Below are 72089 nucleotides of genomic sequence, written 5' to 3'. Positions count from 1 at the left end.
ATCCAACCTCTTATTTTCACCACTTTCCCTCAGTTGGTTCCATGCAAAGTATGGGCAAAGTGGTAAAAATAAGAGTTGCTCCAATTCGTCCCGGGTTGGGGCATACCTACCATAAGGTCATGTTAGTACCTGAAGAAACCCGCGAGCAAAAAAGATGAGTTGCTCTGATTTACCCCAAATTTGGGCATACTTACTCTAAGGTCATGCTAGTACCATAGGATGCCTGCGAGCAAGAAAATCCAACCTCTTATTTTCACCACTTTCCCTCAATTGGTTCCATGCAAAGCATGGGCAAAGTGGTAAAAATAAGAACTGCTCCGATTCGTCCCGGGTTGGAGCATACTTACTCTATGGTCATGAGAGTATCATAGGATGCCCGCGAGCAAAAAATTCCAACCTCTTATTTTTGCCACTTTGCCCTCAATTGGTTCCCTACAAAGCATGGGCAAAGTGGTAAAAATAAGAGTTGCTCCGATTCACCCCGGGTTGGGGCATACTTACCCTAACGTCTTGGTAGTAGCATAGGGCGCCCGCGAGCAAGAAATTCCAACCTCTTATTTTTGCCACTTTGCCCTCAATTGCTTTCCTACAAAACATGCGCAAAGTGGTAAAAAGAAGAGTTGCTCCAATTCATCCCTGGTTGCGGCATACTTACCTTAACGTCCTGGTAGTAGCATAGAATGCCCGTGAGCAAGAAAATCCAACCTCTTATTTTTGCCACTTTGCCCTCAATTGGTTTCCAACTAAGCAAGGACAAAGTGGTAAAAATAAGTGTTGCTCCGATTCGCCCCGGGTTGGGGCATACTTACCCTAAGGTTATAGTAGTACCATAGGACGCCCGCGAGCAAAAACATCCAACTTCTTATTTTTGCCATTTTTCCCTCAATTGGTTTCATAAAAAGGATGAGCAAAGTGGTAAAAATAAGAGTTGCTCCTATTTGCCCCTGGTTGGGCATACTTACCAGAAGGTCATGGGAGCACCATAGGATGCCCGCGAGTAAAAAATTCCAACATCTTATTTTTACCACATTGCACTCAATTGGTTCCCTAGAAAGCATGGTCAAGGTGGTAAAAATAAGACTTGCTCCGATTCGCCCCGGGTTGGGGCATACTTATCCTAATGTCTTGGTAGTACCAAAGGACGCCCGCGAGCCAGAAACTCCGACGTCTTATTTTTGCCACTTTGCCCTCAATTGCTTTCCTACAAAACAAGCGCAATGTGGTAAAAAGAAGAGTTGTGTCGATTCATCCCGGGTTGGGGCATACTTACCCTAACTTCCTGGTAGTACCTTAGGATGCCCGCGAGCAAGGAAATCCAACCTCTTATTTTTGCCACTTTGACCTCAATTAGTTACCTACAAAGCATCGGCAAGGTGGTAAAAATAAGAGTTGCTCTGATTCGCCCCGGGTTGGGGCATACTTACCCTAACGTCTTGGTAGTAGCAAAGGACGCCCGCGAGCAAGAAACTCCAACCTCTTATTTTTGTCACTTTGCCATGAATTGCTTTCCTACAAAACATGTGCAAACTGGTAAAAAGAAGAGTTGCTCCGATTCATCCCTGGTTGGGGCATACTTACCCTAACGTCCTGGTAGTGACATAGGATGCCCGCGAGCAAGAAAATCCAACCTCTTATTTTTGCCACTTTGCCCTCAATTGGTTTCCAACTAAGCGAGGGCAAAGTGGTGAAAATAAGTGTAGCTCGGACTTGTCCAGGGATGGGGCATACTTACCGTAAGGTCATGTTTGTACAATTGGATGCTCATGAGCAAGAAAATCCAACCTCTTATTTTTGCCACTATTCCCTCAATTGGTTTCCAACCAAGCAAGGTCAAAGTGGTAAAAATAAGTGTTGCTCCGATTCGCCACGGGTTGGGGCATACTTATCCTAACGTCATAGTTGTACCATTGGACGCCCACGAGCAAAAAACTCCAACCTCTTATTTTTGCCACTTTGCAGGCAATTGGTTTCATAGAAAGCTTGAGCAAAGTGGTAAAAATAAGAATTGCTCCGATTCTTCCCGGGTTGGGCATACTTACCACAAGGTCATGGGAGCACCATAGGATGCCCGCGAGTAAAAAATTCCAACATCTTATTTTTGCCACTTTGCCCTCAATTGGTTCCCTACAAAGCATGGGCAAGGTGGTAAAAATAAGAGTTGCTCCGATTCGCCCTGGGTTGGGGCATACTTACCCTAATGTCTTGGTAGTACGATAGGACGCCCACGAGCCAGAAACACCGACCTCTTATTTTTACCACTTTGCCCTCAATTTCTTTCCTACAAAACATGCGCAAAGTGATAAAAAGAATAGTTGCTCCTAGGGGTGTAAATTCAAACCGAAAAACCGGAAAACCGGTTCGGACCGGTTTTACTGGTTTTGAACTGGTCCGGTCTGGAATCGGTTTTTAAAATCTAAAAACCAGCCGGTTCCGGTTCCAGGATTTTTTGGACCAGACCGAACTGGACCGGACCGATTGATTAAAAAAAATAAAAAATAATATTTTTATATATAAGTTTTATACAAAATATTTTATATATATTAAATATTAATATATATAAGTTTTATATATAATGTATAATTATAAATTTTTATGTGAAATTTTTATATATAATATATATAATTATATATATTCATATATGAAGTAATTTCTTGTTATAATTTATAAATTATTACATAAAATGTTAATATTAAATCACTAAAAGTTTATAACTAATACTAATATATAACTTATAACTATACCAATAGTTTAATATTAATACTATTTTATAGTCTAATATATTAATAAAAGTATAAAACAATTGTTTTTAAATCAATTTTTTTTTTTTTATAAACAAATTTTTAATAACAAATTGTGAAACATACATTTTAAAAAAATCGGAAAACCGGACCGGACCGGACCGGAAACCGGTAAAACCGGAAGTACCGGTTTAGGAGAATAACTGGTGCGTAATCGGTTTGAAAAATACAAAACCGGTACATACCGGTTCGGTCCTAAATTTTATCCAAAACCGGACCGAACCGGACCGGTTACACCCCTAGTTGCTCCGATTCATCCTGGGTTAGAGCATACTTACCCTAACGTCCTGGTAGTACCATAGGATGCCCGCGAGCAAGAAAATCCAACCTCGTATTTTTGCCACTTTGCCCTCAATTGGTTTCCAACTAAGCAAGGGCAAAGTGGTAAACATAAGTGTCGCTCCGATTCGCCCCGGGTTGGGGCATACTTACCCTAAGGTTATAGTAGTACCATAGGATGCCCGCGAGCAAAAACATCCAACTTCTTATTTTTGCCATTTTGCCCTCAATTGGTTTCATAAAAAGGATGAGCAAAGTGGTAAAAATAAGAGTTGCTCCTACTCTCCCCGAGTTGGGGCTTACTTACCCTAACGTCTTGGTAGTACCATAGGATGCTCGAGAGCAAGAAAATCCAACCTCTTATTTTTACCACTTTGCTCTCAATTGGTTTCCTACAAAAGAAGGGCAAAGTGGTAAAAATAAGAGTATCTCCGACTTGCCCAGGGATGGGGCATACTTACCGTAAGGTCATGGTAGTACCATCGGATGCTCATGAGCAAAAAACTCCAACATCTTATTTTTGTCAGTTTGCCCTCAATTGGTTTCATAGAAAGCATGAGCAAAGTGGTAAAAATAAGAATTGCTCCGTCTCTCCCCGAGTTGGGGCATACTTACCCTAACGTCTTGGTAGTACCATAGGATGCTCGAGAGCAAGAAAATCCAACCTCTTATTTTTACCACTTTGCTCTCAATTGGTTTCCTACAAAAGAAGGGCAAAGTGGTAAAAATAAGAGTAGCTCCGACTTGCCCAGGGATGGGGCATACTTACCGCAAGGTCATGGTAGTACAATTGGATGCTCATGAGCAAAAAACTCCAATATCTTATTTTTGTCAGTTTGCCCTCAATTGGTTTCATAGAAAGCATGAGCAAAGTGGTAAAAATAAGAGTTGCTCCGACTCTCCCCGAGTTGGGGCATACTTACCCTAACGTCTTGGTAGCACCATAGGATGCTCGAGAGCAAGAAAATCCAACCTCTTATTTTTACCACTTTGCTCTCAATTGGTTTCCTACAAAAGAAGGGCAAAGTGGTAAAAATAAGAGTAGCTCCGACTTGCCCAGGGATGGGGCATACTTACCGTAAGGTCATGGTAGTACCATTGGATGCTCATGAGCAAAAAACTCCAACATCTTATTTTTGTCAGTTTGCCCTCAATTGGTTTCATAGAAAGCATGAGCAAAGTGGTAAAAATAAGAGTTGCTCCGACTCTCCCCGAGTTGGGACATACTTACCCTAACGTCTTGGTAGTACCATAGGATGCTCGAGAGCAAGAAAATCCAACCTCTTATTTTTACCACTTTGCTCTCAATTGGTTTCCTACAAAAGAAGGGCAAAGTGGTAAAAATAAGAGTAGCTCCGACTTGCCCAGGGATGGGGCATACTTACCGTAAGGTCATGGTAGTACCATTGGATGCTCATGAGCAAAAAAATCCAACATCTTATTTTTGTCAGTTTGCCCTCAATTGGTTTCCAACTAAGCAAGGGCAAAGTGGTAAAAATAAGAGCTGCTCCGATTCGTCCCGGGTTGGGCCATACTCACTTTATGGTCATGGTAGTAATATAGGATGCCCGCAAGCAAGAAAATCCAACCTCTTATTTTGACCACTTTCCCTCAATTGGTTCCCTACAAAGCAATGGCAAAGTGGTAAAAATAAGGGTTGCCCCGATTTGTCCCAAATCGGGGCATACTTACCGTAAGGTCATGGAAGTACCATAGGACTCCCACGAGCAAGAAACTCAAACCTCTTATTTTTGCAACTTTGCCCTCAATTTGTTCCCTACAATGCATGTGCAAAGTGGTATAAATAAGAGTTGTTGCGACTCGTCCCGGTTTGGGGCATATTTACCCTAAGGCCAGGGTAGTACCATAGGATGCCCCTGTGCAAAAAACTTCAACCTCTTATTTTTGTCACTTTGCCTTCAATTTGTTTCATGGAAAGCATGAGCAAAGTGGTTAAAATAAAAGTTGCTCCGATTCGCCTCAGGTTGGGGCATGCTTACCACAAGGTCATGGGAGTACCATAGGATGCCCCCGTAGAAAAAACTACTACCTCTTATTTTTGCCACTTTGCCCTCAATTAGTTTCAGGGAAAGCATGGGCAAAGTGGTTAAAATAAGTGTTGCTCCGATTCGCCTCGGGTTGGGTCATACTTACCACAAGGTCATGGGAGTACCATAGGATGCCCGCGAGCAAAATACTCCAACATCTTATTTTTGCCATTTTGCCCTCAATTGGTTCTCTTCAAAGCATGGAAAAAAAGAGTAACTCCGATTCGCCCCGGGATGGGGCATACTTACCCTAACGTCTTGGTAGTACCATAGGATGCCCACGTTCAAGAAACTCCAACCTCTTATTTTTCCCACTTTGCCCTCAATTGGTTGCCAACAATGCATGGGCAAACTGGTATAAATAAGAAGTTCACCGATTCGCCTCAGGTTGGGGTCTACTTACCCCTAACGTCATTCTAGTACCATTGGGTGCCCGCGGGCAAGAAAATCCAAACTCTTATTTTTGCCACATTGCCCCCAATTGGTTTCCTACAAAGCATAGGCAAAGTGGTAAAAATAAGAGTTGCTCCGATTCACCCCAGGTTGGGGCATACCTACCATAAGGTCAGGGTAGTACCATAAAAAGCCCGTGAGTAAAAAACAACAACCTCTTATTTTTGCCTCTTCGCCCTCAATTGGTTTGCAACAATGCATGAGCAAAGTGGTATAAATGAGAGTTGCTCTGATTCGTCCTGGCTGGGGTATACCTACCCAAACGTCATAGTATTACCATAGGATGCCCGCGAGCAAAAAAATCCAACCTCTTATTTTTTCCACTCTGCCCTCAATTGATTTCATAGAAAGCATGAGTAAAGTGGAAAAAACAAGAGTTGCTCCAATTCGCCCCAGGTTGGGGCATACCTACCATAAGGTCATGCTAGAACCACAAAATGCCCGCGAGTAAAAAACACCATCCTCTTATTTTTGCCACTTTGTCCTCAATTGGTTTCCTACAATGCATGGGGAAAGTGGTATAAGTGAGTGTTGCTCCGATTCGTCCCTGGCTGGGGTGTATACCTACCCTAACGTCATAGTAGTACCACAGGATGCCTGCAAGCAAAAAACTTCAACATCTTATTTTTGCCACTCTGCCCTCAATTGGTTTCATAGAAAGCACGAGCAAAGTGGTAAAAATAAGAGTTGCTCCGATTCTCCCCAGGTTGGGGTATACTTACCCTAACGTCTTGGTAGTACCATAGGATGCCTGCGAGCAAAACACTCCAACCTCCTATTTTTGCCACTTTGCCCTCAATTGGTCTCATGCAAAGCATGGGCAGCGTGGTAAAAATAAGAGTTGCTCCATTTCGCCCCGGGTTAGGCATACTTACCACAAGGTCATGGGAGCACCATTGGATGCCCGTGAGCAAAAAACTGTAACATCTTATTTTTTCCACTTTGCCCTCAATTGGTTCCCTGCAATGCATGGGCACGGTGGTAAAAATATGAGTTGCTCCGATTCGCCCCGGGTTGGGGCATACATACCCTAACGACTTGGTAGTAGCATAGGATGCCCGCGAGCAAGAAACTCCAACCTCTTATTTTTTGCCACTTTGCCCTCAACTGCTTTCCTACAAAACATGCGCAAAGTGGTAAAAAGAAGAGCTCCTCCGATTCAGCCCGGGTTGGGGAATAGTTACCCTAACGTCTTGGTAGTACCATAGGATGTCCGCGAGCAAGAAAATCCAACCTATTATTTTTGCCACTTTGCCCACAATTGGTTTCCAACTAAGCAAGGGCAAAGTGTTTAAAATAAGAGTTGCTCCGATTCGCCCCGAGTTGGGGCATGCTTACCACAAGATCATGGGAGTACCATAGGATGCCCTCGTGCAAAAAACTCCAACCTCTTATTTTTGCCACTTTGCCCTCAATTTGTTTCCTACAATGCATGTGCAAAGTGGTATAAATAAGAGTTGTTGTGACTCGCCCCTGTTTGGGGCATACTTACCCTAAGGTCATGGTAGTACCATAAGATGCCCCCGAGGAAAAAACTCCAACCTCTTATTTTTGCCACTTTGCCCTCAATTGGTTTCATGGAAAGCATGGGCAAAGTGGTTAAAATAACAGTTGCTCCGATTCGCCCCGGGTTGGGGCATGCTTACCACAAGCTCATGGGACTACCATAGGATGCCCCCGTGCAAAAAACACCAACCTCTTATTTTTGCCAGTTTGCCCTCAATTGGTTTCATGGAAAGCATGGGCATAGTGGTTAAAATAAGAGTAGCTCCGACTCGCCCCGAGTTGAGGCATACTTTCCCTATCGTCTTGGTAGTATACCATAGGATGGTCGTGAGCAAAAAACGCCAACTTCTAACTTTTGCCACTTTGCCCTCAATTAGTTTCATGGAAAGCATGGGCAAAGTGGTAAAAATAAGAGTTGCTCCGATGCGCCCCGGGTTGGGTATACTTACTACAACGTCATGGGAGCACCATAGGATGCCCGTGAGCAAAAAACTCCAACATCTTATTTTTGCCATTTTGCCCTCAATTGGTTCTCTTCAAAGCATGGAAAAAAAGAGTAACTCCGATTCGCCCCGGGTTGGGGCATACTTACCCTAACGTCCTGGTAGTACCATAGGATGCCCACGATCACGAAACTCCAACCTCTTATTTTTCCCACTTTGCCCTCAATTGGTTGCCAACAATACATGGGCAAACTGGTATAAATAAGTAGTTCACCGATTCGCCTCAGGTTGGGGTCTACTTACCCCTAACGTCATTCTAGTACCATAGGGTGCCCGCGGGCAAGAAAATCCAACCTCTTATTTTTGCCACTTTGCCCCAATTGGTTTCCTACAAAGCATAGGCAGAGTGGTAAAAATAAGAGTTGCTCCGATTCGCCCCAGGTTGGGGCATACCTACCATAAGGTCAGGGTAGTACCATCAAAAGCCCGTGAGTAAAAAACAACAACCTCTTATTTTTGCCTCTTCGCCCTCAATTGGTTTGCAACAATGCATGAGCAAAGTGGTATAAATGAGAGTTGCTCTGATTCGTCCCTGGCTGGGGTATACCTACCCAAACGTCATAGTATTACCATAGGATGCCCGCGAGCAAAAAAATCCAACCTCTTATTTTTTCCACTCTGCCCTCAATTGATTTCATAGAAAGCATGAGTAAAGTGGAAAAAACAAGAGTTGCTCCGATTCGCCCCAGGTTGGGGCATACCTACCATAAGGTCATGCTAGAACCACAAAATGCCCGCGAGTAAAAAACACCAACCTCTTATTTTGGCCACTTTGTCCTCAATTGGTTTCCTACAATGCATGGGGAAAGTGGTATAAGTGAGCGTTGCTCCGATTCGTCCCTGGCTGGGGTGTATACCGACCCTAACGTCATAGTAGTACCACAGGATGCCTGCAAGCAAAAAACTTCAACATCTTATTTTTGCCACTCTGCCCTCAATTGGTTTCATAGAAAGCACGAGCAAAGTGGTAAAAATAAGAGTTGCTCCGATTCTCCCCAGGTTGGGGTATACTTACCCTAACGTCTTGGTAGTACCATAGGATGCCTGAGAGAAAAACACTCCAACCTCTTATTTTTGCCACTTTGCCCTCAATTGGTCTCATGCAAAGCATGGGCAGCGTGGTAAAAATAAGAGTTGCTCCATTTCATCCCGGGTTAGGCATACTTACCAGAAGGTCATGGGAGCACCATTGGATGCCCGCGAGCAAAAAACTGTAACATCTTATTTTTTCCACTTTGCCCTCAATTGGTTCCCTGCAATGCATGGACACGGTGGTAAAAATATGAGTTGCTCCGATTCGCCTCGGGTTGGGGCATACATACCCTAACGACTTGGTAGTAGCATAGGACGCCCGCGAGCAAGGAACTCCAACCTCTTATTTTTTGCCACTTTGCCCCCAACTGCATTCCTACAAAACATGCGCAAAATGGTAAAAAGAAGAGCTGCTCCGATTCAGCCCGGGTTGGGGAATAGTTACCCTAACGTCTTGGTAGTACCATAGGATGTCCGCGAGCAAGAAAATCCAACCTATTATTTTTGCCACTTTGCCCACAATTGGTTTCCAACTAAGCAAGGGCAAAGTGTTTAAAATAAGAGTTGCTCCGATTCGCCCCGAGTTGGGGCATGCTTACCACAAGATCATGGGAGTACCATAGGATGCCCTCGTGCAAAAAACTCCAACCTCTTATTTTTGCCACTTTGCCCTCAATTTGTTTCCTACAATGCATGTACAAAGTGGTATAAATAAGAGTTGTTGTGACTCGCCCCTGTTTGGGGCATACTTACCCTAAGGTCATGGTAGTACCATAGGATGCCCCCGAGGAAAAAACTCCAACCTCTTATTTTTGCCACTTTGGCCTCAATTGGTTTCATGGAAACCATGGGCAAAGTGGTTAAAATAACAGTTGCTCCGATTCGCCCCGGGTTGGGGCATGCTTACCACAAGCTCATGGGACTACCATAGGATGCCCCCGTGCAAAAAACTCCAACCTCTTATTTTTGCTAGTTTGCCCTCAATTGGTTTCATGGAAAGCATGGGCATAGTGGTTAAAATAAGAGTAGCTCCGACTCGCCCCGAGTTGAGGCATACTTTCCCTATCGTCTTGGTAGTACCATAGGATGGTCGTGAGCAAAAAACTCCAACTTCTAACTTTTGCCACTTTGCCCTCAATTAGTTTCATGGAAAGCATGGGCAAAGTGGTAAAAATAAGAGTTGCTCCGATGCGCCCCGGGTTGGGCATACTTACTACAACGTCATGGGAGCACCATAGGATGCCGGTGAGCAAAAAACTCCAACATCTTATTTTTGCCATTTTGCCCACAATTGGTTCTCTTCAAAGCATGGAAAAAAAGAGTAACTCCGATTCGCCCCGAGTTGGGGCATACTTACCCTAACGTCCTGGTAGTACCATAGGATGCCCACGATCAAGAAACTCCAACCTCTTATTTTTCCCACTTTGCCCTCAATTGGTTGCCAACAATGCATGGGCAAACTGGTATAAATAAGAAGTTCACCGATTCGCCTCAGGTTGGGGTCTACTTACCCCTAACGTCATTCTAGTACCATAGGGTGCCCGCGGGCAAGAAAATCCAACCTCTTATTTTTGCCACTTTGCCCCCAATTGGTTTCCTACAAAGCATAGGCAATGTGGTAAAAATAAGAGTTGCTCCGATTCGCCCCAGGTTGGGGCATACCTACCAAAAGGTCAGGGTAGTACCATAAAAAGCCCGTGAGTAAAAAACAACAACCTCTTATTTTTGCCTCTTCGCCCTCAATTGGGTTGCAACAATGCATGAGCAAAGTGGTATAAATGAGAGTTGCTCTGATTCGTCCCTGGCTGGGGTATACCTACCCAAACGTCATAGTATTACCATAGGATGCCCGCGAGCAAAAAAATCCAACCTCTTATTTTTTCCACTCTGCCCTCAATTGATTTCATAGAAAGCATGAGTAAAGTGGAAAAAACAAGAGTTGCTCCGATTCGCCCCAGGTTGGGGCATACCTACCATAAGGTCATGCTAGAACCACAAAATGCCCGCGAGTAAAAAACACCAACCTCTTATTTTGGCCACTTTGTCCTCAATTGGTTTCCTTCAATGCATGGGGAAAGTGGTATAAGCGAGCGTTGCTCCGATTCGTCCCTGCATGGGGTGTATACCTACCCTAACGTCATAGTAGTACCACAGGATGCCTGCAAGCAAAAAACTTCAACATCTTATTTTTGCCACTCTGCCCTCAATTGGTTTCATAGAAAGCACGAGCAAAGTGGTAAAAATAAGAGTTGCTCCGATTCTCCCCAGGTTGGGGTATACTTACCCTAACGTCTTGGTAGTACCGTAGGATGCCTGCGAGCAAAACACTCCAACCTCTTATTTTTTCCACTTTGCCCTCAATTGGTCTCATGCAAAGCATGGGCAGCGTGGTAAAAATAAGAGTTGCTCCATTTCGCCCCGGGTTAGGCATACTTACCACAAGGTCATGGGAGTACCATTCGATGCCCGCGAGCAAAAAACTGTAACATCTTATTTATTCCACTTTGCCCTCAATTGGTTCCTTGCAATGCATGGACACGGTGGTAAAAATATGAGTTGCTCAGATTCGCCCGGGGTTGGGGACATACCCTAACGACTTGGTAGTAGCATAGGACGCCCGCGAGCAAGAAACTCCAACCTCTTATTTTTTGCCACTTTGCCCTCAACTGCTTTCCTACAAAACATGCGCAAAATGGTAAAAAGAAGAGCTACTCCGATTCAGCCCGGGTTGGGGAATAGTTACCCTAACGTCTTGGTAGTACCATAGGATGTCCGCGAGCAAGAAAATCCAACCTATTATTTTTGCCACTTTGCCCACAATTGGTTTCCAACTAAGCAAGGGCAAAGTGTTTAAAATAAGAGTTGCTCCGATTTGCCCCAAGTTGGGGCATGCTTACCACAAGATCATGGGAGTACCATAGGATGCCCTCGTGCAAAAAACTCCAACCTCTTATTTTTGCCACTTTGCCCTCAATTTGTTTCCTACAATGCATGTGCAAAGTGGTATAAATAAGAGTTGTTGTGACTCGCCCCTGTTTGGGGCATACTTACCCTAAGGTCATGGTAGTACCATAGGATGCCCCCGAGGAAAAAACTCCAACCTCTTATTTTTGCCACTTTGCCCTCAATTGGTTTCATGGAAAGCATGGGGAAAGTGGTTAAAATAACAGTTGCTCCGATTCGCCCCGGGTTGGGGCATGCTTACCACAAGCTCATGGGACTACCATAGGATGCCCCCGTGCAAAAAACTCCAACCTCTTATTTTTGCCAGTTTGCCCTCAATTGGTTTCATGGAAAGCATGGGCATAGTGGTTAAAATAAGAGTAGCTCCGACTCACCCCGAGTTGGGGCATACTTTCCCTATCGCCTTGGTTGTACCATAGGATGGCCGTGAGCAAAAAACTCCAACTTCTAACTTTTGCCACTTTGCCCTCAATTAGTTTCATGGAAAGCATGGGCAAAGTGGTAAAAATAAGAGTTGCTCCGATGCGCCCCGGGTTGGGCATACTTACTACAACGTGATGGGAGCACCATAGGATGCCGGTGAGCAAAAATCTCCAACATCTTATTTTTGTCACTTTGCCCTCAATTAGTTCCCTACAAAGCATGGGCACGGTGGTAAAAATATGAGTTGCTCTGATTCGCCCCGGGTTGGGGCATACTAACCCTAACATATTGGTAGTAGCATAGGACGCCCGGGAGCAATAAACCCCAACCTCTTATTTTTGCCACTTTACTACAAAACATGCGCAAAGTGGTAAAAAGAAGAGTTGCTCTATTCGCCCCGGGTTGGGGCATACTTACCCTAAGGTCATGGTAGGACCATAGGATGCCCCCGTGCGAAAAACTCGAACCTCTTATTTTTGCCACATTCCCTCAATTTGTCTCATGGAAAGCATGGGGAAAGTGGTTAAAATAAGAGTTGCTCCGATTCGCCCCGGGTTGGGGCATGCTTACCACAAGGTCATGGAAGTACCATAGGATGCCCCCGTGCAAAAAAACTCCAACCTCTTAATTTTTCCACTTTGGCCTCAATTGGTTTCGTGGAAAGCATGGGCAAAGTGGTTAAAATAAGAGTTGCCTCGATTCACACCGGGTTGGGGCATACTTACCCTAAGGTAATGGTAGCACCATAGGACGCCAGTGTGCAAGAAACTCCAACCTCTTATTTTTGCCACTTTGCCCTCAATTGTTTTCCTACAAAGCATGGGCAAAATGGTAAAAATAAGAGTTGCTCCGATTCGCCTCGGGTTGGGGCATACTTACCCTAACGTCTTGGTAGTACCATAGGACGCCCGCGAGCAAGAAACTCCAACCCCTTATTTTTGCCACTTTGCCCTCAATTGCTTTCCAGCAATGCATGGGCAAAGTGGTATAAATAAGAAGTTCTCCGATTCGCCTCGGGTTGGGGTCTACTTACCCTAACATCTTGGTAGTGCCATTGGATGCCCGCGAGCAAAAAACTCCATCCTTTTATTTTTGTCACTTTGCCCTCAATTGGTTTCATAGAAAGCAAGAGCAAAGTGGTAAAAATAAGAGTTGCTCCGATTCGCCCCGGGTTGGGACATACTTACCCTAAAGTCTTGGTAGTACCACAGGATGCCCGTGAGCATTAATATCTAACCTCTTATTTTTGCCACCATGCCCTCAATTGCTTTACAACTAAGCAAGGGCAAAGTGGTAAAAATAAGAGTTGCTCCGATTCGCCCCGAGTTGGGGCATACTTACCCTAAGGTCATGGTAGCACCATAGGATTCCCACAAGAAGAAAACAACAACCTCTTAATTTTTCCTGTTTGCCCTCAATTGGTTTCCACCTAAGCAACGGCAATGTGGTAAAAATAAGAGCTGCTCCGATTCGTCCGGGGTTGGGGCATACTTACCCTAAGGTAATGGTAGCACCATAGGACGCCAGTGTGCAAGAAACTCCAACCTCTTATTTTTGCCACTTTGCCCTCAATTGTTTTCCTACAAAGCATGGGCAAAATGGTAAAAATAAGAGTTGCTCCGATTCGCCCCGGGTTGGGCATACTTACCACAAGGTCATGGGAGTGCCATAGGATGCCCGCGGGCAAAAAACTCCAACAACTTATTTTTGCCACTTTGCCCTCAATTGGTTCCCTACAAGGCATGGGCAAGGGGGTAAAAGTAAGAGTTGCTCCGATTCGCTCCGGATTGGGTCATACATACCCTAACGTCTTGGTAGTTCCATAGGACGCCCGCGAGCAAGAAACTCCAACCTCTTATTTTTGCCACTTTGCCCTCAATGTTTTCCTACAAAGCATGGGCAAAATGGTAAAAATAAGAGTTACTCCGATTCGCCCCGGATTGGGGCATACTTACCCTAACGTCTTGGGAGTACCATAGGACGCCCGTGAGCAAGAAACTCCAGCCTCTTAATTTTGCCACTTTGCCCTCAATTGTTTACCTACAAAGCTTATGCAAAGTGGTATAAATAAGAAGTTCTCTGATTCGCCTCGGGTTGGGGTCTACTTACCATAACATCTTGGTAGTGCCATTGGATGCCCGCGAGCAAAAAACTCCATCCTTTTATTTTTGCCACTTTGCCCTCAATTGGTTTCATAGAAAGCAAGAGCAAAATGGTAAAAATAAGAGTTGCTCCGATTCGCCCCGGGTTGGGGTATACATACCCTAACTTCTTGGTAGTACCACAGGATGCCCGTGAGCAAGAATATCCAACCTCTTATTTTTGCCACCTTGCCCTCAATTGGTTTCCAACTAAGCAAGGGCAAAGTGGTAAAAATAAGAGTTGCTCCGATTCGCCCCGGGTTGGAGCATACTTACCCTAAGGTCTTGGTAGCACAAAGGATTCCCGCGAGAAGAAAACAACAACCTCTTATTTTTGCCTGTCTGCCGTCAATTGGTTTCCACCTAAGCAACGACAATGTGGTAAAAATAAGAGCTGCTCCGATTCGTCCGGGGTTGGGGCATACTTACCCTAAGGTAATGGTAGCACCATAGGACGCCAGTGTGCAAGAAACTCCAACCTCTTATTTTTGCCACTTTGCCCTCAATTGTTTTCCTACAAAGCATGGACAAAATGGTAAAAATAAGAGTTGCTCCGATTCGCCCCGGGTTGGGCATACTTACCACAAGGTCATGGGAGTGCCATAGGATGCCCGCGGGCAAAAAACTCCAACATCTTATTTTTGCCACTTTGCCCTCAATTGGTTCCCTACAAGGCATGGGCAAGGGGGTAAAAGTAAGAGTTGCTCCGATTCGCCCCGGATTGGGTCATACATACCCTAACGTCTTGGTAGTTCCATAGGACGCCCGCGAGCAAGAAACTCCAACCTCTTATTTTTGCCACTTTGCCCTCAATGTTTTCCTACAAAGCATGGGCAAAATGGTAAAAATAAGAGTTACTCCGATTCGCCCCGGATTGGGGCATACTTACCCTAACGTCTTGGGAGTACCATAGGACGCCCGTGAGCAAGAAACTCCAGCCTCTTAATTTTGCCACTTTGCCCTCAATTGTTTACCTACAAAGCTTATGCAAAGTGGTATAAATAAGAAGTTCTCTGATTCGCCTCGGGTTGGGGTCTACTTACCCTAACATCTTGGTAGTGCCATTGGATGCCCGCGAGCAAAAAACTCCATCCTTTTATTTTTGCCACTTTGCCCTCAATTGGTTTCATAGAAAGCAAGAGCAAAATGGTAAAAATAAGAGTTGCTCCGATTCGCCCCGGGTTGGGGTATACATACCCTAACTTCTTGGTAGTACCACAGGATGCCCGTGAGCAAGAATATCCAACCTCTTATTTTTGCCACCTTGCCCTCAATTGGTTTCCAACTAAGCAAGGGCAAAGTGGTAAAAATAAGAGTTGCTCCGATTCGCCCCGGGTTGGGGCATACTTACCCTAAGGTCTTGGTAGCACAAAGGATTCCCGCGAGAAGAAAACAACAACCTCTTATTTTTGCCTGTCTGCCGTCAATTGGTTTCCACCTAAGCAACGACAATGTGGTAAAAATAAGAGCTGCTCCGATTCGTCCCGAGTTGGGGCATACTTACCCTAAGGTCATGGTAGCACCATAGGACGCCCGTGTGCAAGAAACTCCAACCTCTTATTTTTGCCACTTTGCCCTCAATTGTTTTCCTACAAAGCATGGGCAAAATGGTAAAAATAAGAGTTGCTCCGATTTACCCCGGGTTGGGCATACTTACCACAAGGTCATGGGAGTGCCATAGGATGCCCGCGGGCAAAAAACTCCAACATCTTATTTTTGCCACTTTGCCCTCAATTGGTTCCCTACAAGGCATGTGCAAGGGGGTAAAAGTAAGAGTTGCTCTGATTCGCCCCGGGTTGGGGCATACTTACCCTAACGTCTTGGTAGTACCGTAGGACTCCCGCGAGCAAGAAACTCCAACCTCTTATTTTTGCCACTTTGCCCTCATTTGTTTACCTTCAAAGCATGTGCAAAGTGGTATAAATAAGAAGTTCTCTGATTCGCCTCGGGTTGGGGTCTACTTACCCTAACATCTTGGTACTGCCATTGAATGCCAGCGAGCAAAAAACTCCATCCTTTTATTTTTGCCACTTTGCCCTCAATTGGTTTCATAGAAAGCAAGAGCAAAATGGTAAAAAGAAGAGTTGCTCCGATTCGCCCCGGGTTGGGGCATACTTTCCAGAAGGTCATGGGAGTGCCATAGGATGCCCGCGGGCAAAAAACTCCATCATCTTATTTTTGCCACTTTGCCCTCAATTGGTTCCCTACAAGGCAAGGGCAAGGGGGTAAAAGTAAGAGTTACTCCGATTCGCCCCGGATTGGGTCATACTTACCCTAACGTCTTGGTAGTTCCATAGGACGCCCGCGAGCAAGAAACTCCAACCTCTTATTTTTGCCACTTTGACCTCAATGTTTTCCTACAAAGCATGGGCTAAATGGTAAAAATAAGAGTTACTCCGATTCGCCCCGGATTGGGGCATACTTACCCTAACGTCTTGGTAGTACCATAGGACGCCCGCAAGCAAGAAACTCCAACCTCATATTTTTGCCACTTTGCCCTCAATTGTTTACCTACAAAGCTTGTGCAAAGTGGTATAAATAAGAAGTTCTCTGATTCGCCTCGGGTTGGGGTCTACATACCCTAACATCTTGGTAGTGCCATTGGATGCCCGCGAGCAAAAAACTCCATCCTTTTATTTTTGCCACTTTGCCCTCAATTGGTTTCATAGAAAGCAAGAACAAAATGGTAAAAATAAGAGTTGCTCCGATTCGCCCCGGGTTGGGGTATACTTACCCTAACATCTTGGTAGTACCACAGGATGCCCGTGAGCAAGAATATCCAACCTCTTATTTTTGCCACCTTGCCCTCAATTGGTTTCCAACTAAGCAAGGGCAAAGTGGTAAAAATAAGAGTTACTCCGATTCGCCCCGGGTTGGGGCATACTTACCCTAAGGTCATGGTAGCACCATAGGATTCCCGCGAGAAGAAAACAACAACCTCTTATTCTTGCCTGTCTGCCCTCAATTGGTTTCCACCTAAGCAACGGCAATGTGGTAAAAATAAGAGCTGCTCCGATTCGTCCCGAGTTGGGGCATACTTACCCTAAGGTCATGGTAGCACCATAGGACGCCAGTGTGCAAGAAACTCCAACCTCTTATTTTTGCCACTTTGCCCTCAATTGTTTTCCTACAAAGCATGGGCGAAATGGTAAAAATAAAAGTTGCTCCGATTCGCCCCGGGTTGGGCATACCTACCACAAGGTCATGGGAGTGCCATAGGATGCCCGCGGGCAAAAAACTCCAACATCTTATTTTTGCCACTTTGCCCTCAATTGGTTCCCTGCAAGGCATGGGCAAGGGGGTAAAAGTAAGAGTTGCTCCGATTCGCCCCGGGTTGGGGCATACATACCCTATGGTCATGGTAGGACCATAGGATGCCCCCTTGCGAAAAACTCGAACCTCTTATTTTTGCCACTTTCCCTCAATTTGTTTCATGGAAAGCATGGGCAAAGTGGTTAAAATAAGAGTTTCTCCGATTCGCCCCGGGTTGGGGCATGCTTACCACAAGGTCATGGAAGTACCATAGGATGCCCCCGTGCAAAAAAACTCGAACCTCTTATTTTTTCCACTTTGGCCTCAATTGGTTTCATGGAAAGCATGGGCAACGTGGTTAAAATAAGAGTTGCCCCGATTCACCCCGGGTTGGGGCATACTTACCACAAGGTCATTGGAGTGCCATAGGATGCCCGCGGGCAACAAACTCCAACATCTTATTTTTGCCACTTTGCCCTCAATTGGTTCCGTACAAGGCATTGGCAAGGGGGTAAAAGTAAGAGTTGCTCCGATTCGCCCCGGATTGGGTCATACTTACCCTAACGTCTTGGTAGTACCATAGGACGCCCGCTTGCAAGAAACTCCAACCTCTTATTTTTGCCACTTTGCCTTCAATTGTTTTCCAACAATGCATGGGCAAAGTGGTAAAAATAAGATGTTCTCTGATTCGCCTCGGGTTGGGGTCTACTTACCGTAACATCTTGGTAGTGCCATTGAATGCCCGCGAGCAAAAAACTCCATCCTTTTATTTTTGCCACTTTGCCCTCAATTGGTTTCATAGAAAGTAAGAGCAAAATGGTAAAAAGAAGAGTTGCTCCGATTCGCCCCGGGTTGGGGCATACTTACCTCAAGGTCATGGGAGTGCCATAGGATGCCCGCGGGAAAAAAACTCCAACATCTTATTTTTGCCACTTTGCCCTCAATTGGTTCCCTACAAGGCAAGGGCAAGGGGGTAAAAGTAAGAGTTACTCCGATTCGCCCCGGATTGGGTCATACTTACCCTAACGTCTTGGTAGTTCCATAGGACGCCCGCGAGCAAGAAACTCCAACCTCTTATTTTTGCCACTTTGCCCTCAATGTTTTCCTTCAAAGCATGGGCAAAATGGTAAAAATAACAGTTACTCCGATTCGCCCCGGATTGGGGCATACTTACCCTAACGTCTTGGTTGTACCATAGGACGCCCGCGAGCAAGAAACTCCAACCTCTTATTTTTGCCACTTTGCCCTCAATTGTTTACCTACAAAGCTTGTGCAAAGTGGTATAAATAATTAGTTCTCTGATTCGCCTCGGGTTGGGGTCTACTTACCCTAACATCTTGGTAGTGCCATTGGATGCCCGCGAGCAAAAAACTCCATCCTTTTATTTTTGCCACTTTGCCCTCAATTGGTTTCATAGAAAGCAAGAGCAAAGTGGTAAAAATACGAGTCGCTCCGATTCGACCCGGGTTGGGAAATACTTACACTAACGTCTTGGTAGTACCACAGGATGCCCGTGAGCAAGAATATCCAACCTCTTATTTTTGCCACCTTGCCCTCAATTGGTTTCCAACTAAGCAAGGGCAAAGTGGTAAAAATAAGAGTTGCTCCGATTCGCCCCGGGTTGGGGCATACTTACCCTAAGGTCATCGTAGCACCATCGGATTCCCGCGAGAAGAAAACAACAACCTCTTATTTTTGCCTGTCTGCCCTCAATTGGTTTCCACCTAAGCAACGGCAATGTGGTAAAAATAAGAGCTGCTCCGATTCGTCCCGAGTTGGGGCATACTTACCCTAAGGTCATGGTAGCACCATAGGACGCCCGTGTGCAAGAAACTCCAACCTCTTATATTTGCCACTTTGCCCTCAATTGTTTTCCTACAAAGCATGGGCAAAATGGTAAAAATAAGAGTTGCTCCGATTTGCCCCAGGTTGGGCATACTTACCACAAGGTCATGGGAGTGCCATAGGATGCCCGCGGGCAAAAAACTCCTACATCTTATTTTTGCCACTTTGCCCTCAATTGGTTCCCTACAAGGCATGGGCAAGGGGGTAAAAGTAAGAGTTGCTCCGATTCGCCCCGGGTTGGGGCATACTTACCCTAACGTCTTGGTAGTACCATAGGAAGCCCGCGAGCAAGAAACTCCAACCTCTTATTTTTGCCACTTTGCCCTCAATTGTTTACCTACAAGGCTTGTGCAAAGTGGTATAAATAAGAAGTTCTCTGATTCGCCTCGGGTTGGGGTCTACTTACCCTAACATCTTGGTAGTGCCATTGAATGCCCGCGAGCAAAAAACTCCATCCTTTTATTTTTGCCACTTTGCCCTCAATTGGTTTCCTAGAAAGTAAGAGCAAAAGGTTAAAAGAAGAGTTGCTCCGATTCGCCCCGGGTTGGGGCATACTTACCTCAAGGTCATGGGAGTGCCATAGGATGCCCGCGGGAAAAACACTCCAACATCTTATTTTTGCCACTTTGCCCTCAATTGGTTCCCTACAAGGCAAGGGCAAGGGGGTAAAAGTAAGAGTTACTCCGACTCGCCCCGGCTTGGGTCATACTTACCCTAACGTCTTGGTAGTTCCATAGGATGCCCGCGAGCAAGAAACTCCAACCTCTTATTTTTGCCACTTTGCCCTCAATGTTTTCCTTCAAAGCATGGGCAAAATGGTAAAAATAAGAGTTACTCCGATTCGCCCCGGATTGGGGCATACTTACCCTAACGTCTTGGTAGTACCATAGGACGCCCGCGAGCAAGAATCTCCAACCTCTTATTTTTGCACTTTGCCCTCAATTGTTTACCCACAAAGCTTGTGCAATGTGGTATAAATAAGAAGTTCTCTGATTCGCCTCGGGTTGGGGTCTACTTACCCTAACATCTTGGTAGTGCCATTGGATGCCCGCGAGCAAAAAACTCCATCCTTTTATTTTTGCCACTTTGCCCTCAATTGGTTTCATAGAAAGTAAGAGCAAAATGGTAAAAAGTGGAGTTGCTCCGATTCGCCCCAAGTTGGGGCATACTTACCACTAGGTCATGGGAGTGCCATAGGATGCCCGCGGGAAAAAAACTCCAACATCTTATTTTTGCCACTTTGCCCTCAATTGGTTCCCTACAAGGCAAGGGCAAGGGGGTAAAAGTAAGGGTTACTCCGATTCGCCCCGGATTGGGTCATACTTACCCTAACGTCTTGGTAGTTCCATAGGACGCCCGCGAGCAAGAAACTCCAACCTCTTATTTTTGCTACTTTGCCCTCAATGTTTTCCTTCAAAGCATGGGCAAAATGGTAAAGATAAGAGTTACTCCGATTCGCCCCGGATTGGGGCATACTTACCCTAACGTCTTGGTAGTACCATAGGACGCCCGCGAGCAAGAAACTCCAACCTCTTATTTTTGCCACTTTGCCCTCAATTGTTTACCTACAAAGCTTGTGCAAAGTGGTATAAATATTTAGTTCTCTGATTCGCCTCGGGTTGGGGTCTACTTACCCTAACATCTTGGTAGTGCCATTGGATGCCAGCGAGCAAAAAACTCCATCCTTTTGTTTTTGCCACTTTGCCCTCATTTGGTTTCATAGAAAACAAGAGCAAAATGGTAAAAATAATAGTTGCTCTGATTCGCCCCGGGTTGGGGTATACTTACCCTAACATCTTGGTAGTACCACAGGATGCCCGTGAGCAAGAATATCCAACATCTTATTTTTGCCACCTTGCCCTCAATTGGTTCCCTACAAGGCATGGGCAAGGGGGTAAAAGTAAGAGTTGCTCGGATTCGCCCCGGGTTGGGGCATACTTACCCTAACGTCTTGGTAGTACCGTAGGACTCCCGCGAGCAAGAAACTCCAACCTCTTATTTTTGCCACTTTGCCCTCAATTGTTTACCTACAAAGCATGTGCAAAGTGGTATAAATAAGAAGTTCTCTGATTCGCCTCGGGTTGGGGTCTACTTACCCTAACATCTTGTTAGTGCCATTGAATGCCAGCGAGCAAAAAACTCCATCCTTTTATTTTTGCCACTTTGCCCTCAATTGGTTTCATAGAATGCAAGAGCAAAATGGTAAAAAGAAGAGTTGCTCCGATTCGCCCCGGGTTGGGGCATACTTTCCACAAGGTCATGGGAGTGCCATAGGATGCCCGCGGGCAAAAAACTCCAACATCTTATTTTTGCCACTTTGCCCTCAATTGGTTCCCTACAAGGCAAGGGCAAGGGGGTAAAAGTAAGAGTTCCTCCGAGTCGCCCTGGATTGGGTCATACTTACCCTAACGTCTTGGTAGTTCCATAGGACGCCCGCGAGCAAGAAACTCCAACCTCTTATTTTTGCCACTTTGACCTCAACGTTTTCCTACAAAGCATGCGCTAAATGGTAAAAATAGGAGTTACTCCGATTCGCCCCGGATTGGGGCATACTTACCCTAACGTCTTGGTAGTACCATAGGACGCCCGCGAGCAAGAAACTCCAACCTCTTATTTTTGCCACTTTGCCCTCAATTGTTTACCCACAAAGCTTGTGCAAAGTGGTATAAATAAGAAGTTCTCTGATTCACCTCGGGTTGGGGTCTACATACCCTAACATCTTGGTAGTGCCATTGGATGCCCGCGAGCAAAAAACTCCATCCTTTTATTTTTGCCACTTTGCCCTCAATTGGTTTCATAGAAAGCAAGGGCAAAATGGTAAAAATAAGAGTTGCTCCGATTCGCCCCGGGTTGGGGTATACTTACCCTAATATCTTGGTAGTACCACAGGATGCCCTTGAGCAAGAATATCCAACCTCTTATTTTTGCCACCTTGTCCTCAATTGGTTTCCAACTAAGCAAGGGAAAAGTGGTAAAAATAAGAGTTACTCCGATTCGCCCCGGGTTGGGGCATACATACCCTAAGGTCATGGTAGCAACATAGGATTCCCGCGAGACGAAAACAACAACCTCTTATTTTTGCCCGTCTGCCCTCAATTGGTTTCCACCTAAGCAACGGCAATGTGGTAAAAATAAGAGCTGCTCCGATTCGTCCCGTGTTGGGGCATACTTACCCTAAGGTCATGGTAGCACCATAGGACGCCAGTGTGCAAGAAACTCCAATCTCTTATTTTTGCCACTTTGCCCTCAATTGTTTTCCTACAGAGCATGGGCAAAATGGTAAAAATAAAAGTTGCTCCGATTCGCCCCGGGTTGGGCATACTTACCACAAGGTCATGGGAGTGCCATAGGATGCCCGCGGGCAAAAAACTCCAACATCTTATTTTTGCCACCTTGCCCTCAATTGGTTCCCTGCAAGGCATGGGCAAGGGGGTAAAAGTAAGAGTTGCTCCGATTCGCCCCGGGTTGGGGCATACTTACCCTAAGGTCATGGTAGGACCATAGGATGCCCCCTTGCGAAAAACTCGAACCTCTTATTTTTGCCACTTTCCCTCAATTTGTTTAATGGAAAGCATGGGCAAAGTGGTTAAAATAAGAGTTGCTCCGATTCGCCCCGGGCTGGGGCATGCTTACCAGAAGGTCATGGAAGTACCATGGGATGCCCCCGTGCAAAAAAACTCCAACCTCTTATTTTTTCCACTTTGGCCTCAATTGGTTTCATGGAAAGCATGGGCAACGTGGTTAAAATAAGAGTTGCCCTGATTCACCCCGAGTTGGGGCATACTTACCACAAGGTCATGGGAGTGCCATAGGATGCCCGTGGGCAACAAACTCCAACATCTTATTTTTGCCTCTTTGCCCTCAATTGGTTCCGTACAAGGCATTGGCAAGGGGGTAAAAGTAAGAGTTGCTCCGATTCGCCCCGGGTTGGGGCATACTTACCCTAACGTCTTGGTAGTACCATAGGACGCCCGCGAGCAAGAAACTCCAACCTCTTATTTTTGCCACTTTGCCTTCAATTGTTTTCCAACAATGCATGGGCAAAGTGGTATAAATAAGAAGTTCTCTGATTCGCCTCGGGTTGGGGTCTACTTACCCTAACATCTTGGTAGTGCCATTGGATGCCCGCGAGCAAAAAACTCCATCCTTTTATTTTTGCCACTTTCCCCTCAATTGGTTTCATAGAAAGCAAGAGCAAAGTGGTAAAAATACGAGTTGCTCCGATTCGCCCCGGGTTGGGGCATACTTACCACAAGGTCATGGGAGTGCCATAGGATGCCCGCGGGAAAAAAAACTCCAACATCTTATTTTTGCCACTTTTCCCTCAATTGGTTCCCTACAAGGCAAGGGCAAGGGGGTAAACGTAAGAGTTACTCCGATTCGCCCCGGATTGGGTCATACTTACCCTAACGTCTTGGTAGTTCCATAGGACGCCCGCGAGCAAGAAACTCCAACCTCTTATTTTTGCCACATTGCCCTCAATGTTTTCCTTCAAAGCATGGGCAAAATGGTAAAAATAAGAGTTACTCCGATTCGCCCCGGATTGGGGCATACTTACCCTAACGTCTTGGTCCATAGGACGCCCGCGAGCAAGAAACTCCAACCTCTTATTTTTGCCACTTTGATCTCAATTGTTTACCTACGAAGCTTGTGCAAAGTGGTATAAATAATTAGTTCTCCGATTCGCCTCGGGTTGGGGTCTACTTACCCTAACATCTTGGTAGTGCCATTGGGTGCCCGCGAGCAAAAAACTCCATCCTTTTATTTTTGCCACTTTGCCCTCAATTGGTTTCATAGAAAGCAAGAGCAAAGTGGTAAAAATACGAGTTGCTCCGATTCGCCCCGGGTTGGGACATACTTACCCTAACATCTTGGTAGTACCACAGGATGCCCGTGAGCAAGAATATCCAACCTCTTATTTTTGCCACCTTGCCCTCAATTGGTTTCCAACTAAGCAAGGGCAAAGTGGTAAAAATAAGAGTTGCCCCGATTCGCCCCGGGTTGGGGCATACTTACCCTAAGGTCATGGTAGCACCATAGGATTCCCGCGAGAAGAAAACAACAACCGCTTATTTTTGCCTGTCTGCCCTCAATTGGTTTCCACCTAAGCAACGGCAATGTTGTAAAAATAAGAGCTGCTCCGATTCATCCCGAGGTTGGGCATACTTACACTAAGGTCATGGTAGCACCATAGGACGCCCGTGTGCAAGAAACTCCAACCTCTTATTTTTGCCACTTTGCCCTCAATTGTTTTCCTACAAAGCATGGGCAAAATGGTAAAAATAAGAGTTGCTCCGATTCGCCCCGAGTTGGGCATACATACCACAAGGTCATGGGAGTGCCATAGGATGCCCGCGGGCAAAAAACTCCAACATCTTATTTTTGCCACTTTGCCCTCAATTGGTTCCCTACAAGGCATGGGCAAGGGGGTAAAAGTAAGAGTTGCTCCGATTCGCCCCGGGTTGGGGCATACTTATCCTAACGTCTTGGTAGTTCCATAGGACGCCCGCGAGCAAGAAACTCCAACCTCTTATTTTTGCCACTTTGCCCTCAATGTTTTCCTTCAAAGCATGGGCAAAATGGTAAAAATAAGAGTTACTCCGATTCGCCCCGGATTGGGGCATACTTACCCTAACGTCTTGGTAGTACCATAGGACGCCCGCGAGCAAGAAACTCCAACCTCTTATTTTTGCCACTTTGCCCTCAATTGGTTTCATAGAAAGTAAGAGCAAAATGGTAAAAAGAAGAGTTGCTCCGATTCGCCCCGGGTTGGGGCATACTTACCACAAGGTCATGGGAGTGCCATAGGATGCCCGCAGGAAAAAAACTCCAACATCTTATTTTTGCCACTTTGCCCTCAATTGGTTCCCTACAAGGCAAGGGCAAGGGGGTAAAAGTAAGAGTTACTCCGATTCGCCCCGGATTGGGTCATACTTACCCTAACGTCTTGGTAGTTCCATAGGACGCCCGCGAGCAAGAAACTCCAACCTCTTATTTTTGCCACTTTGCCCTCAATGTTTTCCTTCAAAGCATGGGCAAAATGGTAAAAATAAGAGTTACTCCGATTCGCCCCGGATTGGGGCATACTTACCCTAACGTCTTGGTAGTACCATAGGACGCCCGCGAGCAAGAAACTCCAACCTCTTATTTTTGCCACTTTGCCCTCAATTGTTTACCTACAAAGCTTGTGCAAAGTGGTATAAATAATTAGTTCTCTGATTCGCCTCGGGTTGGGGTCTACTTACCCTAACATCTTGGTAGTGCCATTGGATGCCCGCGAGCAAAAAACTCCATCCTTTTATTTTTGCCACTTTGCCCTCAATTGGTTTCATAGAAAGCAAGAGCAAAATGGTAAAAATAAGAGTTGCTCTGATTCGCCCCGGGTTGGGGTATACTTACCCTAACACCTTGGTAGTACCACAGGATGCCCGTGAGCAAGAATATCCAACCTCTTATTTTTACCACCTTGCCCTCAATTGGTTTCCAACTAAGCAAGGGCAAAGTGGTAAAAATAAGAGTTGCTCCGATTCGCCCCGGGTTGGGGCATACTTACCCTTAGGTCATGGTAGCACCATAGGATTTCCGCGAGAAGAAAACAACAACCTCTTATTTTTGCTTGTCTGCCCTCATTTGGTTTCCACCTAAGCAACGGCAATGTGGTAAAAATAAGAGTTGCTCCGATTCGCCCCGGGTTGGGCATACTTCCCACAAGGTCATGGGAGTGCCATAGGATGCCCGCGGGCAAAAAACTCCAACGTCTTATTTTTGCCACTTTGCCCTCAATTGGTTCCCTACAAGGCATGGGCAAGGGGGTAAAAGTATGAGTTGCTCCGATTCGCCCCGGGTTGGGGCATACTTACCCTAACGTCTTGGCAGTACCATAGGACGCCCGCGAGCAAGAAACTCCAACCTCTTATTTTTGCCACTATGCCCTCAATTGTTTACCTACAAAGCTTGTGCAAAGTGGTATAAATAAGAAGTTCTCTGATTCGCCTCGGGTTGGGGTCTACTTACCCTAACATCTTGGTAGTGCCATTGGATGCCCGCGAGCAAAAAACTCCATCCTTTGCCACTTTGCCCTCAATTGGTTTCATAGAAAGCAAGAGCAAAATGGTAAAAAGAAGAGTTGCACCGATTCGCCCCGGGTTGGGGCATACTTACCCTAAGGTCATGGTAGGACCCTAGGATGCCCCCGTGCGAAAAACTCGAACCTCTTATTTTTGCACATTCCCTCAATTTGTTTCATGGAAAGCATGGGCAAAGTGGTTAAAATAAGAGTTGCTCCGATTCGCCCCGGGTTGGGGCATGCTTACCACAAGGTCATGGAAGTACCGTAGGATGCCCCGTGCAAAAAAACTCCAGCCTCTTATTTTTTCCACTTTGGCCTCAATTGGTTTCATGGAAAGCCTGGGCAAAATGGTTAAAATAAGAGTTGCCTCGATTCACCCCGGGTTGGGGCATACTTACCACAAGGTCATGGGAGTGCCATAGGATGCCCGCGGGCAACAAACTCCAACATCTTATTTTTGCCACTTTACCCCCAATTGGTTCCGTACAAGGCATTGGCAAGGGGGTAAAAGTAAGAGTTGCTCCGATTCGCCTCGGGTTGGGGCATACTTACCCTAACGTCTTGGTAGTACCATAGGACGCCCGCGAGCAAGAAACTCCAACCTCTTATTTTTGCCACTTTGCCCTCAATTGTTTTCCAACAATGCATGGGCAAAGTGGTATAAATAAGAAGTTCTCCGATTCGCCTCGGGTTGGGGACTACTTACCCTAACATCTTGGTAGTGCCATTGGATGCCCGCGAGCAAAAAACTCCATCATTTTATTTTTGCCACTTTGCCCTCAATTGGTTTCATAGAAAGCAAGAGCAATGTGGTAAAAATACGAGTTGCTCCGATTCGCCCCGGGTTGGGACATACTTACCCTAACGTCTTGGTAGTACCACAGGATGCCCGTGAGCAAGAATATCTAACCTCTTATTTTTGCCACCTTGCCCTCAATTGCTTTCCAACTAAGCAAGGGCAAAGTGGTAAAAATAAGAGTTGGTCCGATTCGCCCCGGGTTGGGGCATACTTACCCTAAGGTCATGGTAGCACCATAGGATTCCCGCAAGAAGAAAACAACAACCTCTTATTTTTGCCTGTTTGCCCTCAATTGGTTTCCACCTAAGCAACGGCAATGCGGTTAAAATAGGAGCTGCTCCGATTCGTCCCGAGTTGGGGCATACTTACTCTAAGGTCATGGTAGTACCATAGGACGCCCGTGTGCAAGAAACTCCTACATCTTATTTTTGCCACTTTGCCCTCAATTGTTTTCCTACAAAGCATGGGCAAAATGGTAAAAATAAGAGTTGCACCGATTCGCCCCGGGTTGGGCATACTTACCACAAGGTCATGGGAGTGCCATAGGATTCCCGCGGGCAAAAAACTCCAACATCTTATTTTTGCCACTTTGCCCTCAATTGGTTCCCTACAAGGCATGGGCAAGGGGGTAAAAGTAAGAGTTGCTCCGATTCGCCCCGGGTTGGGGCATACTTACCCTAACGTCTTGGTAGTACCATAGGACGCCTGCGAGCAAGAAACTCCAACCTCTTATTTTTGCCACTTTGCCCTCAATTGTTTACCTACAAAGCTTGTGCAAAGTGGTATAAATAAGAAGTTCTCTGATTCGCCTCGGGTTGGGGTCTACTTACCCTAACATCTTGGTAGTGCCATTGGATGCCCGCGAGCAAAAAACTCCATCCTTTTATTTTTGCCACTTTGCCCTCAATTGGTTTCATAGAAAGCAAGAGCAAAATGGTAAAAAGAAGAGTTGCACCGATTCGCCCCGGGTTGGGGCATACTTACCCTAAGGTCAAGGTAGGACCATAGGATGCCCCCGTGCGAAAAACTCGAACCTCTTATTTTTGCCACTTTCCCTCAATTTGTTTCATGGAAAGCATGGGCAAAGTGGTTAAAATAAGAGTTGCTCCGATTCGCCCCGGGTTGGGGCATGCTTACCACAAGGTCATGGAAGTACCATAGGATGCCCCCGTGCAAAAAAACTCCAACCTCTTATTCTTTCCACTTTGGCCTCAATTGGTTTCATGGAAAGCCTGGGCAAAGTGGTTAAAATAAGAGTTGCCTCGATTCACCCCGGGTTGGGGCATACTTACCACAAGGTCATGGGAGTGCCATAGGATGCCCGCGGGCAACAAACTCCAACATCTTATTTTTGCCACTTTGCCCCCTATTGGTTCCGTACAAGGCATTGGCAAGGGGGTAAAAGTAATAGTTGCTCCGATTCGCCTCGGGTTGGGGCATACTTACCCTAACGTCTTGGTAGTACCATAGGACGCCCGCGAGCAAGAAACTCCAACCTCTTATTTTTGTCACTTTGCCCTCAATTGTTTTCCAACAATGCATGGGCAAAGTGGTATAAATAAGAAGTTCTCCGATTCGCCTCGGGTTGGGGTCTACTTACCTTAACATCTTGGTAGTGCCATTGGATGCCCGCGAGCAAAAAACTCCATCCTTTTATTTTTGCCACTTTGCCCTGAATTGGTTTCATAGAAAGCAAGAGCAAAGTGGTAAAAATACGAGTTGCTCCGATTCGCCCCGGGTTGGGACATACTTACCCTAACGTCTTGGTAGTACCACAGGATGCCCGTGAGCAAGAATATCTAACCTCTTATTTTTGCCACCTTGCCCTCAATTGCTTTCCAACTAAGTAAGGGCAAAGTGATAAAAATAAGAGTTGCTCCGATTCGCCCCGGGTTGGGGCATACTTACCCTAAGGTCATGGTTGCACCATAGGATTCCCGCAAGAAGAAAACAACAACCTCTTATTTTTGCCTGTTTGCCCTCAATTGGTTTCCACCTAAGCAACGGCAATGTGGTTGAAATAAGAGCTGCTCTGATTCGTCCCGGGTTGGGGCATACTTACTCTAAGGTCATGGTAGTACCATAGGACGCCCGTGTGCAAGAAACTCCAACATCTTATTTTTGCCACTTTACCCAAAATGCCCCTGATGAACAGTGTCACGCTACAGTACCGCGGCTTCAGTACGGCTACAGTAACGCTACAGTACCTCTTAAAACCCTAATTCCTAAAAGTAACTTTCCAAGTAAGCCCTTGGCCAAAATACAAGGCCTTCTTGAAAACTCTAGTTCATTGAAAATAAGACGTGTGGGCCAGACATCTTCAAGCCCACTTATTCTAAACTAATAAAATAAATCATTTAACCAAATTTGAAGTCTCAAATAACAATAGGCCCTATCTCTAAGCCATGTCTTCCACAGCTTGAATCAAGTGGATCAAAGCTGGTTCTCCTTCTTTCAAGCCCATCTTGAGTGTTGGGCTCTTGCTAGCTTCATCCCAAGTGGATTGCACCAATCCGTGCATTGCTTCCTTGATCTTCTTGGTCCTTGATCTTGTAATTGGCCCATCTAGAATTTACAAATGATCTTTAAGACTAGGCCCACCTTGGTTCCCATCAAATGTGGTAAAAATAAGAGCTGCTCCGATTCGTCCCGCGTTGGGGCATACTTACCCAAAGGTCATGGTAGCACCATAGGACGCCCGTGTGCAAGAAACTCCAACCTCTTATTTTTGCCACTTTGCCCTCAATTGTTTTCCTACAAAGCATGGGCAAAATGGTAAAAATAAGAGTTGCTTCGATTCGCCCCGGGTTGGGCATGCTTACCACACGGTCATGGGAGTGCCATAGGAAGCCCGCGGGCAAAAAACTCCAACATCTTATTTTTGCCACTTTGCCCTCAATTGGTTCCTTACAAGGCATGGGCAAGGGGGTAAAAGTAAGAGTTGCTCCGATTCGCCCCGGGTTGGGGCATACTTACCCTAACGTCTTGGTAGTACCATAGGACGCCCGCAAGCAAGAAACTCCAACCTCATATTTTTGCCACTTTGCCTTCAATTGTTTTCCTACAAAGCTTGTGGAAAGTGGTATAAATAAGAAGTTCTCTGATTCGCCTCGGGTTGGGGTCTACTTACCCTAACATCTTGGTAGTGCCATTGGATGCCAGCGAGCAAAAAACTCCATCCTTTTATTTTTGCCACTTTGCCCTCAATTGGTTTCATAGAAAGCAAGAGAAAAATGGTAGAAATAAGAGTTGCTCTGATTCGCCCCGGGTTGGGGCATACTTACCCTAACGTCTTGGTAGTACCACAGGATGCCCGTGAGCAAGAATATCCAACCTCTTATTTTTGCCACCTTGCCCTCAATTGGTTTCCAACTAAGCAAGGGCAAAGTGGTAAAAATAAGAGTTGCTCCGATTCATCCCGGGTTGGGGCATACTTACCCTAAAGTCATGGTAGAACCATAGGATTCCCGCAAGAAGAAAACAATAACCTCTTATTTTTGCCTGTCTGCCCTCAATTGGTTTCCACCTAAGCAACGACAATGTGGTAAAAATAAGAGCTGTTCCGATTCGTCCCGAGTTGGGGCATACTTACCCTAAGGTCATGGTAGCACCATAGGATTCCCGCAAGAAGAAAACAACAACCTCTTATTTTTGCCTATTTGCCCTCAATTGGTTTCCACCTAAGCAACGACAATGTGGTAAAAATAAGAGCTGCTCCGATTCGTCTCGGGTTGGGGCATACTTACTCTAAGGTCATGGTAGTACCATAGGATGCCCGTGTGCAAGAAACTCCAACCTCTTATTTTTGCCACTTTGCCCTCAATTGTTTTCCTACAAAGTATGGGCAAAGTGGTATAAATAAGAAGTTCTCTGATTTGCCTTGGGTTGGGGCCTACTTTCTCTAACGTCTTGGCAGTTCCATAAGACGCCCGCAAGGAACAAAACTCCAACCTCTTATTTTTGTCACTTTGCCCTCAATTGTTTTCCTACAATGTTTGGGCAAAGTGATATAAATAAGAAGTTCTCCGATTCGCCTCGGGTTGGGGTCTACTTATCCTAACGTCTTGGTAGTACAATAGGATGCCCGCGAGCAAGAAAATCCAACCTCTTATTTTTGTCAATTTGCCCCCAATTGGTTTCTTACAAAGCATAGGCAAAGTGCTAAAAATAAGAGTTGCACCGATTCACCCCAGGTTGCGGCATACCTACCATAAGGTCATGCTAGTACCATAAGATGCCCACGAGTGAAAAACACCAATATCATATTTTTGCCACTTTGCCCTCAATTCGTTTCATAGAAAGCATGGGCAATGTGGTAAAAATAAGAGTTGCTCCGATTCGCCTCGGGTTGGGCATACTTACCACAAGGTCATGGGAGCACCATAGGATGCCCGCGAGCAAAAAACTCCAACATCTTATTTTTCCCACTTTGCCCACAATTGGTTCCCTACAAAGCTTGGGCAAGGTGGTAAAAATAAGAGTTGCTCCGATTCGCCCCAAGTTGGGGCATACTTACCCTAACGTCTTGGTAGTATCATAGGACTCCCGTGAGAAGAAACTCCAACCTCTTATTTTTAGCACTTTGCCCTCAATTGGTTTCCTACAATGCGTGGGCAAAGAGAAATAAATAAGAAGTTCTCTTATTTTGTTCCCTACAATGCATGTGCAAAGTAGTATAAATAAGAGTTGTTGCGACTCGCCCCGGTTTAAGGCATACTTACACTAAGGTCATGGTAGTACCATAAGGTGCCCGCGAGTAAAAAACACTAACCTCTTATTTTTGCCACTTTGCCCACAATTGGTTTCATAGAAAGCATGGGCAATGTGGTAAAAATAAGAGTTGCTCCGATTCGCCCAGGGATGGGCATACTTACCACAAGGTCATGGGAGCACCATAGGATGCCCGTGAGCAAAAAACTCCAAAATCTTATTTTTGCCACTTTGCCCTCAATTGGTTCCCTACAAAGCATGGGCAAGGTGGTAAAAATAAGAGTTGCTCCGATTCACCCCAGGTTGGGCCATACTTACCCTAACATCTTGGTAGTACCGTAGGACGCCCGCAGCAACAAGCTCCAAACTCTTATTTTTGCCACTTTGCCCTCAATTGATTTCCTACAAAGCATAGGCAAAGTGGTAAAAATAAGAGTTGCTCCGATTCGCCCCCAGTTGGGGCATACTTACCAAAAGGTCATGGTAGTACCATAAGATGCCCGCGAGCAAAAAACTCCAACCTCTTATTTTTGCCACTTTGCCCTCGATTGGTTTCCTACAATGCATGGGCAAAGTGGTATAAATAAGAGTTGCTCCGATTTGCCTCGGGTTGGGGTATACTTACCCTAACGTCTTGGTAGTACCATAGGATGCTCGCGAGCAAGAAAATCCAACTTCTTATTTTTGCTATTTTGCCCCCAATTGGTTTCCTACAAAGTATAAGCAAAGTGCTAAAAATAAGAGTTGCTCCGATTCGTCCCAGGTTGGGGCATACCTACCACAAGGTCATGGTAGTACCATAAGATGCCCGCGAGTAAAAAACACCAACCTTTTATTTTTGCTACTTTGCCCGCAATTGGTTTCATAGAAAGCATGGGCAATGTGGTAAAAATAAGAGTTGCTCCGATTCGCCCCCGGTTGGGCATACTTACCACAAGGTCATGGGAGCACCATAGGATGCCTGCGAGCAAAAAACTCCAAGCTCTTATTTTTGCCACTTTGCCCCCAATTGGTTTCCTACAAAGTATAGACAAAGTGGTAAAAATAAGAGTTGCTCCGATTCGCCCCGGGTTGGGGCATACTTACCACAAGGTCATGGGAGTAGTATAGGATGCCTGCGAGCAAAAAACTGCAACCTTTTATTTTTGCCACTTTGCCCTCAATTTGTTCCCAGCAAAACATGGGCGAAGTGGTAAAAATAAGAGTTGCTCCGATTTGCCCTAAATTGAGGCATACTTACCCTGAGGTCATGGAAGTCCCATAGGACACCCGCCAGCAAGGAACTCCAACCTCTTATTTTTGTCACTTTGCCGTCAATTGGTTTCCTACAATGCATGGGCAAAGTGGTATAAATAAGAGTTGCTCCGATTCGCCTCGAGTTGGGGTATACTTACCCTAACGTCTTGGTAGTACCATAGGATGCTCGCGAGCAAGAAAATCCAACCTCTTATTTTTGCTATTTTGCCCCCAATTGGTTTCCTACAAAGCATAGGCAAAGTGGTAAAAATAAGAGTTGCTCCGATTCGCCCTAGGGTGGGGCATACTTACCAAAAGGTCATGGTAGTACCATAAGATGCCCGCGAGCAAAAAACTCCAACCTCTAATTTTTTCCACTTTGCCCTCGATTGGTTTCCTACAATGCATGGGCAAAGTGGTATAAATGAGAGTTGCTCCGATTCGCCCCAAGATAGGGTATACCTTCCCTAACGTCTTGGTAGTACCATCGGATGCCCGCGAGCAAGAAAATCCAACCTCTTATTTTTTCCACTTTGCCCACAATTGCTTTCCTACAAAACATGCGCAATGTGGTAAAAATAAGAGTTGCTCCGATTTATCCCCGGTTAGGGATACTTACCTTAACGTCATGGTAGTACCATAGGATGCCCGCAAGCAAGAAAATCCAACCTCTTATTTTTCCCACTTTGCCCTCAATTTATTTCCAACTAAGCAAAGGCAAAGTGGTAAAAATTAGAGTTGCTACGATTTGCCCCGGGTTGGGGCATACTTACCCTAAGGTCATAGTAGTACCATAGAATGCCCACGATCAAAAAACTCCAACCTCTTATTTTTGCCACTTTGCCCTCAATTGGTTTCATAGAAAGCATGAGCAAAGTGGTAAAAATAAGAGTTGCTTCGATTCGCCCCGGGTTGGGGCATACTTACCCTAATGTCATGGTAGTACCATAGGATGCCCGAGAGCAAGAAAATCCAACCTCTTATTTTTACCACTTTGCTCTCAATTGGTTTCCTACAAAACATGGGCAAAGTGGTAAAAATAAGAGTAGCTTCGACTTGCCCATGGTTGGGGCATACTTGCCATAAGGTCTTGGTAGTACCATAGGATGCCCGTGAGCAAAAAACTCTCACCTCTTATTTTTGCCACTTTGCCCTCAATTGGTTTCGAACTAAGCAATTGACCCGGTTTTGCATTAAGCATCATAACCTTCTCAAAACTCAACCAAATTTCGTACCAACACTTGGAAACAAAGCTTGAAATGTTAGCTAAGATCAAAATAAAGAAAACTTACAAATTTCATGGTCTTCCAAGCTCTCTAGACTACCTTACACAAGAACACTCAAGAACTCACCAAAACTCCCTCGGTTTGCACTCTTTTGATCTCTAAGAGGGGGAAATGCTCTCAAGGCTCAAGATGATGCTTGGAACTGTGGTGTGGGTGAAATGACAATGGGAGAGAAGTATTTAGATGTGGCCAAGGGGTGAAGGACGTACGCTTGGGTGCTTGGTGATTGGGTGAAGTGGGAGGTGCTCAAATCTTGAAAAGTTCTAGATTTGCTTGCATGAGCTTAGGTCACTTGTGCAGAATGAAATAGTGCCCTAAACCACCATCATTTCCTCTCCATAGTAGCTGCAAGGGTCCTGTAGATGACTCCAAGTCGTGGGGCGTCATTTGGATGGCAGAAAATCCCTCAAACCACCCTTGAAAATAGGTGGATGAAGGTGGTTTTGTGGTGGCAGAAAATCAGTTCGGTTTTGGATCTTTTTGGGCAGCAAAAATGAGTCAAAAACATTCATGATGGTCATGGTACTTCTTGGTGATTGGGTGTAGAATGAGGAGGCGTTGGGTGGTGGTGCAAACCATGGCAGGAGGCTAGTTCAAACTCAATCCAATTGGTTCCTACACAAATTAGACCAAGGTGCACCCGGTTTGGTTCTTTGAGTTGGTTGATGCAACCAATTTTGTCCAAGGCTCAAACTGAGTTTTGGAGGGTCTCATAAGTTTTTTAAGGACCATATTACCCTTGAGGATAAACCACAAAAATGTTGGACCCAAGGGCAAAACAGTCAAAGCATTACAAAGGGCAATGCACAAAACCAATTGAAGCATAGTTTGGGCTTGTTATGTCATTTTTCTTAATGACTTGTGGAGTGATTTAGCTAGGGTATTAACATGGTATAATCATGGTTTAAGGGAGTATTAATTCAAGAAAATTTGAATTAAAAAGTTTAAGAAAAGATTAAGCGTGATTAAGCTTCAAAGCATAGCTTAAAGTACACTAACCTCAAGTATGATGGTTAATGGCCTTAGCAAATTTTCAAAACTTAATTTGGGTACTTTGAGTGTGATTTGGGCTTAAAGAAACCAATGGTATGGTGTATTGGGCCTTTGGTCTTTGAATGGTAAAATGAGTCCAAACATGGCTTTGGGCCATATTGGCTTGAAAAGGGCCTAGGGTTCCAATCTACACCAAAGGCCTTATGCCTTCCTATACTTGGGCCAAGACTAGCCTTCATTTCCTAAGGGCTTGTTCAAGGTTTTTCTTGGGCTAGGCCCATGAATGCACTTGAGTCCTAAAAAGCCTCACCAAAATTACTAATGAGCTTGCCTCTCTAATCCTTAGCTCATTAATACTAAGTACCAACATTAATGTTAATCCCACTATCAACCTTAATGAAAGTGTTTAACCAAAAAAATAAAAACCTAATCTAGAGTACTTAAGGGTTAACCAAGAGTTAATTAAGCGGGGTATTACACTTTGCTTCAACATCCTCTGACTTATCAGTTGTTGGCATGTGTACGGATTTACCACTTTGATGGGAACCAAGGTGGGCCTACTCTTAAAGATCCTTTGCAAGTTCCAGATGGGCCAATTACAAGATCAAGGGTCAAGAAGATCAAGGAAATAATGCAAGGATTGCTGCAATCCACTTGGGATGAAGCGAGCAAGAGCCCAACACTCAAGATAGGCTTGAAAGAAGGAGAATCAGTTTTGATCCACTTGATTCAAGTTGTGGAAGATATGACTTAGAGATAGGGCCTATTGTTATTGGAGGCTTCCAATTTGGTTAAAACATTTATTTTATTAGTTTAGAATAAGTGGGCTTGAAAATGCTTGGCCCACATGTCTTATTTCTTATGAACTAGGGTTTTCGGAAAGGCCTTATATTTTGGCTAAGGGCTTATTTGGAAAGTTACTTTTTAGGAACTAGGGTTTCAAGAGGTTACTGTAGCGTTACTATAGCCGCATTACTGTAACCGTGACACTGTTCATCCAGGGGTATTTTGGGTGAAAGGAGCTTTATTTTGGATAGGGTTTTAATTAGGTTCAGTTTAAATACTCTTTGTAGCATCATTTGAAGTTTTAGACAATATTGAATTTTATTTGTGAGTTGAGTTTACTCCTCTTGTTCTTGATTGAACTTTTGAACTTATCAAAGGTAAATCACAACATTTGTGGCGTTCCTCCTTGTAATCCGGGTTCTTGAGACGAGTTCTTCAACGGGTCTAGATTTTAATATAATCTAGGTTCTTGAAACGAGTTCTCATTGGGTCTAGATTCTCCATCCATTAACTTGATTTCGGCTTTCTTTGAGAGTTTTCAAATTGATTGTGGGTTCAAAGGATTTCATTCATACGGGTTCATATCATACTTTGAGTCACATTGGCATTGACATCCTTCAAATTTTCATGCGCCATATGTTGACCTTAGGGTGTGGATTGAGCTTGAAAATGGAACTTGCCATGCTCATTGATGAGTGTACGAAAGTGCACTCAAATGCTAAAATGTGAATAGAAATCATAGGAATTAATGTGTATTCTTGAATTGAGTTTCTATTTACTTTGGGATACTCCTGAGCAGATTTTTATGTTTAATTTCAGAATCTATAAACAAGCAAGTCCAAACACAGTCAAATTCAAAAGACTTTCAAGTGGGCAAGACGTTGGAACAACCTAAGAACTTTCAACGAGTGTAGGACTCTTCAAATAAGGATAATGATGGGGTTTAAGAGTAATTCGGATCAAGAGAAAAAGTCAATCTGAAATTCACTAGAAGACAGCCTGTACATACTTTAGTATTTTAATCGTAACTTTCCACTCAAATATCATATTGATGCGATTCTTAATGAGTTGAAAAGCTATTTTAAAGGGTTACAAATTTTTCTCTAATAAGGATTTCTAAATTTAAAATCCTGAAGTGCGTACGTGACTGCCAAGATGAGTCATAAAATTTAGGCAATTTTTTATGTAGGAATATGAAGACATTAGGGTTTCTTTCCTACTCTATATAAGCATTTCATTAGGACAAAATTAGGTATTCAAAAAGGGGAGACGGCTTAGTTCTAAAGAGGGGGAGACGAAATTAATTTCCATGGCCGTTGTTTGCTTTATTTTTCTCTTGAGATCTTTGTTGTCCATTATATTTATGGGTAACTAAATTCTCAAGTAGGGCTAGGGATGAACTTGCACATTATATGGTATTTTTAATTTATGTATTTGATTTTAAATTATTAAAACTCTTTTGTTTTATCATTCTCAATTCATTGTTAATGTTTTATTCTCCGAATAATCATAGAATTTATTCCATTTATAGATTCAGTCATACTTTTTCTATTGAATGGATTGGCTTTTTGATTATGTTTGGATCAATTACTTTTCTATATTAATTTAATTCTTTGCTGCAATATCGCTCTCTGAGTATATTGTCGTCGTTGGATTTTCTCAATAGTGATAACAATTTATGTATTTTAAAAGTGGTGAATGATTTTTCAAAGGGTTACATTTGCTTTAATTTTGGTTTATAAATCTATACCTTCTGATTGAGAATTTTAGGAATTGAGTTCCAAATTGAGTTATTCAATGAATTAAGAATAATTAAAATACTGGATTTGTGCAAGGGATACCCGACGCTTTATTGTTTGTCAAATTTGAGTACTTTTTTCGTTAGTCACTTTGCTTCACTTTAATTTGCATTTAAAATTAACTTTTGTTCTCCATTAATCATTTAATATTTTTCTTTAGTTTCTTTGTTCCTTCTACTATTCTTTTAATTTATCTCTCTGTGGAATCGACACCCCAAAGTTGTGCTACAACTATCACGTTATTCTTTTGGTGTAATCAAATTTGGCGCTGTTGCCGGAGAGACGGTAGAGGAATTACTAGATAGTTTTTCTTTTTAGTAGTTTGTAAAGGCGGTAACTTCGTTCCTTCTTTTACCTTGCTGCATTATTTTTTCTTCTTTCTTTTTCTAGTATTTTTATTTTTTTAAGTATTTTGTTACCTTGCATGCATAGATGTAGAGATACATTGGGTTGATTTGCTTGTAGACCTGTGGTAGAGTCGGAATCAAATTTTTTAAATCCTTTATTTGACAATCCATCTAGTATCGAAGAAATGAGTGAACACGAAAATCAACCCATTAGAACTCTTCATGATTACATCCACCCTACACACACAACCACACCATCATGCATCATGTTTCCAGCTAATACTCACCAACTGGATTTTAAAACAGGGATGATATAGTTACTCCCTACTTTTTATGGCTTGGAAAATGAAAATCTATATGTGCACATTAGGGAGATTGAGGAAGTAGTTGCGACTTTTCATAGTCAAAATGCAACTAATGACGTTGTGAGACTTAAGTTCTTTCCATTCTCTTCTTTAATAAATATTTTCTCCAACATAAGACCAACGCTTTAAAAAGGCAAGTCTCCACCTTTGCACAAAAGGACAGTGAGACTTTGTATCAATCTTGGGAGAGATTTAAGGAGTTGTTGAGTATGTGTCCTCACCATGAGTATGAGAATTGGCGCTTAGTGAGCTATTTTTATGAAAGACTTACACCTAGAGAATGTCAATTTGTGGAGATGATATGTAATGTGAGTTCTTACTGAAAGATCCTGATGAAGCCATAGAATACATCAATGAGCTTACTAAAAAAGCTCACACTTGGGCTAGACCTAGTGCTACTGAGAGCACAAATAGGTCACGACCTGCAAGAAACCCAAATGGTGGTGGACTTTACCATCTCAGGGAAGAGGATAACCTAAAAGACTAAGGTTGAGATGCTCACTAGGGAGCTAGAGGTGTTAAAGACTAAAGATTTAAAGCCAACACACGTCTACTCGTGTTGAGTCCTTTGGACCATGTTTTGTGTGTGGTGGGGTAGATAACCTAGCTCAAGAGTACCCCACATATGCTAAAATGAGAGGAATGTATGAGGAACAATGTAATGCCTTAGGTATGTACAAGAAGCCTTTTACACCTTCTCCCGATACCTACAATCCGGAGTGGCGCAATCACCCCAATTGTAGTTGGAAGTCTGAAAATCAGCCACTTGCACAACCCCTTAAAGACTATCCTACACCGTATCATGCATCTTCCTTTTGTAGGAACTCCTTAGAAGATACTTTGCATGCTTTTATTGAGGCATAGGGTAAAACTAATCAAAAGTTTGAATCTTTGATTATGCCGGTTGTTGAAGAAAACAAGGAGATAAAGAGTCATGTATCCAAGTTAATGAGTCTTTGAGTATGAATGAGCGTGGCAAGTTCCCTTATCAAGCTCAATCCATACCCCAAGGCCAACATATGGCTCAAGGAAATTTGAAGGAGGTTAATGCCATTGTGACACGAAGTGGTAAGTCCTTACACATCCCAACAACTGATAAGCCAGAGAATGTTGAAGAGGAATAAAGCAATGATAGTGCTGAGTTGCCCAAGAAAATCGAGGTAATCAAGAGCCCAGTTAAAGTATCATTTCCTCAACCTTTAAAATCTGGTATGCGAAATTTGGATTCTAGCAATGAAATCTTGGAGAACCTAAGGCGGGTAAAAAGCAATCTTCATCTTTTGCATGTTATTAAACAAGTTTCTACTTATGCAAAAGTTCTCAAAGATTTGTGTACAGTTAAGAAGAAGTACCATGTTAAGAAGACAACATTTCTAACAAAGCAAGTTAGTGCTCTAATTGAGCAGTGAATTCCTTCTAAGTACAAGGATCCTGGTTGTCCAACCATTGCATGTAATATTGGGAATCATGAGTTTGCGCAAGCCTTGCTAGACTTAGGAGCTAGTGTAAATTTGAAGCTTTATTACATTTATTTGCAACTTGGTTTGGGTGAAATTAAGCTCACTTCTGTTGTGCTTCAATTGGCTGACTGTTCAGTTAAGAAACTGAGAGGGATAGTTGAGGATGTTTTGATCCAAATTGACAAGTTTTACTACCCTGTTGATTTTTTAATTTTGGATACTTAGTCGGTTGTTGAGTCTAACTCTAAGATTCCTCTCATATTTGGTAGACATTTCTTTGCTATGGCTAATGCACTTATAAACTACAGGAATGGGTTAATGAAACTATCTTTTGGAAATATAACCATGGAGATCAACATATTCCACATCAGTAGGCAGCCCAAGGAGGATGATGAGTGCCAACAAACATATATGATTGATGCACTCATAGACAAGGGAGTTCACACAATTCATGATTATGATCCCCTTGAATATTTACTTGTTAATTCTGACTTGGATACTATTAGTAATTCATCTGATGTTGTTGATATTTGTACTATTTTTTATAAAACTCAGGATTATGGAACACAGGCTTGGCAATCGAAATTTGAGGAGTTGCCTAAGAAATGTGAAAAACAAATTCCTTCAAGCGTGGAGAGTCCCAAATTTGAATCGAAACCATCGCCGTCAAGTTTAAAGCATGCATTTCTCGGCCTAGGTGACACTTCCTTTGTTAGTATTTCTTCGAAATTGAATGCGGGGTAAACTTAAGAAATTTCAGTTGACCAAGTTGCAGGAGTTGAGAAATAATGCTTATGAGAACTCTAAAATCTATAAGGCTAAAATGAAAGCGTTTCATAATAAAAATGTTGGTAGGAAGACATTTAAGTGTAATAACCTAGCATACTTATATGATTCTAGACTTCACAAGCACACAGGAAAACTTCGGTCTAGGTGGACCAGCTCTTTTGTAGTGAAAAATACTTTTGTAAATCGGGGGTTAGAAATAGAGGATCCTAAGAATAGTCGGATCTTTAAAGTAAATGGTCAACGCCTTAAAGTATTAATTGATAGGCAAGTTCCGGAAGTGGAAGACATTCTGGATCCGATCAATCAACCTTGACCACACCATGCAAGTATGTTTTTTTTTATTTGTTTTGTTTTCTCTTTTTTTCTTTCTTTTCCTTTTTGTTTGCTGTTGTTTTCTTTGTTTTTGTTTGCAGGTTAGTCTGCTTTTGTCATTTCAAGTTACCATATTTGGTACTTAGCGAGCTACCCACGTCACTCATCAGGTGTATTCTACCCTTTTTAGTTACTCCCCATTCAAATTTGATTCTTAAACATTGAGGACAATGTTTCATTTAAGTTTGGGGTGGTGGTGCAAATTCAGTATTTAAAATGCTTGTTGGAACTCTGTGGCATATTCTCATGTGTCAAATTTTTTTTAACTTGCATCATACATGCATCATTTTCACATGTGTACTCATTCTCATTCATAGCCTTCTTCGTGAATTCACCAAACCCACCATAATCATTTTTGCTGAAGCATTCACAGAACCCTTAATGCACTCATCTAAGCTTTGTGGTAAGATGGTGGTTTGACACATGTAGCTAGAGAACTTTTTTGCTTAAGTATTCATGTGAGTTTTGGAGAGGATTGGGAGCTTACAAATGCAGTAAATTGTGATAAGTGTTCATTGATCTGTTGAATTGGGCACTTCTTGTGAAAATATCATTACATGGTTTGTGGTAAGATGGTGGATATACTTGGGATATGACGAAGGTCAACGTAGGATCAAAGTTTGAGCCTTTCAAGCTAACCCTTTCCATCATAGACCCCTAGTAGCCAACTTTGAGCCAATAAACACATGTAGTTTTTTCTTTTCATATGCCCACATTATCCATACCTCTCCACATTGGAGTATAACCTACACTGATTTTTCCTACCCTTGTTACTTCCAAGTGTGTACTAGGTGTGGAATTCTTCTTTTTGCACCGAATAAAAAAAAATAAAAGAGAGAAAAAGGAAGAACATGAGTTACAAGGTGTTCAAGTGATTGAGCTTCAAAGGCAAAAATACCAATGCTAGGTAGAAATAGCAAAATACCAGGATGACATAATTGTTCACCAAATTATAAAAAAAAATGAAAAAGAAAAGAAAAGGAAAGAGAGGTATTATTCAATGATCTGAAAAGTTGGAGAGTACATCAAGTGAGAAGTGTGGTCTACTGAGATATTTAATAAGATTCCATTTGTATGTAATTGGAAGTTTTTGAATCATTTTTTATTTTTTTCATATAGCCCCGAACCTAAGTCACGTTACAACCTTTTGTGTTCACCGTTCTGATCCAAAGTAAGTTTTTGGAAAGAGTGGTGGAAGTCTCATTTGTTAATGTTCCTATCATAATATCAATGTTTGCTTGTTGCTTGTACATAATTGCATAATTCCCCATGAGAGTGTGTGTACACCCATTGTCAACTCCATAGAGAGAATCCTCACACGAAACACTTTTATACTCGTGAGTTATGGAGTTATACCTTTCGCTTGATATGTTCTTGATGTTGCATGTGTCAGGACTTCTGGTTAGATGGATATATTCTAGAACACACACACACTCTGTGGATTACTATAGGTAGATTGCTTTGATATGTGAATCTAGAAAGTGTGACTTGGTGGCCTTTGTGTGTGATTTTCTTTGGTCTCTTTCGTTGTTTTGATATGAAAATTGCTAGGGACTAGCAATAAGCAAGTTGGGGGGTGTGATAAGTGTACGAAAGTGCACTCTGAATATCATATTATTGGACTAAAATGTGAAAATGTGAATAGAAATCATAGGAATTAATGTGTATTCTTGAATTGAGTTTCTATTTACTTTAGGATACTCCTGAGCAATTTTTAATGTTTAATTTCGGAGTCTATAAAAGAGCAAGTCCAAACACAATCAAATTCAAAGGATTTTTAAGTGGGCAAGATGTTGGAACAACCTAAGAACTTTCAACGAGTGTAGGACTCTTCAAATAAAGATAATGATGGGTTTGAGAGTAATTCGGATAAAGAGAAAAAGTTAGTCCGAAATTTGCTAGAAGACAACCTGTACATACTTTAGTATTTTAATCGTAACTTTCTACTCAAATATCGGATTGATGCGAGTATTAATGAGTTAAAAAGCTATCTTAAAGGGCTACGAATTTGTCATTAATAAGGATTTCTACATTTGAAATCCTCAAGCGCGTACATGACTATCAAGATGAGTACTAAAATTTAGGCTATTTTTTATGTGGGAATATGAAGACATTAGGGCTTCTTTCCTACCCTATATAAGCATTTTATTAGCACGAAATTGAAAGTTCAAAAAGGGGAGACGGCTCAGTTCTGAAGAGGGGGAGATGAAATTAATTTCCATGGCCGCTATTTGCTTTATTTTTCTCTTGAGATTTTTGTTGTCCATTATATTTATGGGTAACTAAATTCTCAAGTAGGGCTAGGGATGAACTTGCACATTAGATAGTATTTTTAATTTATGTATTTGATTTTCAATTACTAAAACTCTTTTGTTTTATCATTCTCAATTCATTGTTGATGTTTTCTTCTCTAGATAATCATATAATTTATTCTGTTGTCATGATTTTTCTATTGAATGGATTGGCTTTTTGATTATGTTTGGATCAATTACTTTTCTATATTGATTTAATTCTTTGCTGCAATATCGCTCCCTGAGTATATTGTCGTCATTGGATTTTCTCAATAGTGATAACAATTTACATATTTTAAAAGTGGTGAATGATTTTTCAAAGGGTTACATTTGCTTTAAATTTGGTTTATAAATCTATACATTCCAATTAGAAATTTTGGGAATTGAGTTCCCAATTGAGTTATTCAATAAATTAAGAATAATTAAAATACCGGATTTGGGCAAGGGATTCCTGACACTTTACTGTTTGTCAAATTTGGGTACTTTTTCCGTTCGTCACTTTGCTTCACTTTATTTTGCATTTAAAATTAATCTTTGTTCTCCATTAATCATTTAATATTTTTCTTTAGTTTCTTTGTTCCTTCTACTATTCTTTTAATTTATCTTTATGTGGAATGGACACCCCAAAGCGTGCTACAACTACTGCGTTATTCTTTGGGCGTAATCACTCATTCACACTCAAGGAGCTCATCAACTTGGATACATGGCTCTTTATCTCCTTGTTTTCTTCAACAACCTACGTAATCAAAGACTCAAACTTTTAAATAGTTTTACCATGTGCCTCAATAAAAGTATGTAAACTATCTTCCAAGGGGTTCCTAGAAGAAAAAGATGCATGATATGGTGCAGGGTAAGCTCTAGGTTGCTATACAGGTTGCTGGTTTTCAGATTTCTAGCTAAAATTGGGGTAATTACACAGAGAAAGGTGCAAAAGACTTATTGTACATACCTAAGGCATTACATTGTTTCTCATACATTCCCCTCATTTCAGCAAATATGGGGCATTCTTGAGTTGGTGATCTACCCCACCACACACAAACCACAGTCCAAAAGACTCTACACAAGTAGTCATGTGTGTTGGCTTTAAATCTTAGTTTTAACTCCTCTTAACTCCCTAGTAAGCATCTCAACTTTAGCTTTAGCCTATTCTCTTTCCTAATATGGTAAATTCCACCACCATTTGGATTTCTAGCAGGTCGTGACCTATTTGTACTCTTAGTAGCTCTAGGTCTGGTCCAAGTGTGAGCTTTTTCTGCAAGCATAATGAGATATTCTATAGCCTCATCTGGATTTCTCTGCAGAAAATCACCATTACATATCATCTCTTTGAATTGGCACTCTCTAGGTGTAAATCCCTCATAGAAATAACTAAGTAAGCGCCAGTTCTCATACGCATGGTAAGGACACATACTCGACAACTCTTTAAACCTATCCCAAGCCTGATACAAAATCTCACTATCCTTTTGTGCAAAGGTGGGGGGAGATCTGCCTCTTCAAAGCACTATTTTTATGTTGGGGAATGTATTTGTTAAAGAAGACCTGTGTCATTTCATTCTATGATCCTATTGATCATGGTCTTAGTGAGTACAACCAACTCTTTGCTCTGTCCTTCAAAGATAAGGGAAAAAACTTATGTCTCACTACATCATCTATAGCATTAGGACTATGGAAAGTCGCAACTACTTCCTCAAACTCCCTGATGTGCAGATAAGTATTTTTATTCTCTAAACCATGAAAGGTGGGAAGTAACTATATCATCTATGTTTTAAAATCGAGTTGACGAGTATTAGCTGGAAATATTATGCATGATGGTGTGGCTGTGCGTGTAGGGTGGAGGTAATCCTGAAGAGTTCTAGTAGGTTAATCTTCGTATTCACTCATTTCTTCTGAACTAGATGGATTGTAAAATAAAGGATTTAAAAAATTTTATTCTGACTCTAGCACAGGCCTAAAAGCAAATCTACCCAAAGCGTCTCTATATATGTGCATACAAGGTAACAAAATACTAAAACTAAAATACTATGAAAAGAAAAAAATAATAATGCAGCAAGCTAAAAGAGGTAACGAAGTTACCACCTTTATGTGTTTCTGGAATAAATTATATCTTATATCAATTCTTGCACCATACTCCTCAACAATGGTGCCAAAAATTGATTATGCCCAAACTATTACGCAGTGGTATAATATAGTTTATGTTGTCGATCCACAGGAAGTCAGAAGAAACACTACATGATGCAAGCTTAAGGGAAAATATTAAATGACAATATGACAAGAATCTGAAAATTCTACTTAAAGCACACAATTAAAATGAGATTAGGGCATAGATAAAAGAGGTAAGTAAAGTTTCGGGCCTCCATTAACTGATTCCAATACTCATATATTCATAATCCTATAGCTCAATGAAATCAAACCATAGCAAGATTTAATATAATTGTCTCAAACTTATAAAAATCCAAAACAAATAGAGAACAATCCAAGAATCTTAAACAATATAACTTAATCTATAAATTGAAATAAAGTTAAAGTATTTTCACCAATCAATTCCTACCCTAAGCTTTACCCAAGATTTAGTTCTTCAAAAAATAAAATAATTTTTTTTCTTCTCAAAAACCGTGTCGTCCCCCTTCAAAACTCTCCCCAATGATATGCTTCTCTCGGGTATAAAAGAAACCCTAACGTTTTTCTGATTCCCGAATAAAAAATTTCCAAATTTTTAGGACTTAGATTGGCAACCGTGTACGCACTTTAGGAATCAGCTTTTAGACATCCTTATTAGATATGAATTTGTATCCCTTTAAGATAGTTTTCCAACGCATCAAGAATCACATCAATCGAATGTGTGAGTGGAAAGTTGTGATCAAAACACTAAGGTACGTCCAGGCTATCTCCTAGCGTGTTTCAAACTTGGACTTCTTACAGTTTCCTTTTGTGATTTCTTTCTGTTTTTCTTGATCCGAATTATTCTCAAACTCACCTTATTTGAAGTTATCCTTTATTTGATATTTTGGGAAGTTATCCCAACGTTGAAGTCTTCTTATGATGAAGCTTCTTTGCTTTGCTGAAAGTCCACACGTCCATCCACATTGAAAGTTGACCCACATTGAAAATGAAGAGTCCTTATTACTTGAAAGTCTTACTCAGTTCAAAAGTCATGCTTCATTGAAAACTCTTTAGAATTACTCCAATTCAAAAATTCCTTTGAATTTGACTAGGCTTTTGCTCTCTCTTTTATGGATTCTGAAATTGAACATAAAAATGTGCTTAGAAATATCTAAAATAAATAGAACCTAAGTTCAAAAATACAAATTAATTTCTATGATTTCTATTCACACTTTAGCATTTTAGTCCAATAATAAGGTATTTACAGTGCACTTTCGTACACTCATTAGTGCACGTTGGTTGTTAACTTACTGAGATTTCAAGTAAATCTCACCCCTTGTGGACCCACACTATCATTCCACTTGAGGACGGATAGGATGAGGACAAATGGACAAGATGGATTGGTGGATCCGACTGATTGAAGAAGAGCTAGACCTCGATAGAAGATTAGATCTTATTTTGATGTTCATAGATCTAACCCTTCATGCTTTAGAGCGCGTGAAGGAATTGATCTAATCATGGAGACTTATTATTGAAAGTAGTATTGAAAATATGCTACCTTATGGTTTGAACTTATAATGGTTATTAATGATATTGGGATGTCTTAGTTCATTCTGGCATGAATTTTATTTAGTGACCCTTATTCCGTTGCGAATTTGCATATTGGTAGTTGCATTTTAAGATGCATTGCATATTTACTGTCATGAACATGGTTATGTAACCTTGTGTTGCATGTCCTGACACTTTAAGTCGCTGCTAGATCCTAAGCGGGAGTTTGGAGGTGTGACAAAAACACTAAGTTAGAAACCGGATCTATTTAGGGTTTGGAAGCAAATTTGGGATTTGGGAAAACTATTTAGGGTTTCAGTTTCAACCAAGATTTTGGATTTTTAGTTGGATTCTTTAGGGTTGAAACCCTCTTTGGTTTGATAAAAATTGGATGATTGGATGAAATGGTGTTTTGCTTAGATGGCATGATCTCAATCCTTAATTTCCTTCACATTTCCATCTCTTGGTTCCTTTTGGTGCCAAGTGTCCAATACTATTCCAAATGTAGGTAATATCTTACCAAGTGTCCAACTAAAACTTCTCTAGCCTAATTTGGACATTTCACACTATGATTTTAAAAACACTACAGTTGGTGCTACTATCAAGGTTACTATTCATTCTGAAAAAGTAAAAAATAACTTTGCACTGTAATATCCTAAATAATTATACTAACCTTAGAGTGCAAATTGTTTATCAAATTTCAGTTTCGAAGTGCCTTGAAATAATCAAAACACGTTTTTGATCAAGCATTTCATCTGAAAATTGAAAATGGCTTTATTGCTCCATAAAATCCTAAATATTCAAATGAAACTAATGGTGCAAAATGTATCCCATTCTGATACTTCTACGTACTTCAAATAAATAAAATCGTATTTTTGGCACCATAGTGAGTAGCAATACTGACTATGCTAACAGACTAAAACCTATGCGATTGAGTCGATTCATGAAAACTTTCGAATTTTCAAAAGATTCCTAAAGCTTAAAGAAATTCATCCGTTGAATTTCTGAAGGGCTGTTACATTGTCACCAGTGTAAGTGGGAACTATGTCAGTTTTTTATACAAATTTGTAGATTGTTTGCATTGGGTAATTATATCATTAATTCTCATTTACTATTAGTTTACTACTGAACTATTTTTTTTTTCTTTTACCATTTGAACCTGGATTAAAAATTAAAAAACACGATGACCTTTCATAATGTAGAAGAAAATAAATTCAATCGTCCAAATTAAATTAAATTTTTATAAAATTAAATTTATTTTTAATTAAATTACATAATTGCGTTGGTTGATTGAATTTATTTTCTTTAAGATTATGCAAGAAGGTCATCTTGGATTTTTAGCCCAGATTCAAACAACAAAAGAGGAAAAAGTTAGTTGGGTAGAAAAGTAGTAGTAAATGAGATGTAAAGATATCGTTACCCTTGTTGATTTATTTGATATTCTCTTTATGTGATGATGACTCATTTACACATGATATTTAATTTATGGTATAACTCAATTAATAATTGTTGCATTTGTTATTAATATACCTTTATTTGGATCATGACTCGTTATAATTCAATACGAAAATATGTTTGCTGCTAATTGCTATAGGTGTTGGTATCCACGTTGATTGATGAAGGCTCATCTCTCTCTACATATTAAATATCTATTTCTTCATTGTTGCACGTTAATTCATTATTATGTGATGAATGTTATTTGTGCAATAATATCAGTTCAATGTAAGCTATTCATTATAACTTGCACACTTGACTGATTGTTGAGCTCACTCATTCTATTAATATATCAGATGCCACTGAATGAATGATTTCAAAGCAGGATATGACCGCGATAGAAGCCTAGATGGTGGATAGTAGTTGTACGAGGAAGAATGAGCTATAAAATGAATACAGTTTTTACTATATATTGATTTCACTTATTAGGGGAGAAGTAGAAAAGGGAAAACTAAAAGATGATTATTTTAAGAGTGGGTTGAATAATGTTGTATTAGTTTTTTCAGTGTAATGTTTTGTGAATATTTTCGAACTGACTTCTTTTAAGACCTTTTTTGAACTTTCATTGTTATAAAATGATTTTAGTTGAATTAAGAAAAAATTGCTTACTCATTCATTTTTTATTTATTTAACGTACATGTGTGGTCTGATAACCCTGATCCCAACCAGAGTCCATTTGGAGTGCATTGCAATTATTGAACAAAAGAATAAAAAGAAATTATTCAAACGGGCAATTGACTTAAATTATATTGCTCTATAATCTATTTACTTCTCAATAGAACTTTATTGCTATTTGTGGTTGTAAGAACATGGTCTCTAAGTTACAACTCCGATAATAAAACGGGAAAAGTTAAAACATTAAAGAAAATACATAGAAAAAATAATATAAAAGCTCAAAATAAGTATAAATTTAAAATATTAAAAAAATTAAACTATACAATAATAATTATTTCCTAAAAAAGGGGACGAAGATCATAGAGGGAGACTCATGGTAGGTTAAAGAGGGAGACACACCGTACGTACTATTCCCTGCCATTTTTTAAGTATTTACTTTTTAATGTTTTATTTCTACGTTTATTTTCTTATTTCAAGTCTTTGTTTTATGGTTTTTATATTTTTTGGATTTGTAAATCTTAATGATTTATCAAAGGAATTTTGATAGAATAATGACTACTGAAAAATATCAGGAACAAGTATGCATGCGTTAAAAAGATACGTTAAGCAAGGATGGAAGTACCTCGAAAAAAGTACTTAGAAAAATAAAATAAAAAACATCAAATATTGTGTACTTTTGTGATTAAATTGTCCGAGAAAAATTTTTCCAACGTGGCAGGAAAAGTTATCCTACTAACAAAAATGATAATTGTAGTTGTGAGTGTATAAATATCGTATAATCACTTAAAAAGTAAATAAATATGAGAATTATGAAAAAAATTAATTTTTTTAATAGTAGACCCTATTCTTTTTCAAAATAACTGTATAGTATTTGCACACTCTACGACTGCATATATCATTACTCAACTTTTAATAACAATTTGTTTTTTGCATCATTAATAACTTCATGCATTTGATGGTACTGGAAAAAAAATGATTTCAGTCATTATTAAAACTAGAATTTGTGGTGGTGATAGAACAGTACAATGCAAAGTTCCCTCACCAAAAAAGCTTAAATAAAATAAGATCATAAGAACCAATTTCAAAGAATCCGAAGGGATTTCCATGTTGCCCTTATAAGACCAAATTGATCATGAATAATTAGCAAATTATCAAAAGAGAGCTCGCTAAGAGGCCGACGTACACTATAATTATATCATGATAATGGTTGGCTTTCAAGCCACCCATCTTGGTTGATGAATCTTGGTGTTGAAAATTGATATAACTCTGAGGGACGAAGCTTTTTCATCCACTTAACTCGCTTCGAAGTGTCTGATCCAGGACCTTTACAATCAACCTCAGCATACGTCAACTCATCCCTAAATTTTTTACACAATAAATATATTTTCATTAATTGCACAATTGATCACAAAATAATAATAATAATAAAACTTGGTTTAAAAAGTAATGGCTATTCATTCTTAGAGTAGTGCTAGTAATTAGATTATATAAATCACACGCACTATTTTTTAAAATAATGTAATCCATAATTAAAAAATGGCTATTAATTAATTCTGAGGTAGTGAGGTTCGTAGTAGTATTTCTTTATCTTCTGGAGTGATTGAGGTACATGGGATGGGGTTGGTTTATCTCAGGTGTCTAATGGTACCACGGTATTTCTCCATCATAAGTGTGGTTTTTTTTATTGGGAGGGGGTCACTATTGGACATGTGACTTCGTCTCTTGACAATAAAAAACTACTTTTTTTCACAGAGTGTGAAAGTTGCACACTCAAAAACTGAATAAATTCTTACCCTAATTCTTATAAGATGCCGAAGGATGCAATATAAAGAAAGATAAACTATTATTTAGACAAGTTAATTATATAAAAACTTACTCATGCCATTTGGAGTTCCAAGCATCCCAGCCCTCAGGGGCTACCGCTCTTTCCAATGTTGTGTTATGAAAGATAACTCTAGAGTAAAGACCATAAGCTCTTCCTAGGAGAATTCTTCCTGTCCCAAACACAATACCTCGTCTAAACACAAAGCCAGAAGTCTCACCTGATGAATTTCGACCTTGGGCTGTTACGTAACTCACTGAATCATGAGAAAGCAGTGTTCCTGCTGTAGCATTTATCAGACAGTCCTGATCAATACAAAACAACGTACGGCAATTAATGATCATTAAGACGTTGATTTCACTCGTAGTCTCGAACTTGAATCAAATATCATAACAGTGACTATGTAGTACCTCGTATATGGACTGGCCAGTGCCCCATATAAAATCTACGCCACCTTCAATGTAGCAGTTCTTGTAGTAATGACGTCCCGTGGCATCCCACAGTGTATCTTGAAATCCAATAAAACCACATCCATAGAAAGCAGATTTATCACCATAGATTCTAGCTGCTACAGCTTGTTTTATCTTAACCTCTCCTTTCGTTCTTTTATTGTAGAAATCCAGATATCCCTGCCTGTTGAAGGAGTTCTGGCAACAGAAAAGAAAAAATAAAAAATAAATTACAAGTGGTCATGTTTGGTAACATGATGTACATATCAACTTTGAGCCTTGGATAATAAGTGCAGAAAAAAAACTCATTAATGAGCAGAATTACTTTAGTAATTGAATTAATTAGGACGAGAGAAATGGATTATTGCTCGAGATGTACTTTGGTAGACATGACCTTTTTGTTTTTTTTTTTTTTTTTTTTTTTGTTTGAATTTAGTGCCCTGCATAATGAGTGTCAATGGTTTAAACTATAACCACAACATAATTTGACGCTATTGGTTATTTTATTTATTAATAAATTTTGACATATATATATATATAATCAGATTTTTCAATGCATGCATGTCTCTTTGAAAGGAAACATTAAAATGAAGATTTTAATTAATTAAGGATATTTCTTACCAAATAGAAATGCCAACTTTCCTAAACTGAGGAATTAAATCACACCGTAATTATGTACATATTTAAAGCCTTCATTTCCAGATCATGCGGCACACTGATTATGCTAATTCATGACATGATACCATTACAGTTATTTGTTTTCATTATTATCAAGATTATGACAACTAAGGGTAAATAGAAATTTTGAAAAATTAATAAATTCCGATAAAAATAAGGGTAAATTACAGCTATCCCATATCCCTCAATTTAATTTTCTAATTTCCTCATAGCAAAACCTAGTTATTTATTAATTAAGTAAAAACCCAATGTCCATATTTTCTAATTTTTCTTTTCAATAAAAAAAAAATGTCAATGTCGGTGCGTGGTTTGGTGTGCCAAACCGTTTATACCTAGCAACGCTCATATATAATATACCCTAAAGATTTCCTTTGTATTGACATGACGTCCCCACGGTCGAGGGACATCAACTATATTATATGTTTTGCATGACACGAAAACAATAGGAACACATGGAGACATGAAGAGACGTTGCAAGGGCCATATATAATTAATGTATTGTGCCATGTTCACAATATTAATTAGGATTTTGGTTGAGTTGTGGTTTAATTATATAGGCCGAGAGGCATCAAAAGCACAAAAAGATAGTTCATAATTCGAAATCAAGCTGGTAATATTAAGGACCATGGGGAAACACTTTGGAGGCATGAGGATATATTGATTATTGATCGAAGAACGTTTGGGCATTGATAAATTGAGAGTTCGATCGAGCTCTCCAAATAATGCTGCATGTCATGATGAGGATATAGTCATCCAAGCCCATTATATAACGATCGAAAATTTAATTGGAAATTACCAAATCAGGCAAGAATAAGTTTGTAGCTTAATTTTTTTTATTTACCTTGAAGGTAATGCCTTTGACAATAACATTTTCTACATACGACGTAAACGTGGCACTCTGATCTGTTTCTTCATGGTCATTATACGTTATAATTGTGAGATGACGTCCTTCGCCTTCAAGGAAAATGCAATGTCTATACTGAAGAAGACTTACTTTTTCACTGCACATATATAGATAAAACAAAATTTCAGTTAAAAAAAAAACTATATATATAGTCTATATAATTTTGACGATGAATGTGAAAAATCTTACTTATATATGCCCGGAGAAATAAACACGCGAACCCATTGATCATTATTGGGAGGAATGGTATTAGTGGCGGCTTCAATGGTATTAAATATTGCAGGGCCAGGCTTGCTATACTTGTTCACAGTAAGGGTGTATGCAACTTTGGACGCAGCATCTTGTCCATTTCTGCAAACCACAGCGCTCGAAATCCTAAAGGATAAAGCTGACAATATAAGAATGAAAATGAAGGGCGGAAGAAGCTGCATTTTAGTTGAGTACATGTCGGAGATGATAACAGAGTGGCGTCTTAAGGGCTTAATTTCCAATGTCGTATAATATGCAAAGTCCATTATATATATATATATATATATATGTGTGTGTGTGTACAGGTCTTATAATATCATATATGGAATTCATTTAATTAGTTTTGAGGAGTGCTACACCCACAAAAAGATTATACAAAAGTAATCTTACAAACTGATGTGGCTCCATGTGAGCCGTCAGATGTGTATTAAAATAAAAATAACTTTACAATCTGATAGACTACATCAAGATACATCAATTTGTAAAATTACTTTTATATAATCATTAGTTTCTGGGGTAAATGTTGAGAAAGCTTCCATTAAGGATCGTTAATTACATCGATCGCAATATTCTAGCAATTAATTAATTAGAAATTGAAGGATTAAATGCCCTCAATAAAAATGGATTCTCGAAAATTAATAAGAGAAGATTTCTTCTCTTTCCTCCAATTATCGAAATTCCATATATCAGAGTATATACATGAATGCAGCCTTTATTGGCATCGTTTTGTTTTCCTTTTATTTTGTTTTGGCGCCCAAAAGAAGCCTAAATATTCGAATGCTTCATATAAGGGATTTTCTTTTTCTTTAGTTTGGTTTGCTCGATTTCTGATGATAGTTGTCAATAATAATTCGAAATTCCGAAATTCCAAACCAAAGTACTGTTTTTTCCCCTAATTTAAGCCTTTATTTCTTTTCTCTACCTTTTATCTCTCTGTTTGAAGTCCAAGTGGAGAACAAATGTATGAATAAGACGTACGTCAAATTTGATTTAGGTTATGTTTGGATAGAAGAATTTGGATTTAAATTTCAAATCATCCAAAGATTTCTACTCCAAGATTTAATAGAAGCTTATTTAACTTTGGTGCAAAAATACAAATCTAAACATTAATATATATAATCCAAACAAACGCACCACTTTGAAGGGGATGCTATGCAAGCTGTATCCATGGCAAACAATGCTGAAACAGATTTGAGCTTAGCTGGTTTAATAATTGCAGATGCAAAAGGAATATTAACAGCTCTCAAATCATGGTCTGTTGTTCATACTAATAGACAGACTAATATGGCAGCACATATTTTGGCAAGGGTTGGGCTAGATTTTGTAAAAAACAAGTATATATTGGAAGAAATTCCATCATGTATTCAATCTACTGTATTAATTGATTTGATGTAATGTCTTCTGTTATCAATGAAATTCAGTTTCATTTCAAAAAAAACAAAAAACAAACGCACCACCAATGAATCAAATTTACACCTGAAGCCTTTTGGAAAGCTTTCTTGTAAGAAGTTACGAACTTCAATGGCTCCTTCAATTCAAAAATGACTTCGTGCTAAGATTGTTCATTGCCGAACGATAAAACAAGGTCTCGGTAGAACTCTTCCATTCTAACCCACTCTCATCAGAGTTCTCTTGCTCCTCCAAATATTGGTAGGTATCCACAGGACCACAGGTCATCCATCTCGAATTTAACCACTTAGGCTTGGTTTGGATAATGAGTTGAGTTGAGATTAAATGAATTTTGATAAAAGTTGAATAAAAATATTATAAAGTTAAAATATTATTATAATATTATTTTTGTTTTGAGATTTGAAAAAATTAAATTTTTATTATATTTTGTCTGGATATTTGAAAAAATTGTAATGATTAGATAATATGAGATAAGTTGATATGATTGCAGAAAACAAACGAGGTCTTAACCAGTTAAACACTCATACTCAATTTCCATACGATGGCACACAACATTAACACACCAACAAACAAGTGGCTCGGTTTGCACCTCCCAGGAAAAACTAATGCATGAGATCATGTCTAGGAGAGAAAAGGGAAGGTGTTTATGCCAAAGACAGTGACTCCACGCGGTGGCCAGAAGGTGGCTGATGGCTGAGAATAGTTGTGACTTCCTCTATTTCTGTTAAATCAGACACAGCAGATTACATGTTAAGCTGACATCAAGGTTTCATGTATAGATTAGATTCTGGGTGGAGAGAGGTTTAGGGGATGTTTAGAAAAAGTTTTCATCTCATCTCATCTTATTTCCTTCCCAAACATCATTTAAATACAAATACTTTCAAACTAATCATTATAACTTTTTTAAACTAATCATTTCAACTTTTCTAAACTTTTAAATAAAAAATAAAAAATAATTCAATTTTTTTAAATCTCAAAACAAAAATTATATTAAAAAATTATATTCTAACAATATTTTAACTTTATAATATTTTTTATTTAACTTTTTCTCTCATTTTTCCAAAACCCAAAAAATACTTAACTCATTATCTCACTACTATTCACAATCCATCTTACTACTATTTACAAAATTCTCATATCATCTCATTCTCAAGCATCCTCTTAGGCTTACTTGGAGGCAGAGTGGTGTCCAGAGGGCACAGCTAGCGGCGAAAACAGACGCCGTTCAAAGCATGGCCGTGAGTACTGAATGGGATCGTTCGTGCGTTGGGTGTTACGGTCTAGTGAATTGATCTAAAATGGACAATGATATCAATAGACTTCGAAAAATGTCGGTTAATCACCTCACAGTTTCATCAACAGTTCAGAACTGAGCTCCATAACAGAATACAGAAACAAGCAATACAGCAGAACTTACCTAACCTCATTATCATCCTGCATAAAGTATCTTTCAATGAGAATATGATTTAGACAGATAATTCAGTTCGGGAAATCAGAATTCCATCGGTATCTGCATAAAGCCATTCCCCATCAGAGATCCTTGTCCCGGCAATGCTAATTGGAACGTGCTTTTCTCCCATACCTTTCTTATTGGCTTTCATTGGGTGGGAGGCCAGAGCCCTGACCCCAATGTCACAACCATTGATCTCATCAACATCTCTTATACAGCCATTCACAACTATTCCTGCCCATCCATTATTCTGAGCTTGTACAACAGGATTGCCCCCCAGTATTGCACACCGCAGACTTCCACCCCCATCTACAACAAGAACTCGGCCATTACCCTTCTCCTCAAGAAACTCACGAACCAAAACATTGTCTTCAAATACCTTGAGGGTAACTATTGGTCCAGAGAAGACTTGACGACGGCCATAGATTTGAAAATTTGGCTGGAGTGCCCGGAGCTCGCCGCTTGAAATTAGTTGTGGGTTTGCATCACAAACTTCAGCAGTTGTAACCAAAGCCATTGGTCCTGAACACGTTTCAGAACATATGTGATCAAATTAGAAATAGAAATACACACAACTCAAGGTCAGCAAAATATGTTTGATAAAAGGATTTTGGCATTTAGCAATGATGTTTATGAATTCTTCTTTAAGCTAGTTGGTAGGGAACGTTTGGGTGGGGAGAGAGAGAGAGAGAGAGAGAGAGAAGAGGGCAGGGGACCTATCATTCACCTTTTTTCTTTTGAAAAGTGACTAGGGAGAAAAGATTACATAGAGGTCTAAATTTACAGGAAATGAATGAGGTAACGGTTGCTATCCTAGAAAATCAACTGGAATGTATCTTCAGAGCAATGCAATCCGAACATTACTTAACACGTGAAAGAATAAACTATAATAAAAATACATTAGAGTAGCAATAATCTGCCAGGTATGTTTAGTTCCAAAACGTAGGTTAGCAGAATTTTTTTTTGATAATTAATAAGTAGGTTAGCAGAAATACCAGAAACACACACTCAAACATGCTACACCAGGAAGGCAAAACACAACTCCTCACAAGCTTGTACGGCCTATTTCAAGTTACACCCATGATACATTGCTAAGAAAGACAAACAATGACAGGAAAACTAATGTCACATATTATCCAATCAAACACCAAGTCTAGTCTTAGTGAAGGATAATTGAATAAAAAAGATGGTGCAGGATAAACTTTGAGATAATTGATTGGATGCAACAAAAGTGACTTAGATTTAAAAAGGCATAGGAACCTTCATTAAATTATATCTAAGTATCCCATCTAAAAATAATAATAAAACCCATTTCTATTTTTCTTTTATAAAACGTGCTGTTGAAGAGTATCTGATATTGCAATTAAACCTTGGAACTGTATCAAAAGGTGATGATGTAGTTTGATCAGTTATTTAGCAAGTTATGAAAATTTTATAGAATGGACAGACAATAATACTAATTAGAGATGATAAATAAAGCCAGACACAGAATTTGAAGAAAAGATGAGTGACCAGAAAGACAGCAGGAGTTAAAAGGATAAATCTGATCGCGTCTGATTAATCACAGTATTTTCAAAGCTTGAGGAAGAGGTTGCACAGGCTGAAATTTAAGACAAATGCATCACAACCCAGTCATTAACAAATAAAGTAATACCGCAATCCTAGTAACCAATCACATATAGCAGGAGTAAGGCTTCATTTAATAACTTTATCAAAAATAAATACGCGTTTAAGCTGAAGTCATAATAGGGATCACACCACATATACAACCAATTGAATTTTTATCCCAAATTGATGTTGAAGATGAAGCATCCAACCAAAAATGAAAATGTGCAAAAGACTCTTGCATCAAACTAAAGTGTTACTTTTAATTTCTCTAGCCCATGATTAGCAGCTCAAGCAAAAGAAAAAGAAAATACATATTCAAACTTGAAACTTCAAAGCCACCAACTTAGAGAATAGACACAAATCCAAGGCAGGTGAAGTTAGCCTTCACAACAAACTAAAGTTTTATATTTTAATTTCTCTAGCCCATGATTAGCATCTCAAGCAAGAGAGTAAGACAGTTCATATTCAAAATCTAAACTCATATTTTTGGAAGTATCATAAATTGAACATAGAAAATAGATAAAAATCCAAGGCCGGCACAATAACTTCACCTTTTATCAGAACTTGTCTTTTACCTTTAACTCCATATCTTTCAAACTTTTATTTTTTAAAATTTATACATGATGTGTGTATGATAAGAATATATAGTTCTCTAGAATATAACAAAATAAAATCAAAACTAAAATGAGGTCCCAGTCTCGAGTATACAGTATCCGTGAAAATGTTGCAGTCGCGGGTGACAGGACTGCAAAACTTTGCCCAACTTAGTTGCTTGGATTTAGACCCCTTCTATTGCAGTTTTATAGATTAACACAGGATTTTTGTTTCATGTTAGATAATAGTTTCTGTTAAAACCTGGTACCAAAAACATAAGCGCATAAAAATAGTTATTTTGATTTCTTTAATCAAATCCAAAGTACAAGTTCTGCAATTACGACAAAAACACGCAACGGAGAATATTGGGATTAAGTAGTCCACAGGAAGTGTGCTAACTCATCAAGATGTTTTAAAGGATCTAAACTTTAGATCGGCACAAATTGAAGATACAAGATGCGATAAATGGAAAAGAAGTTTAAACTTTCAAAGGCATGAAATTGTAGTCGTCCACCAAACAGAGAGAAAGAATAAAATAAAAATTGAGATCCAGAAATGGCAGGTAATAAATACTAGCGGTGAGCTAAGGAAATCGAGAAAGAAAAGAAGAGAAAATCCAATTATTTTTACCTTTGTCTGAGGTCTGAATCAAAAAGCACCAAACCACGAAACTCTTGCAATTCAAGAATATACAGTGCGCTGCGCTGAGAGATCGTGATTAACACAAGTCGGATTCCACTCTACCAAACGAGCATAACATGCAAGACTTTTTAGACGGAGAGGGAGAGAGAATCAGTTATATCAATTTTTTGACCTTTTTTACGGTTTTTTTTTTTTAATTTTTTTATGTAATTTTATATTCCTTTCTTTTTCACTTTATATACGTCTATAATTAATTTGTATTTGAACAGAACCAAAAAAAAAAAAAAAAAAACTGCCTGCTCTATAAAAAAAAATCACAACATTCGTGAGACCACTTTTAACTTTTAAGGTCTTTCGGTTTTATCTTTAAGGAATAAACTCTAATGCACGATTCCATCCCTAAATATTTTAACATTTGAAAGGAAAATGATTTATACTCATTTGTACAAGTCTCTTATATTTTGTTTAAAAAAGAATTAATAAAGTTGAGACTCATATAGAACAGATTATATTTAACGATGGGCTCCACTTTTGTCTAAAATGAGTGCGCGAAATTACAATATTTAAAACTATATTTAACATTTCTCAATTTAAAATATTCATGAGTTGGGAGTATCTCAATAAGTTATTAAAACACAATTTTATGATATATATATATATATATAAGGAGAATCAGAATTTGTCACAACCCCGCCTCGGGAAGGGTGGAATTACGACGTACATACCTGTTATTTTCTTTCTTTTATTTCTTTTTTATTTCTTTCCTTTTTCTAGTAACATGCGATCAGCATGAACATGACACATGTATACTCTAAATTTCTAATATAATAAGGGGAACACCTAATAGACAATCTATTCAACATTCATCCATAAGAGACTCTCAGAGTCTATCTCAACATAAAAACGTCTATACATAAACATAACTCATCATCCATATAAGGTCGAATAAAATGTTCGACCATAAACATAACCTATCATCCATAAACACAATTGTTCTAGTTAAGGAAGACACTAAGTGTTTGTCTCTCCCTCTGTAGTAGTGCCTTACTCCACAGCCTTTTCGTCATTACCTGGACGTTTAAAACATTTAAAACAAAAGCGAGTCGAATATTCAGTAAGCAGTACATCATGATGTTAACTTATTAACCACGTAATCTTTTCTTTTGGAAACATGCATACATAAACATTTGCTAATTGTGACAATGCTTTTCATGCATAAACAGTTTAAGGAATAAGCCAGACTTTCATGCATAAACATTCTAAGAAATAACTATGCTTTCATGTATAAATATTTTAAGAAATAGCTATACTTTTATGTTTCACTTTCTTTGACTGGTACACACTATTATGCCCCCTGTATTAGGGTTAGCGGTCTTCCTTTGGATCTGGATTCCACCCATGGCCACAAGTTGGGAATCTCTTTCAGTAAGGGGGCATCACTAGGTGCACTACCAATACCACTTACCCGACATTGCAATCTACCCATTCCTTTGGTGCCATTTTCATTCATATGGCCGTTACGTGTTTTTATATATTAAAACATTCATTCATTCAGTCATTTCTTTCTTTCATTCATGTTAGTCCTTTCAGTCCTTTCTTTTCAGTCCTTTTTCATTTAATAGTTCATTCATGGAAGAACATCATGTAAAAGCATGAGCTTAAATATCATCTTTCATGGCATCCATAAAATATCAGTTCATAGGGGCACTTTAAAACACTTTCTTCGCGTCATTTAAAGCATGAGTTCATAGGGGCATTTTAAAACACTTTATTTCCATCCTTTAAAGATCAGTTCATAGGGACATTTTAAAACTCATTTAAACCATCACTTGAAGCATGAGACATGAGACATTTATTTCCTTTTCTTTGCAATCTGTAACGCCAGTCCTTGTGGTGGGTCTTTTTATAAAATATTTTGATAAAGGATGACGGGAATTACCATCCGATTTAAACCTTTTTACTTTCTTCCCAGGGTGCAAGACTCTACGTTTATAAAATAGAAAGTGCTTTTACAATAAAAGAGGTTTACAGCGGTAAACATTAATCTTACAATAAAAGGGTCCCTCGTACGATTAAAACCCATGCCTAGACTTCCGTGCTCTTCCCCATGGCCGTGTCTATCCTGATGCGTACTTCTCATTCCGTCCCTATGAGGGGGGAGGGACGTGCATAAAAACTAAAATGAGTCGAAGATTCGTAAGCATTACTTCATATAGTTAAAATATAATAACGTAGGTTTTCATTCATGCATTCATCATTCGTACATACTATACATACATGCATGCGTGCATACGTGCGTTCATTTGAAAATGTCATTGGACGGGATTTTTCCTTGAAAATGGACTTTCTTTTCGTAAAACGTGTCCCCCGTCAGTGCCTTCATTTCTGCAAGAGTGCAGTGCCTTCATTTCTTAAAGTGCATTCATGCATACGTACGTACATACATACATACATACATTCTTTTTTTCACTTTCATAGGCCAGTACACACTGTTATGCCCCGTGTGTTAGGGTTAGCGGCCCTATAGCCAATGGATTCGCCCGTGGCCACGGGTTGGAATCTCATTCCGTTAGGATGTAGCACTGGGTGCACTACCAGTACTACAACCCGACATTGCAATCTGCCCATTCATTCATTGGGTACCCATTTTCATTCATTCATGTGGTCGTTACGTATTTTCATACATTTCATGCTTTCCTTTCATTCTTTCATTCATTCATGTCAGCTCTAAAGAGCTGGAGCTTTCATTCAGTTATTTCTTTCCTTTAACAGTCCTTTCATGAGAAAACATTTCTTTTCATGAGAAAACATCATTTCATGAGCATGGGCTTGAACATCCTCTTTCATGACATCCACGAGCATCACCTCGTGGCATTCATAAAAGTATCAGTTCGTACCGTCCATAAAACATAAAGCACGGGCTTAAACTTCGCCTTTTGCAGCATCCGTAAGCATCACCTTGAACGTCGTCTCTCACGGCACTCACGAGCATCACCTCGTGGCACTCGCGCAGCATCAGTTCGTAGGATCCATGAAGGTGTCGGCTCAAGCTTGTCTTTTGTGCATTTACATCAGTTCATTTTCATAGAAAATACGTACAATAGATACATCTTATAGTCATCCATTCGCATGCGTACAATTAATAACTTTGGGTGCATAAAAAGGGACTTTCATGGAAGGGCCGTACATACTTATACATTTGAAAGCATATCATCTTCTTTCGCAAGCATTTTCTTAAGGATAAAAGCTTTTCGTTTTCGTTTCGTGTAATTTCTAGAAAACTCAAGAAGGGCATGAACGTAATACTTACCGTGACTCCATGCTACTTTCATACCATGCAGTCCATTCATGCGGATGCCAACTAGCAACCTACATGCATACATAACCTTAACGTCATTCTCTATCTAGTGCATAAGCAACTTAACTATAAATAGGACTACACTATACTTGGAACACTCTCCTTCTATCCCGTGCACTTACGTGCTCTTTACTATGCTAAACCTTCGGAGACCACTTACGGTCACTATCTCTTCCAAACTTAACGTTCCACATCGAGTGTTCATTCACTAAGGTGAACCCATAATTCACCTTAGGATTAAGACACTAAGACATTCATCTTATTCTCCTTACTGAACTCATATTGATGCATGACTCAGACTAACTAAGTCACACATCCCAATCTTAGACAATGCACCCGTCATTACCTCCATACATCCTAGCCCATACTAAATCCTCATTCTCATCCATACAAGTCACACGGCTCTAAGCCAACTCTGAGGCTTAAGCATTGTGTAACTGTACTGTGGATAGATTACCCAATACGTATGGTGAATCCGTCTGGTACACGTGTCTCACTAGATTACACATGTACCTTACCCCTTATCACCTAAGATCAACATATAATACGTTGATCATCTGCTTGTGTAAACAAGCACCGTACTCTGATACCAACCTTCTCTTGACCTGGCTAGCATGACTCTACATGCTAGCCATCCCTTCTTACAGTTCATCCCAACACTTAACGCGACAAGACTCCGTTCACAACTACGCCTTGCGTCACTTCACATAGCTCGAGACTACTCTTAAGCTACACCGCGACCTTGTCATGTCACCTAACATCCTGTTACGTCACTTTTATGTCAACTTCTAACTCATCACGAGTACGGTTCCTCACGTACTCTCGTAATATCGTGACATCTCGTCACGTTCCCGTTATGCCATTCCAAAGCTAACTCCTTATCCATCTTAAGCACGACTGTCAGTAACCACGTCACTTCGTGACGTTGCCCAGTCATGCTTCCGCTGCATACTCTTACACTTATTCTGCTACTACACCCATACTCTCAGCCATAAGTCCATTAAGGTGACGCAGGCTGCAGACCACATCACAACTATTTTGGGGCATTGTTCCACAGTTCCTGACACTATTCACCACGTTCTACGCCCATCAACTGCACAACCATCCTTATCTCTACGACACGTCACACGGAGTGTCACTGCCTCGTGGAGTACACTCCACGTATACTCCCTTTCCACACGCTACCACCTATCATTATTATGGCACACCCGTCATATGGTGCGTCACTCCACCACATGGAGTACACTTCTCGTGTACTCCCTTCATACACACTACGACCTATCATCAATATGGCATACCTGCCATACGATGCATCACTCCACCACATCACCACTATGACATACTGATCATATGGTGCATCACTCTACCACTTGGATACACTCCACGTGTATTCCATTCACATACATTACTCCATGTCACCACTACGACATACCCGCCGTATAGTGCATCACTCCATTACATGGAGTACATTCCACATGTACTCCCTTTATACCCGCTACAACCTATCATCAATATGACATACCTGCCATACGATGCATCACTCTATCACATAGAGTATACTTCGCGTGTACTCCCTTTTCACACGCTATAACCTATCATCAACATGGCATACCCGCCATACGATGCATCACTCCACCACATAGAGTACACTCTATATGTACTCCCTTTTCACATGCTTCAACCTATCATCAATATGGCATACCCGTCATACGATGCATCACTCCACCACATGGAGTACACTCCTCGTGTACTCCATTCATACATGCTATGACCCATCACCGTTATGACATACTTTCCATATGGTGCATCTCTCCACCACATAGAGTACACTCCACATGTACTCCATTTACACTTGTTACGCCACATCACCATGATGGCATACCCGCCATATGGTGCGTCACTCTACCACATGGAGTACACTTCACGTGTACTCTATTCATACACCACGCCATACAGAGTACACTCTACATGTACTCTTCCCATTCCACAATACGCCAGAAGAGTATATTCTATATACACTCTCTTTATGTCACACTACGCCACACACAAAGTACACTCAACGTGTACTGTTCCCACTCCACATGCCACGACACCAATACTACACATACTTCTCAGCCACACTACATAGATATGCCCAACACTTCACATACACAACACTTCACATCACCACACTACACTGATATGCCCAACACTTCACAGCGCCCTACACAGCGCATCTCAATACTACACAGTCATTCCCCTAATACTAACAGCACAGTCCACTAATCAATATTTAACATAATTAATGAGGGATAGAGAGTTATACCATCGACGGGATAACCCGTGCGTTGCTCGTCGATCGTCACAGCCGATGATGCCGGAAGGGTCATACGTGGCGGCTAACCCACGTATGTTGACTATTTGGGCGTTTGGATAGCTAAGTGTGGTCTTGGAAGGGCTCGTGAAGGCCTCATGATGGTGGTGAGGGGCATAACATGGCGGCTCTAGCCGTGTATAGTGGCGATCAGTCATGCGCAGTGACTGTCCATCACGTGCAGTGATTACCTACCACATAAAGTGGTGGTTTGGGACCTTGGGTTCAGCTAAGGGAGGTGCAGTGGAACTCATGGTGGCGTCAAGGTGGCGCCACAGTGGCTCACGGCAGCGGATCTGGCCATACAGTGGAGGAGAAGCTGTGGGAGAGTGAGAGAGAGAGAGTGTGTGCGTGCATAGGTGACAGATCGGGGCCGTGGGTGGTTAGGTTGGCTTGGTGGTGTCCTGAGGAGGCTGAAGGTGGCGGTTACACACCTTGGGTGGCGATGCACGGCAGTGGAGGAGTGCAAAGCCATGCGTGAGAGGGGGAGGAAGTCGTGCGGTGGAGGAGAGGCTATGGGCCTCGGGTCACATGGAGGAGGAAGGGGGCTCACGGTGGTGCCTGGTGGTCGTGGGTGTCGCGCACGGTGGAGAAATGGGTTAAAACCCATTTCGGGTACTTGCCGTGGAAGGAGAGGGAGGGCTGCGTAAGAGGGGCTGGCTTCGGTGGAGGATGATAGCCGGTGGAAGGAGAGGGAGTGGTGGAGCCATTGGGCGGCGCAGTGGCCATCAAGCCTGTTCAGGCCTTGCACTTCCAAGGGAGAGGAGGAGAGAGCGTGAGACGGAGAGATTGCCACGAGGAGGCTCGCCGGAGTGGAACAAGCCATTGGTGGTGGAGGTGACGGTCATCGTCGCACGGCGGCGCCGGGCTGAGGAATGGAGCAGTTCGATGAGAGAGGGGTTGCGTACTATGTAAGCTGGGGAGAGGGAGGAGAGAGAGAGAGCTGAGGGAAAAGTGAGGGGGAAAGAGAGAGGGGTCTGGGTTTTAAATCCAATCCCTTCATCTTGGGGTCCGCGCAACGATCTAACGATGGAGAATTAAAATACTAATTTGAAAATGCGTAAACGTTAATTTAATTAAAAGCACTTAGAGGAATTAAGGTAAATATTATTTTAAACTAACTTTAGTTTATAAAATAATATTTCTTCATCATTAATAAAATGATGAAATCTTATTCAATATATTTAAAAGGATGAAACCATTTAATTTAATTAAAGCTTTCAACATAATTTAAATCCCATAATATTTTAAATAACTGGAATCATTTTAATAATTAATATTAAAATGATCTCCAACAATTATAATATTTTGGAGCTCTTCAAGAATATTATAATTGTCGTATTTAAAATCAAGTTTAACTCAACGATACTGGAAATACCTCAAATAAATATTTTCAGTACATTTAAAACACTGGGCGTGCCTTAGAAGTCACCTAATATCTCAAGAGACACGTCGTCATGGTTCGGCACACATGACGATGCTCGCCAGACTGTTGCATAATTCCGTCATCGGAATTTGCTTACGTCAGAAATGAGGAGCCTTACGTAAGAAAAATAGAATCTTACGTAAGAAGAAAGGAGCGGGGGTTACACAATCAAAACATTTTCATCCTCTTTCTTAGTCCTATGCACTTGCATTTTTATGAACAAGATACACTTTTATGCAATACTATATATAGGAATAATCAATAAGTTTCTTTACAGAGCATGTATGAAAATTTCATGATTTAGAACCTACGTGCATGCATTACCTTATACACATACACACAATTATAATCGATAGGGTGCTAACAAGGGCTATCAAGAAAGGGCTTGTACATACTATATTCATCTACTCTTTTATTTAGAATAACATTTGCAATAAGAGAGAGAAACATTCATTCATAAAGAGAGCTTGGTGTAAGAAGTATGGTCATAGCTACTAACCTACGAGCTTTACTAGTGGGTTCCTTTGAACTTTAAAATAAACTCTTATTCAATGAAATGGAATAAACACATTAATATTCATCTCACTTTAAACTTTACTAACCGACACCCTTACACGCTTACCTTAATTCCAATGTCGAATTAAAGTGTTTCATTTAGCTACCCACCATACATGGCATTAGGCCAAAACATTAAAATCCTCATTCCAAAAATTTTAAAGAAATTCATGAAAGTACATAACTTGCTTACTGTCCCCTTTAAATGCCATCGTTTTCTATATGAAAGATAGGTAGAAATCATAGGTTAGAAATATATAGATGGTAAGAATTTAAGAATTTATTTAATAATGGAAGGGAACAAAGAAGTGTTACAAATATGAAACTTTCATTCAAGAGGGCATTTGATAGCTTTGTAACATCATATGGAAGGTAAATCCAACAAATTGGCCAATGCTCACAAGAGGGTTGATTTTTTGTCACTTGTTCTTCAATGGTTTTTCATACTAAAATTCAACTTTGGTTGAACAAAAGGGTGAAACTGAGCAAGGGATGATGAAATGGGCTGGTTTAAGCCCCAAAACAGAACATAGTGCAGAAATTTCTGCAGTGCATGGGCAGCTAGCAAATCTTAGTACATTCATGGTCTTAAACATCCCTCACTTAACCAAAATCTCAACTACATAATTAAACACTACTAGATTTGTAGAAAACTTAAGAAAAGCATCACGTGTTTTCTGAAACATAGCATAAATAAAGGGGTACAACACCTAACAATATAAAGCAAGCTTACTAGTTTAATTAAAATTCTTAGTGGCTTACTTAGGCCATAAACTTGAGAAAAGTATGTCTAAAATTATAGACCTCAACTCCATTAATTTAACACATAGAGGCAAGACTTAACATAATTAAAACGTGGCTTAAACTCAAGAAAATACAAGAAAGGACTACAACAAGATGCCTTGCAAAAACACACAGCTAGAACATAAAACAGGGCATAACACACATGGCATCATCATACATACATATATATATATATATATATATGTCAAAAGATTAATTAACATCACTTATGACTAACCAAGTTAAGTAAAAAAAATACCATTTTCGAAGGATAGGAGAATACACGGCAAAACAACTTCAACATACTCGGTTTGGCAAAAAAAAAAAAAAAAACAGAGCGTTAATGTTTATTAACACATAGACAACAACTAAAAATTTAAGATACAAACTAAAACAACTCTATGGGTCTCCAAAATCAAGTAAAACCGAGTGGGTTAAGTTAGGATTTTTACCTTTGGTGAATCCTTCCCAAAAACACGAAAATGGGGAAGAGGAAGGTTGGTTCGACTTAGGGAAACAAATGGCACAAGAATCCCTTGGCTTGCTATTTCCCTCTTGAGAAGAAGGAAAAATGGATGCTTGGCTTGAGATTAGAAGAGAAATGGAATGGGAGAGAAGTGGGTTATAGTCGCACGGGTGAGGGCTGGAAGGGTTTTCTTCTTTTCCTTGCTCTAGAAGCCAATAGGTGCAAAAGAGAAAAAGAAATTGTTCCTTCTCTTGGAAGCCAACATGTAAGGGAAGAAAAAAATAAATTTAATAGCTTGTTTAGGAAGCTACGGGTTCAAGGGAGAAAGAGGTCAATGGGTTTAGTCAAAACTTATCCCATAAGCTAGGGAGATGAATGGTGGAGATTAAATGTCGGGAGGTATTTCCTTTACCTATCCATCCAATGGTAGAGAGAGCTTGGGTCATTTTTGAATAAATAAAAATTAGAGAGCTTAAATGGAAATATTGTAGAGTCTTAAAATCATATCCTTGATTTATTTTAATAAATCATATTTTAAAATAAAGCATACTCATATTAAAATAAAATAATTAAAAGTAATAAAAATCTTTATCTCAAAATATTTAACTTAAAGAATTAATAAAATGACGTAAGGATCTACATAGTAGGACTCGGGTATTACAGACTTTTCACAGCTTCCACACAGATTATAGAGTTTAAAATTAAAAATAAATATACACATAAAATAGAGCTTATTATATTTTCGAGTATTCAATGTTATTTGATAAACTCACTTGGGTACTTATAATACTATAGGGTTCGTTTTGTTTATCTTTGTCTCTTCAATTTTAAATCTTAGAATTCTGATATAAAATTTAAATTCGATACAAATTACAAAAAAAAAAAAAATATAGAGAAATAATATTTGCAGTCGTAAATATGCAAATGTCGTGCAATCTCTTTGAGACCCCTACCTGACGACATCATGACATGACCTCATTGCATTTTTTTATTTTTTTTGTTTTTAATTTCTGCACCATGGAATAACCTACACCCACATAACACAATGTAGCACCTGGAAAACAAGAAATTATGAGGTGTTGAACACATTTCACCTGCACAAGTGATGACACAACTGAAACTTGCATCACCACACTCCATTGCCCACTCAACCAATCACCAAGCCCTCATTTATCCAAGGCCAATGTCCCCTCCCCTCTTGAAGCCTATAAATACCTTCCTCACTTTATCACTTCTCCACACCTCTTCTCCAAGCCTTCTCTTGAGTTCTTCAGAGCATTTTCTCCCCTTAGTGTGCATAAGAGTGAAATCGAGTGAGTTTTGGAGTGATTCTTGAAGTGAGTGTGTTTGGGAGCTTTAAGGGCCACGACTTTTGTAGGTATTATTGCTTATATTTTTTTTAGTGTTAGAATGACATATTAGGTTTTAATTTATGCCATGAGAATGATTTTTTATTAGAGTTTAGTTGAGGTTACCATGCTTAGTTAAAAACCGGGTTAATTGGGATCCTTGATTTTATAAAATTGTTTTAAGTTAATTTTTTAGCTATGGCGTGTCTTAGAATAATTTTATGTGATTCAAGAATGTCTTAGAATGAACCTTTAAGGTTTAATTTTGAAGTTAGAAGCATGTCATAATAGGCTCTAATTCTATCTTGTTATTATCATCTAAGCATGCATTGGTTTTGTCTAGTTTATGCTTAACTTATGGAAGTTTTGATTAAATTTACATAGGCTTAAATAATGTGCATTTAGAAAAGCCTTGTGATTGGGATAAGAATGAAAACACATGATTTGATTAAGTTTTTTAAACATCTCTTGGTGAATAAAGCTAGAAACATCATACATGCTTAATGGATGATTTAGTGGTGATTAAGGTCTTGAGCTATGTTTAGGTATTGGGATGAACTTGTATGACCTGAACTTAAGTTTTTAATTTTTCATTAAGGTGGTAATTACTGATAGTAATTTATGAAATTGAGTACACATGCATCCATGGGGGTTAATTAGTTGAAATCACACTTAGCCATTAATGGAATGCATGCCACGGGTTGGATGTGATTAGCATAGCTTCACTTTGATTCTTAAAATTATAAAGGCATAGATTTTAAAACGTAGGAAATATGAGGTTTATGAAGTTTGGTTAATTATGTGGCTTATTTGCAAATAATGAAAATTTAGGGCCTTAGTGGCCATTTTGGAAAGTTTAGGGGTATTTTTGTAAATGCCAATTTTTGAACCATTTTGATTATGAACATCTTCCTTAGAAGCTCAAATTCTAACTTAATATAACCTTGTTTACAACCGCTACGATTTTTCAAACTCGAACAGTTTGTAAGTTGGTCTCTAACTTACACTTTGATAATTTATTTATGATTTATTGATAAATGCCACACTCATGATATAAATGTTATTTGAGCACGAAACATCATGTTATATGATACATTGAGTATATGACTACTTGCTTATATGACATGTGAAATTTTCAACATTTGAGCATGTTATACAAAATTAGCATTTTCACATGAAGCATACTTAAAAACGCATGTCATGAAAAATATTTTCAAGCATAGCATGAAAACTTAATTTTGTCACGACCCTATGGCTAGAATGAGGATTTATCCTAGTAGAACTCTTTTGTCCATTTTGGAGTGAGTAAATATGGAGTGGTAACTCCTAGGTTGACGAAGAACAAGTCAACGAGTTTCGAATGAGTTCTTTTTAAAGAACGCCAGAGTGAAGTCAAATTTTATGAAACCTAAGGCTGGTGGGTGTATATTGTGATGCTCCCAACCTCCACTTGGGATGGAATAGAGACCTAGAGTGTCGGGACATGCAACACAATATTACATACCTCCGTACATGACAGTTAATATGCAATGCATCATAATATGCAATAATCGCAGCAAAAATAGAAAGTGTAAGTATAAAATACGCCAAAATAACTAAAAACATCATAACTTCATTAGAAATCGTTAGGTTCAAAATACCAACGTTGCATAGACTTAGTAAAACTAAGAGTTAAAACCAAATCATTCTCTTCATGTGATCTAAAGCATGAAGGACTTGGACTATAAACATCATGATTAAATCCAGTTTCCTCTCAAGGTCCGACTCCTTCTCAATTAGTTGGATCTAGCGCTCCATCTAGCTCGATCTCCTCAAGACCTGGCACAACTTCTATCATTCCAAGTGGAATGATAGTGGTCCTACAAGATGTGAGATTTACTCAAAATCTCAGTAAGTTAAACAACCAACATGCACAAAGATAAATTAAGCATGAAGAATGATAAATATTTATTGTATGAAATGCAGAAAGAAAATCAGTATACATGTCTCCCATTCAGATTCCTCAACATTTCAAAAAAATGGAGACACAAGTTTTCCTCCAATAAACATTTTTGCCATCATTTTTGAAAACATAACTTCATCATAACTTTCATCATTAACTTTCATCATTATTAGCAATTCATAATTAACATCATAATGTGTGTCATAGTTCCTCATATGCACTGTGAGTACCTGCCGGTGATCGTAGTACAACTTACGTTGAAACTATGTGGTCTATAGACTTGTTCTCAATGCATTGATAAATATAACATAACATCATAATGTATACACCCACCAGCATTAGGTGTCATAATATGTTGGCTTCGCTCCGATGTTCTTTAAAAAGAACCCATTCGAAACTAGTTGGTTGTTCTTTGTTAACTCAGGATTACCACTCCATTATTAAACACTCAAGAGTGGACAGATGAGTTCCACTAGGATAATTCTCCATCCTAACCTTTGGCGTTGTGAAAAAAATTATTTTCATGCTATGTTTGAAAAATTTATTTCATGACATGTGTATACGTCGCAAGTTTTCATGTGAAAATGACATTTATATGCAATATGCTAAAAATGGTGAAAATCTCACATGTCATGTAAATATGCACTTAATGTATCATATAACATGATATTTTATACTCAAAATGATAATTGAAATATGAATGAAACATTTATCAATAATTCATAAATAATCTATCAAGGTGTAAGTT

The 72089-nt window shown here is 40.2% G+C and overlaps 2 protein-coding genes and 1 non-coding gene across 4 annotated transcripts; all 3 read right to left on the bottom strand.

Annotated features, from left to right (window-relative positions):
- Positions 1 to 38755: 38755 nt before the first annotated feature.
- Positions 38756 to 38863, bottom strand: LOC121245223. The gene has a single exon (XR_005936589.1). It is a non-coding gene; the product is annotated as a small nucleolar RNA R71 (small nucleolar RNA).
- An 11481-nt stretch (positions 38864 to 50344) lies between these two features.
- On the bottom strand, positions 50345 to 53587 carry LOC121245217 (putative pectinesterase 52). Its single transcript, XM_041143492.1, has 5 exons — positions 53346 to 53587; positions 53094 to 53253; positions 51536 to 51772; positions 51180 to 51430; positions 50345 to 50661 (listed from the first exon to the last, which is right to left on the bottom strand). Exons 1-5 carry the CDS (start codon positions 53585 to 53587, stop codon positions 50499 to 50501), a joined length of 1053 nt encoding a protein of 350 aa, XP_040999426.1. The 3' UTR covers positions 50345 to 50498.
- A 2543-nt stretch (positions 53588 to 56130) lies between these two features.
- LOC121245190 (putative 4-hydroxy-4-methyl-2-oxoglutarate aldolase 2) lies at positions 56131 to 59326 on the bottom strand. 2 transcript variants are annotated; one of them, XM_041143465.1, is made up of 3 exons: positions 59098 to 59326; positions 57778 to 57865; positions 56131 to 56787 (listed from the first exon to the last, which is right to left on the bottom strand). In XM_041143465.1, exon 3 carries the CDS (start codon positions 56780 to 56782, stop codon positions 56282 to 56284), a length of 501 nt encoding a protein of 166 aa, XP_040999399.1. In that variant the 5' UTR covers positions 56783 to 56787; positions 57778 to 57865; positions 59098 to 59326; the 3' UTR covers positions 56131 to 56281. The 2 variants fall into 2 exon arrangements, with proteins under 2 accessions (XP_040999399.1, XP_040999397.1); XM_041143463.1 differs by lacking the exon at positions 57778 to 57865 and having other exon boundaries at positions 59098 to 59321.
- Between the last annotated feature and the right edge of the window lie 12763 nt (positions 59327 to 72089).

This window comes from Juglans microcarpa x Juglans regia, unplaced genomic scaffold, assembly GCF_004785595.1.
Source record: "Juglans microcarpa x Juglans regia isolate MS1-56 unplaced genomic scaffold, Jm3101_v1.0 JmScfU0001, whole genome shotgun sequence".
In the NCBI taxonomy this organism is placed as follows: Eukaryota; Viridiplantae; Streptophyta; class Magnoliopsida; order Fagales; family Juglandaceae; genus Juglans; species Juglans microcarpa x Juglans regia.
The sequence above is the reverse complement of the archived record's forward strand: the minus strand, read 5'-3'. Positions and strand labels throughout refer to the sequence as shown.

Coding starts and splice junctions, on each gene's coding strand:
- LOC121245190 (XM_041143465.1), bottom strand. CDS start 56,782: ATGGCTTTGGTTACAACTGCTGAAGTTTGTGATGCAAACCCACAACTA.
- LOC121245217 (XM_041143492.1), bottom strand. CDS start 53,587: ATGCAGCTTCTTCCGCCCTTCATTTTCATTCTTATATTGTCAGCTTTA. Junction 51,773..53,093: donor TCAAAGGCATTACCTTCAAG/GTAAATAAAAAA, acceptor TTCTGTTGCCAG/AACTCCTTCAACAGGCAGGG. Junction 51,431..51,535: donor CTGGCCAGTCCATATACGAG/GTACTACATAGT, acceptor TGTATTGATCAG/GACTGTCTGATAAATGCTAC.